Source organism: Erithacus rubecula (genome assembly GCF_903797595.1).
Source record: "Erithacus rubecula genome assembly, chromosome: 8".
Classification (NCBI taxonomy): Eukaryota; Metazoa; Chordata; class Aves; order Passeriformes; family Muscicapidae; genus Erithacus; species Erithacus rubecula.
In genome coordinates this window covers 23,908,333-23,980,421 of record NC_136659.1, presented here as the reverse complement: position 1 = coordinate 23,980,421, position 72,089 = coordinate 23,908,333, and the positions used below count along the sequence as shown (strand labels likewise).

The window sequence follows — 72,089 nt, the reverse complement described above, 5'->3', positions numbered from 1 at the left end:
GAGGAAAGGAAGGAGCCAGTGCAAGTGTTAGGGATCCCAGGACATCATCCTGACCCCTTCCTTTCCTTTCCCATGGAAATCATTCCAGCTGCTGTTTTTGTGTTTTAGCTTCAGGGTCTTTGTGTTTGGGTCTCACCATGATAAAAATTAGGTCTTCAAGTACAGAGAGAAGAGGCAGAATACTAGCAATACTTACAGCAACAACAACAACACAATAATAATGTGATGGCAATGGCATAAAGGGTGGGAAAATATTCTGGTGTGCTTTTAAATACCAAGGCCTAAGATAATCAGAGTTTTTCCCAGGGTGAAAACTTCCTACTTCAGTTGCATTGTGTTTCCTTCTCAATGCAAATAAAAAAGCCCAGAGCTCCTGCTGACATCAAGAGATTTTTCAAAACAGATGCTAATATGGTGTTCCTCACCTCCCAGAGACAGGCTGTAATTCTGAACACAGTTTGTGAGTGTTCCCAGTTTCACTCCCTCAAACTCCAGAAGAAGCTAATCCAAGCTACAGTCTGGAAAGACAAACGCCCACTTTAAATTAAGGCTTTAAAGTACTCTCTATGAGCACTCAAAAAAACCCAGAAGATTTGTGTTATTGTCATTTTATGACTTGAAACGTAGCTGGAGAATCTAATCTAATATGCCACCCTGCCTTGCAATGCCATTAAACCAAATTAATTAACCAAGGGGAATTAATTAATTCCTTTTGGTACTACCAAGCTTGAGAATAAATGTTTGGAGTTGTTTTTAAACCTTCAAATGGGCAGCTGAGAGAAATAATTTCTTTTAAAGAAACATGCAGTTGAAAAAATATGCATGCTTAAAATAATATTTTTTCTGTATTGACCCAAGACTAACTTGGTTTCCTCCTCATGTTGTAATTTTTCCTATTATTATCTTTTTCCCCTCTCTCTCATTTCAGATGTTGGTAAAATTCAAACATTATTTTATTGCCTTGGCCCAAAATAAGCCAAGGCAAAAAAAAAAATGTTTAGAACAGAACCTAGATATGGAAGCAGTGAAAGAAGGAGCACTTTTCCTTTTCCATTAACACTGACTGATATAAGACTACCTTTACAGCATTTTGCTTCTGTTGCTTCTTGTATTGGCTCTGCAAGCATGAAAAATAGCATCTTTCTATATATTTGTATATTTGTGATCATTTCTGCACTCAGGTGTCTTTTCTTTAAGCCATGGGCCTAAACCACCAAATTTTTCTACCAACATTTTATTACGGGTCATGTTTATTAGAGTAATGATCATTCTCTCATTCTCCTCTGAAGTTTTCAGTTGCTTCACATCTTTTCTATAGTGTAGTGTAGAAAGCTCTGCATTGCAGTTCATGTGAAGCTTTGTCAATGCTCAGATAACTTTCTGTGTTTTATGGGTGATACTTTTGCTTATGTGTTTGCTTTTCCCATGACGTCATGAATACTACATGATTTTTTCAATTGTTGTAGCTCTTCACCTGTCTGAAGAACTATTACTTATTCCTCACCCTATCTTTGTTCTCTTGATTTTTCCTTTCTCATTCTGGCAAATCATTCTTTCTCTTTTTATGTTATGCCATCAGAGATATGTCACCAACATACCAGAATTAGCTTGAATTCTTATCTTATTCTCTGATATCTTTTCAAGTTCCTCTACAGTTTTAATAAACACAGATTCTAATGCACTAGGAAGGTTATTCATTAAAATGTTAAAAGGTTTGGGTGATATGCCTGCAGAATTATAGGTAAAATATTCTTTTTGAAGATGGACTCACTGAATCACTACTTCTTCTCTTGGCAGATATCCACTGGATATCAGTTTCATCATATAAGCCTCCTTCTCTCCCTTCATTTTCTTTTGCTGTCTCACAAAGCCCCTGTGCATCCCCTTCTCTCTCTCATGTCTTTTTTCACCACTGAGGACAGAGGACAGGAACAGGAAGATGCCCTGTGAGGTTTGAGTGTTCAGTGTTTCTCACTGCCTGCCTGCAAGTCAGATGGACCCCATTTCTGCTTCTTTGTTTTGCAGCTAAGCTGATACAAAGTACACAAAGCTGCATCTCCTTTCTTCCTGGGGCCTGGAAAAATGAATTTTCTTATTAAAGAACATAAATAGTTTCCTAGTATTGTCCCACCAATGATGACCCCAGTAATTTCCTTCTTCCTGGATGTACAAAATAATTTGTCCAGCCATGGCAGACTCCCCTTGTCTTGTTATTCAGAAATTATGGGGACATGCTACTTGAGGGGGGGAACAAACCAAAAATCTAGTCCAGATATATCAGTAAAATTGAGCAGAATAAAGAACTGAAGTCTAGGCTATTCAATGGCACCTCGTGCAGTAAAATCCCTTTTTATTGTTGTGTGCCATTCACTGTGGTTATATTGTGACTAATATATTTATATATATATATACTTGTGAATCCTAGCTAACATTTTCAGACCACATTTAGACCACCTACTGCAGCACCTAATTCAGATTCAGTCTACACCATTGCATCTATTGCCAAAAAACAACAAGGAATATAAACACAGATGATAAGAGTCTCATCACAGATGAGATGTACATCATCTAACTTGCAAAGTCTTCAGGGTTAGCATTCATATCTGAGGTTTTCTAGACTCCCCTTAGAGATAGTAGACAGAAATAGGAATTTCTCTGTGGTGTTTTGTCCCAGCCTAAATTACATGCTTCAAAAGTACTGGATGAGTCATGGCTTGCAAACACCTCTTGCTTTCCCTTAGTCACAAAATGAATCAACATTGGTATATCTATCAATATCCAGACCTTTCCTCAGCTTCATTGTCCTTCTTTGGACTTGCTCCAACACCTGAGTGTCCTCCTTGTAGGGAAGGACACAAAAATTAACTCTGTCCGAGTCACATCTTGTCCTACTTTTCTTTGCAGTCCTGATGGGAATAAACACAGCCCCTGGAAGTGTCACCATTCCCTGGAGGCTGTGTTAAGTGCCCCAGCCCCTTCCCTTTGTGCTAAATGTTAGCTGAGGGGTAAGATCCAGCTGGATAATGCCAGGTAACTCTGACTTTCAAAACTGGGTCACAGAGGACAAAACATTAATTGCAAATTCATTTTACTAACTTTATTGTGAGAGGCAGCCTTCTGAGCTGCTCACTTAAGTTAGAGCAATGTTTTACCAGGAAGGTGAAGACATTTATCAGGCAAGTAACTTTCAGAGTAAATCACTTGAAAATAACATAAAGCATGTCTTTGAAGGAATAATACAGCATCCTTGGAAATTCAGGGGAGTGGATGTGACTTACACAGAGTTCAGAAGGATTTAATACATCACTGTGCATGGGCAGGTGGTGAACGAGATCAGTGAAGGTAGAGAAAAGAGCCAGGGATTTGGTATGAAGAAGTCCAAAAATGTAAACATTTAAGCATCACAAATACACAGAAATCATTGCTGGTAAACACAGCATAAGAATCTAAAGAAAGGAAGGGTCTGTTGGTATTTATCTATGCTTTTCTTGGGCTTGATTCTGGATTGGTATAATAAATGGTAACTCTGAGAAAAAATGAGAATTGGTCAGGACACACAGGGTCAGACCCTCAGTTTGGAGCAGTCAAACCTTAATTGTGTTAGTTGGAAAAATTTAAATATCAGAAAATTGCAAATAATATTCGCCGTCTGAGGAATAACAAACCAATGAGATGACAGATTTCCAAGATTTCAGAAAGCTGAAAAATAAACCCTCAATTAAGCAAAACCCTCAATTTCTTTTAAAGGAACTGATGGGGCTGTGAACAAGCAATACAGTAACAGCATCTATGTATATTACCAGTAATTTTGTGTTACATGCACACAGAACCATTAACAGCATCCAACACAGAGCCAAGCCTCAATAACTAACCTGGTAGATAAATGGATAGAGGGTGAACAGCCTTATGGTCTGAAATGAGGAAAGGCCACAAAAAGCTCAGGGGAATAAATATGCTGAATATAGGGAAGAAAACTGCTAGGTTATTTCACTACCATTTCCGACACCTTAAGAGAAAGTGCAGCTCTTTAGAGTGACCCCACTGGTTTGTCTCTGAGAATCCTCTTAAACATTGGTCCTGCCTTTCATGGATCAACTCCAAAAATAGAACAGGAAGGAAAGATCTGCTGTTTTTAAACAGGAAAAAACAGTGAGATCGTCTCTCATTTCCAAGGACAATCTAAAAGCAGGCAGAAAGCACTCAGCTTGCTGTCCAAGTGGACAACACATTAGAGAGTCCAGAAGAGGCATAAAAGAAACTCATTTCATTTTGGGACATTTTTGCTTAGAAACATTTCCCTTCTGACTGGACATTTAACATTGCTCTATATCAAATTGCTGCATATTCTGCAGTGTTAAGAGGACAGACTCCAACTTCTGTAAATTTCAATGGCCATTAAATCCATCACAGTGCAAATGTGTGCCTGAAGACATGACCACTTTGAAGCCAGGCACAAGAGGGCAGGTATCAATGTCCAGCACCTGGAGGGGTTGAACTGTGTGAAACATGCTGGAGAGGCTGGCTTCTCTTCTGGCCTCTAGATTATGACACCCCAAGAGAGAACAAGTGTCCCAGAACTGAGGCTAGGTCCCACTGTGATTGTGGTATGTTGGACCTACACATGCTGAAAAGTAGGAGAACTAGTCGGGTGGCTGTTGTGCAAATGCCACTATTTTTTGCATGCAGTAAGTGTGCAATTACACTCACTTTGTTTCTACGTTATATCCTAATTGACTAGTGTATCAGCAAATCTCACAGACAAAATGATGAATTTCTGCCATAATCTTTCCCTCAAAGTTTTCAATCATTTGGGATCTTGTCATTTATTTATTTTGCCTTCAGATATTTCTGAACAGACAGAAATTTCCATGTTTGGTATAGAGTTATCTAGACATGAGAGTTTTAAAATTATAAAAAAATATTTATCATAGCAAAAGGAATAATAAAAGACATCTCAAAAGGCAAATTAAGATTCAAGCTTTTTGTCAAGACAGTTTTTACTGCTACACTTAGATAAGCAATGGCATATCTATATATGAAAAACTGAAGCAAGTTCCTCTGCATAAAGGAATAATAAAATACCTGCCCAGACATCAACAAAGCAGCCTTTTTCTAGTGAAAACATCCACCAGCACTAGTCTGGAGAATGAATACTGAGATCCATCATTGATATTGCTGGTTTGGAAGCCTCCTTTCTGCCAAAAGGATTACAGTGACAGTTCATCAGCATTGGTCTCCATCTTGTTCTTCCTTGTCTCCCAAGGATTTATTCCCTTTCTGGTGAAATGCACAAAGACCTTTGAAGTCTACTGGCAAATCATCAACAGCACTATAATACAAGGAGTTTTCCAAGGAGGTACCATTTTTTTTCCAGAGTCTGCAGCCCCATCCCATGGCATATGAACCCACCATAATACATGTTCCTTCCAGAAACTTCAGTGGAATTGCACATTATATAATTCAAACTAAGGAAGTGTAGGGGCAGGTGCCCTCAGCTTTGAAAACAGATGCCTCATGAATAGCATTCAGATATTCGAAAACCCAAGGACTCCAGAGGACTTCATAAAGCATAAAAAGGAAGAAATATTAATACATTGTTTAGAGAAATCTGGTGGGTGAAAAAAAAAGAGTAGATAGTAAAAGCAAACATGGAAAAGAAATGAGTTGTTTTGAAGAGCTGCTACAGTCTTAAGCATTGGGAAGCTGTAAAACCTCAGTCATTCTTGTCACTTCATTTTCCTCCATTGTTACTAATATCCAAGCTAGTATAATAATTTAATTTTACTTTATTGTGCTGCTTTCCCAGCCCTTCTAATGAGATAAACATTTCTAACAGTTTGAAACAGTTAACAGTTGAAAATTGAGGTGACAACAATTTTTAAGACAGACCAGACACAGAACATGAACTACACAAGTTATAAACAAGAAGGAGGGGGGGAAAGAAGTATATTTCACATTCCTTGGAGTCAGAGGAAGGACTCCAGTTCTCACTGCTGAGAAGCATTTGAGGCAGTGGGGAGTTGGCTCAGTGCATGACTACCCATAAATTTGGCTCCAACACAAAACTGGCTTTCTGATTACATTAAACAAGAGGATGGATGCCTTTGTGGTTCATGTCCTTGAACTTTGCTTGGGAGGATGACCAGTCAGAACTCCACACAATACTGACACACCTACCCTGCTTCCTGAGCACTGAAGAACAGAGACAGATCATCTCCTTCAGAGGTAGCTTGGTTTACTTTATTACACTCTTATACTGAACAGAATAGTCATGATCTCTATTTGTCCTTTCCTATTTCTAAAGGGAGAATTTCTTCTTCACTCCTATTTCTTCCCCTTTGATCTTCTGAATCAGTTTGCAATAATATCAAAAGTACTTCAACTACTGCTATTTTTATCTTGTTGCCTTCTACTAAATCTCCTACTTCTCACTTTCAGACATTAAACCATCCCTGACCCCCTTGTTTGCCAAATGTTTTGTCAGCATAAACTTTTCGGGTAACACCACATCCTTCCGAGAACATTTTGGGAAAGGAGAAACAAGCAGGTTATTTTTGGTAAAGCACATTTCATCACACCAGGGAAGAAGAGCCTACACTGCAAGGACAAACATTTTACAATTTCCAGGGGACACCAATCTGTTTAGGAGCTGTAGCTGCAGGTGCAAGGAGAGATCATGGCATCATCCACAGCAGGGTGGCAGAGAAAGCCTGTGGTGAACGACTCTACAATGAGAAACTTTGATGACTTTGGCTCAAGCTGAGAAAAGCAGTTGTACTGAAATCATGGAATAAAGTAGGAAACAATATATCTTCCTACTCAATTGTTCTCTCTGGGTAGTTTCTAAGTATTCTGAATACCAGGTCACAATCTCTTTTACTTGCAAGAGAGTTCTTATTATTTTACATTAGCAGAGAATTTGGCCCTCTCTTTCACACAGAGATGGGTGATATTAAATCTAACACCCAATATCACTCTTGGTTGCACAGTGATAAATCTGAATTTACTCTACTCTTTTGAGCTTAGAGTACTGAGTGCAAATCCAACAGGGTTGTCCCACTTTTACAGGGAGATGACAGAAAATAAGCTGTGCTTTGATGCATTAAGAACAGAAGAAGAATACAGCAAAATTCTTAACTCTGGACATAAAATATTTGGATTATACAAATATAAAAAATTAAAATCTTCAGAGGCAAGGAGAGAAGAGTTAAGACACTCTGCCTGGAATTGCAATCTATCTTCTTTTCCCAGTAGAAGCTGCCCTGGACCTGATATGCCAGCTGCTGCCTGATATACGTCTCCTGCCTCTCCATATGCTTCATGTACATGCTTACATATCACTTTGCAGTCAGCCAGCAGCTTGAAAATGTCACAATGATAGCTTGCATGGTGACACCCTGCACCCTCTGTGCTCATGACTGAGTGTGTAGGTCCCAAATCTACTTACATGCACAAAAAAAGCAGAACAAAGAGGGTGGTTTACAGAGAGATTCCTGAGCAGTGTTGCAGCAGGGAGCTCTGGAGTGAGCCAGTGCAGATGGTTTCACCTGCCTGGGGCCTGGAGGGACAGCAGAGACACCACGATATTGTCATATACTCTGCCCTTTACAGCCCATAGATTTTCACTGGCTGGTTTACAGATTAATATCTTCAAGGCCACTCAGGCCACAGAATGATATTGAACTAATAACTTATGTTTGACTCATAAATCTTTCAGGAAGGTGTCTGTAAAACTTCAAGAAATAGAAAAAATTCACCCTTTTTCTCAGTGCTTTCTTCCAAGTTTTGATTGCTAAAAAATTGGCTCTTTTTATCACTTGCATTGTTACAGAGTAATTGTAAAATTGTTAACACTCATTAAAATTTACTCTACTAGATTCAAAACCTCTTTTAGTACCTGATTTTTGCTTCTCATTGAGAACCTTGTGACAATAAACATACTGCTTCTTTCTGATAAGCTAAACAGAGGCATTTCTGCAGCAAGGCCTAGGCCTTGTAGGAATCATAGCCAAAGATAGCTTAAAATATTTATCTTCCATATTTTAAAGATAGAAAAGAGAGAGGTCTTCCATGCTGTTGCTTCTGGTTCTTCAAATGTAGACAAGATCACAAAAATCAGCTCAAGACTCCAGTTTCCAGAGCAGGTGAGGTCAGCCATGGGTGTTCATCACAGACTTTTTACAAAGCACTACAGCTGATGAGACATTTTTGTAGAAGTCAAAAGACACATTCAGTTTCAAGGAGTCAAAAGGTCAATCCAGGAATTTCAGCCAGTATATGAAAGGGAGCTAAAGTCCCTGTACAATCAGCAGAGGAAAGTTAAATGGCACCACAAGGCAAGTTAGTAAGGTTAAGAGACATATTCCTGTGCTCTCCTTCAACAGTAACCTCTGCTTCTCCATGGGGTGATCAGACTTTCACACTCAGTGGGTTCCCACATGGACCTCCCAACCTGGAAACAGTGGGGCTCAGGGAAACTCCAAATATGAATCCAAGGAAATCCTCTATAGCAAATATTCTACTTTTCACAATGATTAATGCACTGTTCAAAACAGATGCCTGATAGTGGAAAAATCAACCAAGAATGAGCTCTAACCACAGCACTATGCCATGACCCCAGTGGAAAGTTAACTTCCCACTAGAGAGTTATCAATACCTATCTGTGGCAAAGACATCAGTTAAAAGTAAAGTGGACATGAACTTAATTCTCATAGTACTTGTGGATAATTATGAGGAGACAGACCTTGCTGATATAATTTTTACTCTGAAACAAAGTTTTTTACTTTATTTATGTCAAGCTAATATGACTTCTAAATGGAGAAAAGCCCTTTATAGCTCAATATTGTAGGTGTATTTCTCTTTATAAATAATATTTGCAGTGCAAGATGTTTTTAAATCTTTTTTTTTTTTCCCAGTGATCAAAAAATGCAGCATTTCCAACCTTTTCTGGCAGTACATTTTATATGATGTTCTGTTCCTCTAAGGAATCCAAATAATAGGTCTCTGCCAGAAAATGGCAATTTTGCAATATCAGCTCACTGGCAGAGTAGAGAGAATTGTTAGAAACACATAATCAGAGAATCACAGAATAGCTGGGGCTGGAAGGGACCACTGGAGACGATCCAGTCCAAGCTCCCTGCCAAGGCAGGGTGACCTACAGCAGATTGCACAGGACCTCATCCAGGTGGGTTTTGAATGTCTCCAGAGAGACAAACTGGGCAGCCTCTTCCAGTGTTTTGCACCCTCAGTGTAAGGAAGTTCTTCCTCATGTTGAGGTGGAACTTGCTTGCTTGTGTTTTAGTTCATGGTCATTGCTCCTCATCTTGTCACTGGTCACCACTGAAGAGTCTGGCACCATCCCCTTGACACCCAGTTTTGAGATGTTTACATGCTTTGATGAGATCCCCTCTCCTCTCCTCCAGACCAAACAGGCCCAGCTCTGCAGCCTCTCCCCTGACCCCACCCTGGACAGGGGAGGGCTGTGAGGAGGAGGAAGGAGCAGCAGTGGCAGCATGTGAGGGACTGACACCATTCCCTGTCCCCTGTGCCACAGGTGGGGAGTGGGAGGAAAAATCAGAAGTGAAGTTGTGCCCTGGGAAAAAGGGTGGTGTGGGTAAAAGGTAGTTTAAGATTTGGGTTTCCTTCTTATTATCCTACTCTGATTTGATTGGCAAGGATTTATTACTTTTTTCCTGAATGGGACCTGTTTTGCCCATGACAGTAACTGATGAGGGATCCCTCCCTGCCCTTTTCTCATGCACAAACATTCCATTACATTTTTTCTCCCCTGACCAGCTGAGGAAGGGAGGGCTGGATCACATTTGCTGGGTACCTGGAGTCCATCCAGGGCTAACCCACCACAGCAGGACATTTCAGAGGACTTTTGAGAATTAGTTTTGGAAGTTAAAAAAAAGCAGAAGATTGTGGCAGGTGAAAATTCAAATGGTGGAATATTGATAGAGAGTGTTAATTAACACAGAGTGTTTATTCATGCTACATAGTGCATGTAATCAGTTACACTTAGTAAATGAGGATTTGATTGCCCACTATTCCAAAGCATACCAGCACTTTCACACCATAAAGACAGGGACTCTGTCCATTTGTATTTGCTAAGTACAAGCAGAATGGCCTCTGGGAGGAGCACAAAACAACACCAGAATAGAAATGGCCAATTTAAATATTCGTAGAAATGCTACAACATCCTTTATGTCTGGATATCAGAAAATAAGGGTGTTGTTTTTTTCTTAGGGAGGAGAGAAAATTTTTGAATGTCATGTAGCTCATTGCACCTAATTTTAGCCACAGAATGAATCATGTTCTGGAAACCTCTATCTCCTCCTTTGACTCCAGAGGGTATGCAGAAGACTAGGATAGATTATGTGACTAATATTTCAAACACAAAAATTTACATGAAATGACACAAACTCCTTATCTTTAGAAATTTCCTTCAATAGACTGCCTCATTGTAGAGTCTAATTAGTACATTTAATTTGGGTGATGTTGTAGAGGAAGAGTCCATATATGAATATTTATAGGAAGCCTTTGGTAATCAGAAAAATCTTTCAGCATACTTTCAACTTGTAACAGGACCTAATAATGTGATTAAATTAAGAGGAATCTTTGTGTTTTCTTAAATCTTGGTAGCCATAAGGGCATTCTTCAGTGCTTCCCCAATAAAAGTTTGAGGTCACAGAGACAAATCAGCAGTGTAGCACTGTGCTACACAGCACTACTCCAGCTCTTATGTCAATGTTTGGAAAAAACTGACAAGATCCAGGGATCCTAAAGACTGCTGAACTAAGTTTTTTTTCAAAACTTCCTGAGATAAACCAATTCCATTCCTGAACTCTCCATGTAACATTTTTTCAGCCTGACTTCACAAGAGAGAATTCAAATTTATCTACCTCATAAAGAAAAGATATGTTTGGGTTATTCAGATATTTTCCCTGTAGTTATGTTTATTGTTCTGAATTATAACTTCCTGGGCAGCACTTTGATTTAATAAGGAAGAAAACTATTTCCAAATAAAGCATTGTGTATTTCATAGTGAAGTGTATGTATTTATCTCAGTTGAGTTTGCTTGTAGTTCACTTCAAGAAAGGAATAATCTCTATTATATACACTCTTTTTTAGCTCACCTTTCCCTTGCAGTTTAATGCCTGCCATGTCTAACAGAAACACAAGCACAATAAAACCTAGATCTGCATGAGTGTGGCTGAATTGACAGCTGAAATCTTCAGCCACACTTATACATGTCATTTAAATAAGGTTCAAGGAAGTCCATGACATTGGGCCAAGAGAGAAACATGTGGACTGTGCATTAAACAAAAACAAAACTCATTGTGCAATTTTGCCAGCAAAAGCATTCATTGTGTGTGCCAGTGCCCCAGTCACTGTGAGCATGAGCTGTTGCAGTTGGGCTTGTTGCCATCCCAGCATGTGCACTTTGAGATTTTTTAGTGTTGTTTTGTTTCTTGCAGCTGTATATTCTCCTGCTGAGCATCAAAAATCTTGAACTGGTGCCAATCAGATACAGCTGAATTGCCTCTACTGCAGTAAGAAAAATTATCAGCACGCAATTTATTATTAGAATAGACCATTCCAAGTTTTTACTTCCATCACAGCAGACAGCTATATCCATTTTTGTATAAAAAGTCACTCAGCACAAATAAAAGGAACAGCAGATTAGCTGGCTTTAAAACCATATCCTATTTTCAGTTGGAGAGTGGACCTGAAGGATTGCCATGTCCAGGGCATTTAGTTGCACTTGGGGAGCTCTTTCTCTCCCACACCCTCTATAAAACCAATAAAATAAACTTCTTATCAGTGGCTTAGGAACCTCACTTCAGTGAAATTAATATTTTATTATTTGAGAGAACTGCCACTACCCATTTAGCAGGGGTAAGCAGAAAACAAAAAATTATTTCTACTGTAGCTGTAAGTTTATCCCAGGGCTCCCTGGATCAACAAATGGTGCTTCAGGAGTTGTCTAAAATAAAATTAAAAAGAAAACAAAATAAAAAAAATTAAAAACAAAACAGCCAACACAAAAGAAAAATAAATGTTTAGAAAAAGCCAAACAGACACTACCAACATAAAAGTATTGATGTGCATGCAAGATATGGTAACCACTTGCCACTTTGGGAATTATCTCCAAGACCCTAAGGATTTGCAAGTGTTACAGTCAGGAATCAGAGGAGAACACACCCTGAGGGACCTTGGGAGGACTAAGATCTGTTCTAATCTCTTGTAAACCCTTTCTTCCTCCCCACAGTGCCAAGTTATTTGTGGGATTCTAATGAACTCCATTAGGATTACTGACTGCATCTTCTAGTTATTAAACTAATCACTTAACAAAGGAAGCAACCTAAGTCACTAAGCACAGACATCCTCACTATAGTTTAAAAAAGTTGCAGAATGAAAGAAAAATGTATTGAAGTTTAAGGGTCTTTTAAAATAAAACCGACTCAAGTCACACCAGTTATGAGAAAAATGAAGTGCAAGCCTCCCTTGGGCTAATAATTTTGAGGAGTTATTTTTAAAGCAGTGATAGGAGCAGCACTAAGCAACAAGGTCTTGGGGTCATCACACACATCCTTATGCAGCCCTAGTTTGATTCCATGTGGCTGTGACTTTATCACATGCCAGCTTTGTGCTCAGATAGTGGATTGAAACACCAAACTTTACTGAAGTATATCTGAAGAGAAGGGAAGCACAATACTTTTGCTTTTGCACTTATAGAAGAAAGTAATCTTAAACTGATGCCTTTTTCTCTCGACAGAATAGAACATGCAAGCTAAAAGAGCAAATGCCTCAGTGTTATTACATTTTAGGAAATATCATCAGCCAATCTGTCTGTCTGCTTGTCTAAGTGCTGCTGTAAGGTGGGAAGGAGACTCAGGAATGGATTTTAAGCACACACACTTACCTTACACCTTTGTTGGATGTAACCCAGTTACTGCTTTGGCCAAAGCATTCACATTATGATTAGAAAGATCTCTGCTCTGGATGTATCACTTCTGTGCCTGAGCCAGGCTAGAAAAGGGTAGAGAAGAGGCTGAAGCCCTTGCTGAGGTACAGGAGATCCAATGTCCCAGAGAGCTCAGGCTGAGACAAGCCCATCATGTTACACAAGGACAGGCCAAATGCTGTACTAGCAACTTTTGAGAGGATTTTCACCTGCACTTAAATAGCCATAAAAGCAAAATTTAACACTTGGGTAACAAAATACAGCAGGCTCCACAATCATCAGAACTCTTGATGTTCAGTTTTCTGGTCACTCCATATTTATCACAGAATCACGGAGTATGCTGAATTAGAAGGATCATCAAGACCAACTCCTGGTTCTGCACAGCACCATCCCCAATAGTCACACCATGTGTCTGAGAATTGTCCAATTGCCACACTCTGAGTGAAAAACCTTTTCCTAATATCCAACCTAAACCTCCCCTGACACAACTTTGGGCCATTCCCTCAGTCCAGTCCCTGGTCACTACAGAGTGACCAGTGCCTGCTCCTCCTCTTCCCCTCACAGGAAGCTGTGACTGCAGTGAGGTCTCCTCTCAGTCTCCTCCTCTGCAGGCTGAACAGACCAAGTGACCTCAGCCACTCCTCATACAGATTCCCCTCAAGGCCCTTCACCATCTTTGCTTTCCTCCTTTGGATGCTCTCTAATATGCAGCAACAAAAAAACTGAACATACTGAAATTATGCCACAGTAACACAGTCCCATCTATGTAAGGAAGAGTAAAGGTTTTCAGTCAAACTGAAGGTCCAGCTACACCAGATCCCTCAGGAATTATGACTCCTAGTGTTTAGTTCTGCTTTGTGTGAGCGTCTTCCCTTTTGTTTTAAATTGCAAAATGATCCCCTTTATTTATCATTCTGTTCTATTGTTATGAAAAATCCATGTGCCAAAGCCTGCTCTGATTTCTTGAACTCAGCAAGAGTTGATGGTATGATTCACTCTCTCTGCATCTACCCAGATGACATTACCACTGTTCCAAATATGCACTACCAAACTGCATGTCAACATCCTCTTGACTGGTCTAAAGTGGGAGCAGATGTGCTTTCCAGTGGTGTTGGAAATTAGGCTGGGGAGGAGGCAGTGGCTCTAAGACATTCTGTCTGATCTTTGGACATGATGACACTATAGTTACAGAGACTCTGCATTGCTGTCCACTGAACCCTTGACCTTACACATCTCTCCTCCATGGTATCATTAAATGAACAACAGATCATGGAAAGCCAAGCACCAGGCTACAGGGAAAATGTAGAGCTTCCTTATATTTCCATTTCACAGAGAGGTGGCACATTTTGAGAATTATTTGCATTGTAGTGACACTGGAGGTTCCCCTGAGTACAGACACAAATGCAAAAGAGTTTGGCACAAATAAACTAACAGATTAAGGGGGGACCTGAAACACAAATAGGCACACTACATCCTTTAACTGCAAATAATTGTGTAATGAGGCAAAGCAGGGGTTATACATGTTCCAGGGGTAAGAATATATTTCAAAAGTTCAAGCAGAAGTCAGAGGAGTGGTAAAAATAAAGACAAATGCCTGGGATGCAAAGTAGGAAGGAGAGTGGATCTCTTATCTCCAGGGTAAACTTCTCTTTTGGCTTTGTATGAGGGTCAAGAACTTGTTCAGTGTTATGAATGCAGACAGAAAATTCCTTCTCTGTGTTCCAAGGATTTCACAATCTTGTTGCATTTAAAGTCACAGGCTGCATAGGCACCACATAAAACATGAGTTATACCAGCATCACAGTCCATACTGGGTAATAAGTCTATATTGATCCCTTTTGCATCACAAAGGTTTCATTCTCTGTGACTTTACACCAGACTTGAGATGGTCCACACAATCTGTGGCAAATATTTCTTGCCCTTTCAGCACAAAAAACAAATGGGAAACAGAAAGGAAATAAGTCAGGGGAAGAATCCACCACACAAGGTAACAAATAAATAAACTATTATTCCTTTCAGAGATGGAGAGGAAGATAATTGGTAGAAAAAAGTATTTCATGGAATGTTCAGAGCCCAATGCTTTCCTATCCCTCCTTCAGGATTCAGCCTAGCAGTTAAATCTCTGTTTGCGTTTTGCCTGCACAAAATCTTCAAAATCACCCAACCTCACACAGCTCAGCAGCTTGGTATATTTCAGACAGCCTGAAGTATGCAGCCAGCAAAGAGAGGAGAAAGCCAACTCCACCTCTCCAGGTGACCATGGCACACAGCCCAGCTGGACACTGAGCTCTCTGAATGTGCCACCAGTGCTGTCACAAGGCCCATCTTGAGCTCACAGCCAGGCACAACTGCTGCTACATCCTCTCCTCAAATGTCCATGTGATGGATCCAAACACCTCCTCTGAAGCCTGCAGGCTGTGCAGGGTTGGCAAAGAAGGACATGATTGAAAGCTTTCCACTCAGTCTCTTTTAATCTTTCCATTGCCTTTGCAGATTACAGATTTTGCATTATGTTTTGCCATGAAAATCCATCAGAGAGCCTGCTAGTGTGATGTTCTGTTGTTGTAAAGCATAACTTCCTGAAGAGAGCCTCTTCCCTTTGTTTTATTTATTTATTTTCCTCTGAGTGCAGCCTAAACCCTCCCTTCCTGTTGGGAACAACAGCTGCAGCATGCAGCATCAGCTTGCCAAGCCTGAATGACTGTGAAATATCATTTATCTTGGAGCAAGATAGCATCAAAGAGAACTATGTGGGCCTGACCACGCATTCATTACATAGCTGTGCTTAGGAGGAGCAGGATAAATTGCAGTATTGGAGGTAAAAGAGGTCCCACTTCTGAGCTAACACTCTTGAAATCACTGTCACATCTGAAAGTACTACTGAGGAAAAAAAAAAAGGAGTTTTCATTTCCTTACTCAGAAAAAGACTCTTTCAAAGGCTGGAGATGCAAAAGTATTCACCAGGGCAGGAAAGTAATACTTCTTCTGTAGGTTAGTGGGAGCACCACAGCCTCAAGATCAAGTAATTGGCTGATGAAAACCACAGAGCTGACACACACATTTCCTAACATACCCCTGTTATACCTGTGTAATCCCACAGACCTGGTGAATCCTGTATGAATGCCACAATCCTGAGATAAAAAATACTTTCAGATACCTTTCTGTTATCTTGTTCCTGTTAACCCTTTTGGGGAGCTTTTGTTTTTTGCCAGAAGCAACTGCTTTTAAAGATTAGGAGAGAGTTCAGTCAAGTCAAAAATAATGATTAATCACAGATTTTGCCCAACAGTACTCCACACCACTCCACTCTGGGTTCCTTTGGTGCCTTCTGTTCCTCATGATCAGTTGGCTGAGAGCACTGAGGTGCTTTTTGTTCAGTGCCCAGTCTCAGGCTCCTCTGGAAGCATTCTGGGCTACGTGGTGCTTCCCTTGTCAACATCACATATTTCCCATTAATGATGAGTGGGAAAGGTCAGGCAGGTCTCTTTAATAGCCTGTTTGAGAGAAACAGCCTTGGGAAACAGTTCTCTGGTTTCTGGGAACCCCAGTCTATTCAATAAGCAAAGAAAAATGTCCCAAGAAAAGTGAAGATAACACATTAAAGAGAACTTCTGCCCTGTGAGTTTGGATCTCCCAGAATTCCCCTACATAAAATTGGGTATATATGATTTTGGTGGTGGGGAGAGCAGCTTTAGTAAAAATACAGACAGATGCAGGAAGTGTTGCACAGATGAAGAGGGTTTAAGCACCAGGACCTACCTGTGCATGCCATTTTGAGTAGTTTGCCACAAAATTCCTAAGATAGTCCAGACCACTGACTCTAACATAAACATAATAAAGCCATCACTACCACTATCCTTCACATCATCTGCAGCAGCTAGGGAATATTTTCTCAATAGAAGTCCTGAAATTTCTTAGGGATCACAGAATCATAGAATCATACAATGGTGTGAGTTAGATCATCTAGTTACAGCCCTCTTTACAACTTACACTACACCAGGCTGCCCAAAGGCTACCCAACATTTCCTTGATCATGACAATGAAAGATTTAAATTAAGATAAAAAACTCTGCATGACAACAATTCTCATGCCTCAGAAGAGAAAGCCCCAATTTTACCTGTGCACATTGTGTTTTTTACACAGAAGAAGCAGCAATCAAAATCATGCCCATCAGGATTTTCATAGAGAAGCTATTAGGAGTAAATGAATGTCACACTATAGAGCTGAAGCCAGTGCAGCAACATCAGGAGTTTTTCCTATTATTTCCCTGTCTTTGTTCTGTGCCTTGCTTTGCTCTATCACTAAATGTTCCAGAGCTCTCTGCCACCAGCCCAGAGTATGGAAATGCTGACTGAAGTAGTTTAGTGCATCCATGTTCACAAACAAGCTGTTAGCTGCTGTTGGCATGTAAATAAGGCACTGTTCTTTCCATCCTATAGCTGTTAAATAAATATTGTGAGCCAAGTTCACAGCACTGACTTCTTGTAGGAGGTCACTGAGATGATTTCACAGAAATATCCTGTGACAATTTTGCAAAACAGGATGGTCCCAGCCTGAATTTCATTAGTCTGTTTTTTTCCACTTCCACCCCGGTGGTTACTGTGTTTCTGCCGTCACAGGCAGGCTGTTAATTCATCCTGACTCCACAACAGACACCAGGAAAATGGAAAGTTTGTCCACTCTTCTTAGTATTTAAGGCATATGCATCTCATATTCTGGTATAACCTAGAAGTCCTGCCCCACGTCAACAGCATACAGGCTGTGTATTCACACTCACAATGACTCCATGCCACTGACTGCAGCACAGCCTGCAGACAGCCAAACAGATAGCTTTAAATGGCAGCTATATAAACAAGGCAGCTGGCACCCTAGCCCAGGCTGAAAAACTTCCAGTGGAGTATGCAAATTAACCTCTGCAGCCCAATAATTACATCTGATCTATAAATAACACCTGCCTGTACATTAGAATAAAAATGCCAAGACTAGGGAGAACCTGAGTGTCTCATCTTTATTCTACCAATGGCAAATTGGGGCAGAGATTAAATGTTTTGCCAAATGTGCTATAGAAACCCTTTTTCTATAAAAAAAGTGTCAGAGCCATAACTGGAGTTACTTGTGCCTCAGCCTGTGCTGCAGCCACAGGTTCCTCCTTGTTTTGAGGACAGTAGATTTATGGTATATGCTGATTGTAACTACTTTTGGCTCAGTAAATGCCATCCCCAATTTTCACCTGTTAAAAGGAAAGAAACAGTCAGACTGTGAGTGTTAGGGGGAATGATGAGCAACAAAAATTGAAATTCCTACTTTCAGTCTTACCCACTAATGGTAGTCTCTTTAGAAAAGGGAGTCAGCAGCAAGTTTTGCACTTAAGAGAAATAACATCAACAGCAGTGGATAGGGGTTTGGGAAATGGATTTAATAGGTGCGTCTAGATTTGGCTAAGAATGAAAAGAGCATTTTCTTTCCACTGGTTGCTGGCTAATAAAAGCAAAGGGGTGGAATACATCCAACTTGCAAAACTTGAATACAGTTACTGCTATCTGCAAATGGGTGCCCCTCCCCGCTCATGTGAGCTACACAGGCAAAAGAGAATGACACATGTGCTGTTTCCTTTTCCAGTTGTAAAGGGGTCAGGAGCCAGGCAAGGAGAGCCCGAACAAGAAGAGCATTTTCCTGGGTTCTTCCAGCTGTTCTGCTCACTCCCGCCGTCAGTTCTGAGCAGGGAAGAGAGGCTGTCAACACAAATAAGGCATTTTTCAAAGGCGTAAATTATGAGTTCCCAAAACAATGCGACATCTCAACCACGTGAGTACCTTTACCCCCTCCCCCCGTACAGTAAGAGTAGATTTATCAGTCCGTCGCTTAAGGAAAATATTCTATAATGCGTTTCGTATGGGGAAAAAAAAAAAAAAAAAAAAAAAAAAAAAAAAAAAGGAGTGCCTGAGACTAATCCTGAACGAAAAAAAGTTGTGAAGAAGCTGTTTTCTTTCTTAATTCTTTGTGTTTGTGTGTGCGCGTGTGTGAGGGAAGAACTGAAAGAGGCTCTGCAAACTCTGGCTCCTGAATTAGGACCGAGCAAAGTTAGCAACGTTTCCGCCTGAACCACGGCTTAGAAAAGTTCCATTCGAATGTTTTTCCCTCCCCCCGCCTTCAGGAATGAAGTTATAGAGCGTTTTGAAAGCGTACTGACGCTTTTCTGAGATGGTAATGGTGCTGCCCAACTTGCGTTTAGATCTCAAGCTGTCTGTGTGTAACATGAGACCCAAGGCACAAAGTGACAGTCTATATTTAAAGCCACAATGTGTTTCTGCTCCTGGAAATTTAGAAACATGGGCTTAAGGACAAGCAAATTGGTTTTTCAGCAAGAGAGGGTACAGGAGGGCAAGTCCTCTATTTGTGTAACTCTGCATATTTCAGAATATTTTAAATGTGACAGTTTGGCCCGAACAGTCAAGTGAGCACAGAGGCTCAGCTGCAGTGTGGGAGTGTTCATTTTGGGACAGTATTAAAACGAAAGGTGAAGGAAAGGGAGTGGATTATGATTTGATAAGCTGTGAAAAAAACTTGAGTTTTTGGTGCTGCAATACATCTCTTTTATTTTTTTTTATGGCTTTAGTGAAATCTTTCTTGTTTTAATTTAAGGAAGTACGTTTGTTCTATTTTTAATAAATAAACTGCCAATAGCAGAATTGTTTATCATATCATGGTATCAGTAATGAAGGCAGAAAGTACAGAGAGCTCTGCTGGGAGCAGTATGCAATTCAGGGTTTGATCCAGATACTGCTGTAAGGATATTTGCTCTGTATGGCTGTAGACACTGACAATGTTCCCCAAGCTTTGAATGAGGCAGGCTGATCCAGCAGAAAAGACACAGCAAGCAGAATCTCTGGAATCCCAACCAGCAGTATCTAGTAATCCATTAGTCCTTTTTGCATATTCTAACCAGCAAGAAAGATTAGATGTTACCTTTATATTTTATTCTACTTCGTTCTGCAGTTTAGAATATTAAAGTTTCCTTTCTATTCCAGCTTGTTTTCTGTTATAGTCAGGAAAGATACAGGCAGGCTAATTCAGAATTCTGAGAGTTTAGGATTGGCAAAGCTTGTGTAAATTACTGCTATTGGTGCTCTCCAAGCATGTCTGGGAGGGTGGTCATGACTCACTGAGGTTCTTCTCATGTATTGTGAAATATCAACAAGACCCAATCGTGTACATTTAGTGACAGGCTTGGCCAAGGGACACATCCAGGACCAGCTCTGCAGTCCTAACAGACTGCAAAGAACTTCTCTAGCAGACCCAGGTTGTGACACCCCACAGAAGGCCCTAGGGGGAAACCTGATGAGGAGTTAGTGCCCCATGGGACCTTTTGTCTGCTCACAATGAAAAAGGACAGATGAATCAGGTTCTCCTGGGTTTTTTTCCAAAATGTGGACGGGAATTCTCAACTTGAGCTATTTTAAGATCACGTGTTTCTCTCCATGAAAATAAATTGCTTGCAATCCAGTTAGAAGTACTATGGCTGAAAAATAGTCACAGTATTTTGTCTTTGGTTGGGGCACTTTTTTTTTTTGTTCTGTTTTATTTTGTTTTGTTTTAATTAGATGGTCAAATTTATTGATTAGGAACAAAAGTTAGAGGGAAGTCTAATAATACCACATTTCTGTGTAATGCAAGTTTGGTGCATTGATAATGGTTGAGGTTTTGAGGGAAGGAAATTCTTTGGGAAAAGGGTGTTATTTCCTAGTAAAATTCCTGCTATTTTTGCAAGAAACAAGACAAGAAACAATTGAAAGTTCAGTGTATTGACAGACACTGCACAGCATGGACAGCAGATGTTTGCCAGAGAGGCAGAATAATTGGGAAAACAAATTTGATTCATAGCCACAGTGAAAATCATTGAGAAGGGTGTTAAAATGCATAAAAAAATCATCAAAAGCTTTTGACTATACCGAACATATTAATTCTTTTCTGAATACCTGCAGGTGAGACCACAGAACAACTGCCAACTGATGTAAACCGAACAGTGTTAAGTTACCTAATTGCTCATGTACTTTGCTTATCTCCTTGTATTCACCCACGGCTGATAAGGGATTTTTATTCATACTATAAATGCAGTATGATCCTGTCAATCTGGGGCAGGGTGTGTGCATTGTTTCAGATTTGCAATATTCAACTCTGTGAATGCTGTAAATGTATTCTGCCTCTCCATGGGCATGCCCCATCTCACCTTGGGCACCTCCCATGGCCAGCTCAGATACCCACCAGGTATGTGAGTGGACTCTCTGTACACATAGCACAGGTGAGGGTAGCTCTGTGATGCATTTGCTGCCTGCTCAGATGTACAAGCTGCCTGACTGAACTATGAAATCTGAGGAACTCCACAGGTTTGGCAATCCCATTCAGCTGGCAGCTTTTGCCCTCTTCCTTTTAGACTGCAGAGACCCTCTGGCAGTGGGACAGCTCAAATGAGGTGAAGGATTAGGACAGTAAACATCACCAAGTCAGTGGTTCAGCCTGGGGAGGCAGTGATCCGTGCAAAGCCATCTTTATGGGTCAGAGATGTTCACCCCTTTGGAGAAGGTGGTGTGCAATTCACAGGATTTCATCTGTACCAGGCAGGCTGAGAATGTTTTTCTGGGGTCTCCTATACTCCAAATGCCAGCTGTCAAAGGATTTAATGGTTAAAGGGAGCATTTTGTGGAGGCTTCTATTCCTGATCACCCATCAACAGATAAGGTTTTCTTCCTGGGGGGGATAGGGAAGCAGTGTAGTGAGTGCAACACACAAGAATTGGCCCAAAAGGAAACCAAGAAGCAAGGCTGGTCCTCAGGCCATGGGACACACAGGGCTTGTGAAAAGCCTTGAATGAACCCTTTAGGTTTTTAATCTTGTTATTCACACCTTGGCAATGTATGTGATTTCATTTCCCTTAATCAACAGAAGTGCTTGCCTGTGACAGTAAGTGATAAACAAAAACAGGGACTATTGATTATGAAAATCCAATCTTCATGGTAAACCTGGGAGCATTTATACCCAAGGAAACCAACAGATTATAATAACCTCTCATTTTAGCACTGAAATCTCAAAACATGTCCTACAAGCATTTATGTAAATTGAATGTCTCTGCTTGTATGTTTGTTTCCCACCACTGTGCATATGAATTAGAAAATTTGGCTTTATACCCCAGGGCTCTCCTGACACCCTCATTGTCTGACATATTTATGTGAAAGTCTGGGAATTGAAAGGCTCAGAATGCACCTGAAATTTCAGTAATTAACAGCAGAAATGCTGGCAAACCGCTGAGCTGGAGAGAATAGGGAGGAAGTTGACCCAAATAGGAGTCTGCTGTTTTAAAATACATGATTTTCAGCATCGCTGGGTATCATTAAAATAAAAAAAAAAATTACACAGTAGATGTTAAAGATTCTGGTTATGGCTAGTTGTGTGCTTAAGCCTGTTAATATTACAGAATTATGCAGTGTCTGCATCTCATTGCTGATACTGCTGCACCTTTCTTTCTAGGCTCTTGTGTAATATAGCCTGTATCCATAGCTGTTCAAATAGCTGAGTCCAATCAGCAAAGTCTTTTGTAAAACAGGCTTTCAGGACTGCATTCTCTAATGAAAGTCTGTTTGTGTGTGCTCTGTGCAGTGCCTGTCTCTATTGTTGAGGAGGGATTAGTATTCCTATAGTGTAGAGAAATTCAAGCCAACAGAGGGATCTGATTGTGCTAGGTGCTGTACAGTCACCTCTTCTTCAAAAGGCTGGTAAAGAGGAGAGATTACAGGTGGGAGAGAAATGACTGCTCTCCATAGACACTGCTGGTGAGGCAGCTTTTAGCTGGGAAAAGCTGGGGAGGTAGGAGCTGGTTTGATTCCAGTAGATTCACTGGGGCAACAACTCTTTGCTTCCCACTCCTTAATTTTGTAATGCATGCTCAGGAAAAAAACATAGCTCAGAAATTATTTAGCAACTGGCCTGCTTGTTTCCCACAGAAAGATCAGAAAACTTTTGCAAACAGCATTTGGCATTAGCAAGAACTTTGTTTACAATTTTTTTTCTTCACATACAAGTTGTGATAGAAAATGCATGAAAAACCCAGATGCCAGAGTGACAAGAATACAGGAATACCTTAGGAGAGCAAGTATTCAGGCAGCAGACAATTGTGTTTTACTTACTTAATTTTCTAAGTCAGATGAATTTGACAGCATTACTCCAGTAATGAGTAAATGAAAAATTCACCAGCTGCTAAGCATTCTGAAAAACTACTTGGAGAATGGAGAAAAGTGTCACTTGGAGAAATCAGGCTTTGTTTGCCACCACTTTATAATCACGAATGGAGGAAAGGCCTCTCTTCTCTGGATCATTTATTTGTAACTGATAACTCAACTGCATCAAGTGCCAACACTGCAATGCTATAACAGGCATGCAGCTCATAATTTGAGGCTGAAACAAGACCTGGACTCCTCTGTTTCTCAAAGAGTCAGCACAATCTAATTCACACCAGATTCCTGTCTCTGCTATGTTAGCATGGAAATCAAATGCTCTGCCCGTGCTATTCTGCTCCCTTATTGCAGATGTACCTTGCACGTGCAGTTCCACCAATGAGACAGCTGGCTAAGTGATTTTCCTCTTAATTAATCATCTCATATGCAAAGAAGGCCAGTTTCTCATATCTTCTTCTCTTCTGACATATGTTTCACCACAGGGTTCTTCCTGAAGAAGCAGAAAACTTCGCTTAAAATCTCAATGGGTTAAACTTGTTCTGCTGCATTGGAGTTCTAAAGTGGTTTTTCTTTCCTTTCCTCTGCCTCTTTTTTCCATCTTAAGAGGGGAAAAAATTCAGTTACTTCATGAGGGTCTCTACCTCTTTTTTCTCCAGATAAGCCCTGAAACAGAGTTAAGCTTTTTATCAGTAAGTTGCAGGGGGGCTTTGAACACACCCTGAGACAGTTCTTTGTTATTGTGAGTGATAAATGCCTATTTTACTGGGGACTACACGTTTAAAATACCTAGTTTCATGAGGCAGTCCACACCATACAGGACATGTGTGAGAAGGTCACAGCCATGCAGAGCCAGACATCAAATCCTTACATATGTGTACGTGTTTAAGAGTTGCAAGCAGAGACTCTTTTAGTAACACTAAACCTAGAAAACATCTTTGAATTCTGCCTATACACACATTTACACACCCAGAGTGTATGTATGTGCAATGCACCCTGTATCTGTATGCATATGTATATAGAGACATGTATTTATACTCCACCCTTTCCACTTCCTATATGGCTTTATTTTTTCAGGTTTATATTCCTCTCCTAGCTCATCTGTGCTGAGAGAATTTGGTAGTTGCATCTTTAGGACAGTTTTCTAGAAACATTGATCTTATTAGTATATTCATACTTTAATTAAAGTTATTCTTTTAAAAACTACCCTCCTTTGGAAACAAAATACTTATTCAAGAATCAATTCAATCCTATTACTTAATTCTGTGTCCCCCTCAAACAGTTGAGAAGATTAATTTATACTGGAAGCAATTTTACAGCTCTGTAGCTTTTTTTTTGGGAGGCAAACTTCTCTGCTGTTCATCTCGTTTTCTTTGAAAAGTGCTCTTACTAAGACAAAAGCAAGATGCTTCTTGTCTGCTAATTGGATATTTCAAAAACTTCAGTCACTTAACAAGGGAGGAAAGAAGTCTTCATGGCTGACTTAAGATAAACCAAATGATCCTTAGGTGAGACAAATAAACCACAAATCAATTAAATACAAGTGATTAAAGAGTTATATGTATGAATGAGTAGAGGAGAAAAATATTTCTAGTGGATTGTGAAGAGTTACCGTAAAATTGTAGTCATCCAAGTGTTCAGGAAACCTGTGTACATTTTCAAAATTCTGATGTTTAAAATGATATACTGGATTTTTTATTTTATTTCTATCTCCTAGAATATATTGTTGAATTCTGATTTCAAGATTCTCTTAGCATATATTAGGGCCAGAAGTTTACCAATTTATTATGAAACAGTATTGTCTTTTATTTCCTGAAACTTTATAACCAGCACTCATGAGCTAGCTGAGGTTCTTCATGCAAGTGTAATCAGCACAGTTCCAGTCCCATCCAACAAAGAAAGCAGGAAATTAAATCCTTGATGCATCTGTGGCTTCTCTCACACCTGCTCTCTCGTGTTGTTTGGTTCAGATATCCCCTGCACCTCCTAATCCTACCTATCTGTCCCTTTCTTAGCCCACAAGTAAATGGTCATATCTGAATGTACAGGATGCACACAGGTCCCAGCTGTTAAATGCCATTTCCCCCCTTCTCTCAAGGACCTTCCACAGTGCTGCCAGTGGAAGGAAGAAAAGAACAGGACAGGAAGACATAGATCTTTCCCTGTCACCATCTGGGCTGGGGCTTTGTTTCCTTTGGGAGCTGCCCTCTCTCCCACTCTCCCTCTTCTCTATTGATTTCTCTTTGCACTCTCATCTTCACAGCTTGCTATGAAACAACTCCTCCCCTCTCCAGCTCTTTTCTGTCATCACATACCAATTTTTATTTACAACTGGGACATGCTTTTTATGTTCTGAATCGCACTATTGGGAGAGATGATTATTGTCTGTCTCTCTTGAATTTCCATAATTACGTCAATAGCCTTTGATTTTGGACTCTATTGCATAAAAATCCAGTTTTCCCCACACTGAACTCATAGGGACATTTTTCTAGTTTAAAGAAACTATGCTACCAGTTACTAATGGCAATTAAGCCCTTGGTGGGAAGAGGGGCTATACACAGAATTAGGCTGTATCACTCTCTACTAAAAAACCCTGCATAAAGTGTTGAGTACACCAGGAAACAAATCTGCAGTTGGCAACCAAGTTCCAGCTTCCCCTTTGCTTTGGGAAAAAAGGGTTTTTTTCACTCTTTTGCAAAACCACTCAGCGTGCTCTGAACACTCTATCACTTTTCCTGTTACTCAATCTATCCCTGCTCCAGTCATGAAGAAGATTAAATACCTTCTGCTAACATCACCAAAGCCAAGGAGAGCACCACCAGGTCAGAAGAAGGCCAGGTTGGCTGGGACTTAGAGCAGTGTGGTCCAGTGGAAGATGTTGCTGACCATGGGAGTGTGGTTGGAAACAGATGAACTTTAAGGACCCTTCCAACCCAACCCATTCCATGATTATATGATTCAAAGGGTGCTTGGTAGGTCTTCTCATGAAGGCTGTGTCCACCCAATGTGAAGAAATTAATTATTTTGAAACCTTGCTGATTGCCTTTGGCACTTTACCATCTCCCACTAAGAGCTCATCGTACCTACAGCTCAAGCAACAGGTAGTGACTGGACCCATGAACATCCTATAAAAAGTGAAAAATACCCTTCTCTCTTACCTTTTCTATAACTGAATGGATCTGGTTTCTCAAAGCACCTTTTCCCAAGTTTACCATCCTACACCCTGAACGAAAAACCCAGATCTGATTTGTACTTGCTGTACAGGGGACAATTTGAAATTAGTACAAATCCAAGTCATTACCACAAGGGTAGTGCCACGTGGTGACCTGACACAGTGAGAGATGGAAAAGATGGTGTTGTACAGCCCCCAAAAGAAGCTGTTTCTTTCATACCCTTGGTTATCTGAGTCTTTCCTCTGTTTCCAGCTCTCCAATTAATGTCTCCTTCCTACTTATGATTAATAGCAAGCTTTCCACTCACATCCTTCCCATTTCCTCTTGACAAAGTGAAGTCTTCTTCATTGCAAAAGTGTATCCTTTTTACTTTGCTTAGTCTGTAAATTTCTCAGGACAGAATGATCTCTATCTCCTTTCTAAACAAGAATCACCAAATAATTATTTGACACTTTGGTGCCCATGGTGCTGACCACATCTGTCTTCCCGTTTCCTCATCAAGTTGCTGATTCTGAATAGAGATTTCAGCCTCCTGAAGCATGAAGATAAAATGCAAAAAACAGCCTTAAGTATGACATCAACTGGCAATGCATATCAAGCTGGAAGGACTTTAGGGGTTTCTCCTTGAAAATATGTTTCCCCTAAACACATTTTTTTGTATTCTCTGAGATAGTCTCTAGACTGTGGAGATCAAAGAGAGCTGGAAATCCAGCAGGGTTTTTAAGTGCATTAAAGGTACTCTCTTTCAAAGCCACATGCCTGAACATTTAAGCACCATGGAAGAAATGAAGTAGCAGGTGGTAATACATGTAAACATGATTGTTCTAATCTTAATACTTTTCAATTTGTCAAAGCCTAACAGTGTAACAAAGAGCCAAAATAAAGGATGCTGTGTCACATGCAGACATACACGAGAGCATAAAACCCAAGGACACCAGCCAGCTTTAGGTTTTCCCTTTCAGCCACATTTCTGATCTAGTAAGTCATTTACAGTAACAAAAATGTGTATTTAGCAGACTTATGTGGAACCTGGCAAATCTAGGCATGGAGTGCTTCTTGGGAGATTTCGATACAGAATTGTAATTCCCTGCTGCATTTCTTTTTGGAGAGGTAAAGAATATAAAATGCCATCCCCCACAGAACAGTGGCATATTGTAAATGTCTCCATATTGTGAATATATATATATATATATAGACACAGTTTATAATGTTCCTCACTTAGCAACTGAGACATTATAGAAATATTTTCAGGTCTTTCACAGAGTCAAAGTGAGACAAAGTGAGACTATTTTTCTTTTTGTTACTTTTAAAGAAATGATAAAATATTAACAAGTGATGTCTACCAGTTCTAACCCCTTTCCTACCATAGGTTTTGGTGTATGCTTTCTGTACAGCTCTAACTGTAAGCAGAAAACTTCATCAGCTGAGATCACCTGAGGTCCTGGCCTGTTAACAGTTGACCATTTCTGTGTCCTTTCCATTTCAGCAGAGTTTCTCAGGAAATACCTTACTTATTGCAAGTTGCCATTACAGTGCTGAAATCAGTGCTGTTCAGATACTTGTACTCTGGAACTTGAGACTGTTCATATTGATTGGATTGTATTTTGTATCAGAAATTGCTGATTGCAGATCTAAGTTTTTAATACTACCCTGCTTTGAATGCTTTGATTTAGCTCACAGCAGCCTCATCTACTATCACCACAGATTTTAATGAAGTGATTTATTAGTGGCAACTAGAACTCTTGTAGGAAACACTGTTGAAGACTGGGGATAGTGGGAAGCAAATAAAGATAAACTGATCCTGTATGCTCCTAAAGAAAACTTCCTGTTGATTCAAGGTTCTTGCACATTAAGAAAAGATGTCTATGGCTCCTGAGCTCATTCTCCCTGTGGATTAATGATCCATAAGGGACTCTTTGTACCAAGGAGGAGTAAATCACCCCTCCTGCTTTTGGCAGGCAGGAATATAACTGGGGAGATAAATGCTTTTAAATTTCTCTGAACTTTGCTGTTGCTCCTGGGTAAAAAATTTCCCCTTCTGGAATCCATTAAAATCTGTGAATCTCAGGCAAAGACTCTTCCTCCTCCTCCCACATTCTGTGAGAGATGCTTAATCTTTGCATCCTGGGGACATAACCATTTGTGAGCTGGAACAGAGCATGAGCTGAGCTCTTCTGCTCTCAAGGTAACCCCTCTGGCTTCCTTTGCTTGCAATGAATGAAACCTTTCATTTCAACAGCCTCTGACTTGTGTCAGAAGGTTCATGACTGACTGGGGCAACAACGGGTTGGCAGAAACTTCCAAAAATGTGGCATTGCCAAATAAATAGACATCAGCTTTAAACACAGGGGAGAAAGGGGCTTTAAACACAGGGGATGAGGTACAGCTGCATTACACTTTTTAAGAAAAAAATTCAGCCTGGACTTTTCTACCCTATTCCTCTCCACAAATTGCATTTCCTTTAAGGAAAAGGTCACGCTTTCTTTCCCAGGCTGCTACAAGCCTTCCCCAGACAGGAAGCATATCCTGTGTCCTGTTTTCTCCAGAGTCCAGAGGCAGAGCAGGCAGGAGTGGAACTTCCATGCTGCTGCTCCCACCGTGCTGTTTTCAAGTGACCTGGGTACCAAATCTCTGGGTGCATCTTCCCCCTCTCAGTCGTGGTGCAGCCCCAGGGCCTTGCAGAGCTGGCAGCTGCTGAAGATGGCCACAGGGAGAAATACTAGCTCCTCCCTTTGGAGGTCTGGGTGGCTATTTTTGTCAGATATGAAACTGCAGCAGTCACTGGGGGGAGATGTGGGAGGGGGAAAAGCACGTGTTCTAAAACTGAAGATTGTGCCTGTGATTTATTCATTTATTCCAGAAGAGAGGAGTATTTTCCTTATTGAGCGAGAAAAAGAGACTTGGAAACTGTAACATGCCATTTCCCACCCAAGTGATTTCCCTCACAGCTCACACCTGAGAAGAAGCTGGGGATCAGCCCTCCCCAGCCATGCCCTGCTGCCTGCAGTACAGAGCAGGGTCCAGGACTTGTGGGTGCCTGAGGGAGGTTCACTAGGGAAATACAGATAAATGTGGGTATTCAGCTTTGCAACTGATTTTGTTTCCCACTACTTGGAACTTTAGGGGACCAGCTTGCTGTCTGTGGGCATGAGCATCCATATTCCTTAGAGGATAATTTCCTCCCTCTCCCCCCTCCACTGAAAATATCCTTGGTGAAAGGAGATGTAGCAAGAAATGCAAACTCCATCCCTTAACAGACACAAAGCCATTGCATGTCAGCTGTGGCTGAGGGTCATATGTCTCTTCAGACTCCCAGGGCCATGCACATCTGTCTTTTCCATTCCCCAGCCTTGCTGGGATATTTCCAATCCATCTTCTAGCTAATGGGATTTGGTACCGATTTTCCCCGTCCTTTGTTTCGCTGCCATTGCACAATGAAGTGATGTTGTAGATTTACCAGAGCTGCCTGTTTGTCTCCCTTAGCCCTCACCAGCTGTTAGGTTACACCAGCATCATAGAAAAGGGACTTCCTTTCCCAGGGACAATGCCACCTCTTTCCATCTGCTACAGAATCCATGACAAGTGATGCCAGTGTGGGTTTGATCCTGATGGTGCTGGGTTTTCTTGACTAACCAGGGCTTAAAAGCTTTTTCATCTCTGTCCATGGAAGTGCTGCACTGAGCATGGAGCTGATGGGCTGTCTTATCCACAGAGCCAGTAGCAGATGCTTAATGGAGAGTTAAAGCATAGGCCAACCACCAAGGGATCTGAGGAATGGGAAAGTTTTGAGCCAGAATTAGTAATTCAGTGTTTAAATGGTTGCCTTGGAGTATAAAAGCTTTTGCATTTACCAGAGTTTCTCATATGAAATACTTTAAGCTCCTGCTCACATCCAGATTTGGCACTTGGCAGGACAGAGCCTTGTCTGCCACTCTTCTTGAGCGGGGTCTTTTAACTTGTGGTGGAAAGAATTCAACCTTTGATGCTCAGCATTACTGAGGGCAGAGCTGGTGGCAAGAGGCAGGGAAGTCCTCTGTCCAGCTCTCCCAGGAGTGTGTGACCATGACTTTATCATTTTGTCCCCTCTATCTGTGCAGCAGCTGCCCACCCCAGCAATGATAAAGGGGTTTTTTTTTGTCTGTAGCTAAATGTGCAACCCAGCACAGGCCAAAGGTACTGGTAAGCCTGGCCCCTGTCTTGGAATGCAGCCAGGGTAGGGAACATCTCTGCATCCCCTTCTTCCCTCCTTATAAAGTGGACCTCCTACTTCTCAAGCAAAAATATCCAGTATAAGGTGTTAAAGAGTTAAAGCCAGACTGCTTTATGACTGCTTATGTGTATGACCCTTCTTTATAGAGCATGTGCATCTCCTAGGGAGCACTTCTTGCTGACTGTCTCCTAAAGGAGCTCTCAAGAGCAAAGAAGCTAGAACAGCAATCCTTAGAGCTCCTGCCTGTGTGTTTAACATTGTGCTGTAGCAGGGGAACAGGGAAAGGCTACCACATCTCCTGAAAGGAGCCTAGTGGATTTAGAGACAAACATTCAGGTCTTGTGGAAGAAGGAATTACATTTGACAGAGAGGCCTTGTAAAGCTGTGGCCTGTGGCCTGTTTTATCCACTTCTTTAAGTTTTCTATTTCATCTGTATGGATAGAACCAAAAAAATGCAAAAAGGAAGTGGGCTTTACTCCTCTCTTGTAACAGATACATACTTGTGCCCAAGCCTTGCCATGGCACGAAGCACAGCACAGCTGCCCCTGAAATAAACTGCAGCTCACACATATCTCAGGGTGGAACTTGGCTCTTAAACAAAATTTAATGGGAGTCTGCTCTGGCTGAACTCTGCTTATGACTTCATATTTTCCAGGGCTGTGCTACTGCTGTTGGCTTGTTCATTTTTCTTTCTTTCTTTCTCTTTCTTTCTTTCTTTCTTTCTTTCTTTCTTTCTTTCTTTCTTTCTTTCTTTCTTTCTTTCTTTCTTTCTTTCTTTCTTTCTTTCTTTCTTTCTTTCTTTCTTTCTTTCTTTCTTTCTTTCTTTCTTTCTTTCTTTCTTTCTTTCTTTCTTTCTTTCTTTCTTTCTTTCTTTCTTTCTTTCTTTTCTCTTTCTTTCTTTCTTTCTTTCTATTCCTTTCTTTTTTTTTTTTTTTCCTTCTCTTTATATTAATAGGTGTTTCAGTGGGATAACTTGACCTTATGAGACTTGTTCCAAAGCATACTTCTCTGGAGGCAGTGGTAAATAGTTTAGATATATTATGAAAGTGCTTTGAGAAATTTGCAGGCTGTCTCATGACTGCTTGAGAAGGCAGAGTTTTGCAGCCTGCTAGCATCAACTGGTGAATTAAACTGGGAAGTTGGAAAGCAGAGAAGGTGGACAGAGGCTGTGATTTGTTTCTGGCTTGATTCTATCATGTTTCTCATACTCATAAAATGGAGTTTTCAAAACTTTCACCATCGGCCCAGCTGAGCAGGTGGAATGTGCAAGAGAACCAATTTCAAAGGAAGCAGAAGCAGTTTAGCAGTGAGGGCTCTTGCAAATCCCACCTTGTATGAGAACCACTTGGTGTTTTGGTGTGCAGGGAAGTGCCCTGCTTTGAGCCAGCAGGGAAGGAGTGGCTGCTGCTGCTGCTTGGCCTCAGAGCCCCATCACTGCTGATGCAGCTGTGGAGGGGCAGCATCACTGAAGGAAGGATGGCACAGGGCAACAGCTCTGCCCTAGGGTCCAATGTGACAGCTGAGAGAGGGGCTCAACTTCTTAGTGCATTCCAATATGATCTTAAATAGGAAATACCAAACCCAACCTTTTCCATGGTGTTCTACTTCAAAGGACTCACTGGACTCTGAATGTCTGGAGTGCTCTGCTCTGCTCAGAGCACCAGAAAAAGAAGTCTCCTGCTTTAACCAGCTGCTTTTCTTTTAATGCTTTTCTTCTGAGGAACTTGTTTTTCCTGCATGTAGATTTATGATGTATGTCAACCATTCAAAAGAGCATTCCTGCTTTTTGCCCTCTCTGTCTGCATTGAGCAAACTTCTCCCTCTTGATGGATTTGCCCTCTAAGTAATAAAACAGCAATTATGAGTAAACAAATAAATATTAAATGGGGAAGGGGCTTTCCTTGTGGTGAGCTGGTTTTCTGCTTGGCAGGAAAATGTTTAGGAGCAAGAATGACCTTTGCTGCAGGAATGTAGCAGCCAGCTCAAACCACAACAATTCACTGCCAGCTTTCCTGCATGGATATTTCATACACTTAGGAGCAGCCCAAAGGCTTTACAGTAAGTGAAAAATATGTTGATCAGAGAAGTACCATAGCAAGCATTTGTTGCTATTGAAAACTACTAGACCATATTTCTTTGCTTAATGACACACATTAATCCTCCATTGAAAGTTCCAGGGCTGTCCAAGCTGAATCTGGCTTTAAAAGTTTAAAATACAATCCAAACTATAAAAATGTAGCATTCTGACCATAAAGGGGATCTGGAAAAAAAAATCTCAGCAATGTTCCTTTGCTCTTTTCTTTGCTGTTTAAACCATTATGGATGTCATCTTCAAGCTTTGAAATGGTTTCAAAAACATGGCATTTTTTTAATTGGTGACCAGAATATGAATATTATCCAAGTCCCCACTGCTACTCTCTTTTCAGTCCAGTTTCCTAATGAAATGAGTCTTATGTGTTCCTGCTGTCTATCTTTCTGCCTAATCATCTGTTCATCCATCTGCCAGTTCTCATCAAGAACTTTTGGGTCCACTGACCAGTCTCAACCAGCTTTGAAAGAGAAAAAAGAGCCTTGGAAATTATTATAATTTTCCAGGTTGCTTGAAAGTCAACACTGTCTACAGAGAGCCATTCAAGTGAACAGTAACACAAAAAGACTCCTTATTAGGAGATTAAACCAAATGAAGTTGTTTTCTACTTAAGAATGCAACAGCATCAAGTTTTGGCTTGATTAGTTTCCTACCATAAACATGACTCTAACTTAACAGGCAAAGTACAGAGGGTAAGACCCCATTTAACACCTACAGGAGATATCAAGCCCTTCTGATCAGAGCACGTTGAAACCTCTGCAAAAAATCTGGGTCTCACTACCTCATAGTGAGCTTAAGCCCTCAGCACAAGCTTTGAAAAGGGATGGTTAAGCAAAGCTAACAATAATGTTTGGGATTTATTTTCCCTAATTATAGACTCGGGAAACCTTTAAGCTATTCTGTTTGCTTATTGGTTGGTGGGAAGGAAATTCCCACAGCATACTCCAGGATTCACCACAGTGTGGAGGCTGAATAGATCTTCAAGAAGGCATGTCAGAACAGAACAGAACAGGATGGGGCTAGTTGGAAGAGACACACAGCTATCATCTCAGCCAAGTGCCTATTAGTACCCTCCTGCAGCACCTGTGGAGACAGCTGAGCTCACACAGACTCCTTTCCAGCAGTAAAACATCTCAGGCTGGTTATTAGCCTCCCACCTACATGGTCCTTGACATTCGTGTTGCATTAGGAGAGGGGAACATTAGCAATAAACTGATAATGAATTCACAACAATATAATCCTGTGCTGAAAAATATTCAGTATATGTCTTCAGTGCAGGTTTTTTCATGCTTAGTTTGTTAATGTGTTCAATATGCTATTTTTCAAATAATGCCAGACAGTTGTCCAAAAATAGTACACAAGCAATTTCCTTTTTTTCTAACAATTATTGCACAATCTGTCCAGAATTGCTGAGATGAATGATAGATGGTAAAGAACTTTTTCTAAAATTTCCTCAACTCTGTTCAGACAGATTGAACTGAAATGCTTTTCAGATAATAATGTGGCCTTTGTCTTTAGAGCAAACACACAAAAGAAATCTGCATATTCATTGAAGAAACCTGGGGAAATAAGAAATATTGTTGCCCTGAGCTACTATTTGCCTTGCAAGTTTCTAAGGTGTTTCAATATGTTTTATTTTCTTTGTTTAATATGCTCAATATTCAAAGCATTTGGAAGATTGCTTCCACTACAGATATCTCCATTAATAATATTAATCTCATATATGCTCCAGGAAAGATCTCTGTGTCCCTGAAGAGCATATGCTAAACATCCTGACATTTCCACTTGCAATGCACTGTAGACAGTGCCTTAGGCAAGCACTGGTGTCTGAGCTGGATGGAGCTGAATACAATTCATACCAAATAAGCCAGGGGACAGAGCACAGGGAACTCCCATTTCCAAGAATTATCACCTGTTGGAATAGCTTTGCTACAAAATATTGACGGTGGGAATGAGCATGAATGAAGAAACCTGCCCATGTTGGGAAAATTAGTATACTTTCCTAAGGATGGGAGCCTGGTGCTGCATTCTTGGAGCTTTTACCAGGCTTCACCAGTTTCCAGGTGGTTTCTAGGTGACATTATGTGTATAATCTTATCATCTCTAGTTTAAGCACAAGGTCAAGCTTTCTCATCTTAATGAGAAATAGACAGTAATCAGCCTCAATAGAATAATGGCTGTTTTTCTATCTCAGCATGTCTGTGTTCATTAAAATGAGCTTTCTGCCAGCAACATTCTTGCTCTTGGATCTATGTCTTTGCCACCTAAATCCCATCCTCAGCATCTCCCCATGAGGAGGGAGCTGCAGGGTCTCTGGATCTGTGTGCCTGATGCTTGGAAAGCTCCTGGTTACTGGGCAGCTGACTGCTAACAAACAGAGCTTAAAAATGCTGAGTCCTTTCCCTTAGTGCTGGGCTACTCTGATCTCCCTTTTCTCTCCAGTCTGCAGTTTTCATGAAAATTGAAGCAGTCCTTATCTTTGCCTGCTTTTTCTTTAAAAACAGCTGGAGTTGAATAATGGAGTCAAAATTTGCAAAGGATAATAGGACAGTCAGGCAGATAGCAGGAACAGAAAAAATCAGTGCAAAAATGTTGTTGAATGTATTTGATGAAAATGTTTCAAATTCTTAGTTCTCACTGTCATAGTTAAGGGGACTCATTTTAACCAATGTTTGTCTTAGTGCCAAATCCATAAATGCTATTTGCCATATCCCTAAAAGGGGGTGTGTTTCAAATGTAAACCAGAACCTAATCTTTAGAACTTATTTCAGTCATAAAATCAAGCACAACAACATTAAGAAACAGAGATCACCTTATCCTCTTATGACTCTTGAGAGTCAGGTCTGAAGCTGGTAGAACTGTTAGGTACAAATTAAAAACTTGTCTTGGTAAATAATTACAAGCAGTTTAGCAGTTAAGTTGTTTTATTCCTTCATGTAACCACTTACACAAGTGATTGGGAAGGAATAATCATCTACTCCAAGATCTCTTGGCCTCTGACTTTTCAGTAAAAGATTCTGACTCAAATTTTTCTCTTGTGTTTTTAACACAAAAAGTTCAAGATCAGTTCGATATGTTGTTTTCATGAACTATTTCTTAAGAATTATAAAAGAAATACCAGTTAGAGGTTGTGAGATGGGTTTTCACTATATCCATGGTCAGGTGCTTTGATTCCCTGTGGTCATCTGCAACATTTACAATGATTAATCAGTTAAGCCAGCAGCTCCTTCTATTCAGCTTTGACCTCAGTGAAGGAGCAAATGGCTGGTTTGTCTCCATTTTGATTTAACAAAAAATGAATAGAACTTAAAATTGTTGGCTTTGGAGGAAAGTCAGGCAGAAATTAGCAAGAATCATTGGATTCACTGGATATTTAGTGTTTCTTTCAAAACCTCCTCAATTACAAAGCCTTCAAAAAAAGTGTTCTGCTCTGATGAAGAGGGAGGAGGTGGGAGGAAGAGAGACAGAGGCAGCAAAATATCCTGATGGTTGACTGTACATGCTAGATTGATTCATAGTCCATTTGTCACTCCTTCCTCAATTAATCAATTCCAGGTCAATTTATCTTCCCCAGGAAGATGTTGCATACAAGCTGGCTTGGACAGCTATAGAGGAAAAATGTAAATGATGGCCTGGTTATGTTACCCATTTCCATGGAAAAGTAAGGAAATTTTGCCGTGTTATAACTATACATATGAAACAGACAAAACAAATCACAACTTCCAAATTGCCACATGCAGCATTTTTAACAGATTCAGCAAATTTTTAATGGGTAATAGATTAATCTTCTTCCAGGTTCTCACACTTCACAAACCTTTGTATGATGAGAAGGCAACATTTGGTCTTCAGACATTGAGGAGCTTTCCAATGCAGGCACAGAAAAACTGGTCACTGCAACATTTATAGTACTTCTAAGGGAGAATTGGCATTTTAAGGCTCTAACCAGAAGGATCAATTTGCCATCAGAATTGGTGGGTTTTCAGTAGCCCTGAACAATGAAGTAAGAGTCTCCAGTAACTTCAAACTAAAAATAAAAAAAAAAATAAAAAATAAAAAAAAAATTTTAAAAGCCTTTAAAACAATTTTTTTTCTTTTTAAATTTGATATGTGTTTTTTAATATCAAAATATAGAATATATGTTCCCTTTCAAAAGATCCTTATTATTTTTAGCCTAAAATAATTTTTCTAAATTTATTAATATTTTCTCCTTTTCCCTCTTATCATTAAGGGATATCATATGATTTTGGCAAGATGATTTTTAGTGTATCTGTCCATCTCTGATTTTCCCCAAGACTCAATGACAATTCAGCTTCACAAAAGAAGGAGAAACTGTGTGAGTGAAGCCATTACTTCAACAAACCTTGTAAAACATATTTTCTTTTATTTGCTTCGTAGCAGTCTAGAATGGTGGAAAAACTATTTTCCTAACACTGTATGATAGAAGCAAATGAGATTAAAATTATGTGACAATCATAATTAAACTAAATTGATAATTTATTTTTATCCTTTCTATATTACAAAGTGTCAAAAATCTCTAACAGACCTTTATTTGAATGAAACTGTACTTTGTTTAGAATTAATGACAAAGTACTTGTTAGCTGGGATAACAAGAGAATTTGCCCAGAACATTTTAATTTTGTAGGTATTTTTAATCTACATGATGTAACTTACATTTTCAACACAGTCTATTTACTTGCCCAAAAGATCATGTCATTGTTGTTGTTGTTGTGTGACACCATTATTTTCCTTATAATAATTTAGCGTACAAGTGGCAGCCAAATTATTCTGTCTCTTTTCCAGATTGACAGATGAGAAACTGTTCCTTAATTTTGAAAGAACAGCCTTAATGTGTTTCATAGCCTGCTGGGAGATGGTGATGTCTTTTTCAGCCCAATGTGTCAAATTGATGGGTTCAGGCTGATGACCCCTCGGCACAAGAGATGCCAGCTCTGGCAGGGCACTGCACACTTACTGGCAAATATTAAAATAGGTAATGACTTTTTTTTTCGTTCAGAATGGCCTCAGTGTGGTGGATCTGATATTGTAATGGGCCAGAGAGCAGCTTGAGCAATTAACATATTTCTAACATGAAGTTTTCAGAAGTTGGTTCGACTCCTTTTTACAGATACAGCTGCAGTGAACCAGTTCTAACTATAGCTTGTAAATTAAATCAGTGTGCTAAGGTTAATAGATTAATGATTTTCTCGTGAATGCAGTGAGTTGGCAAGGCACAAATATAAACCAAAGGGCAAGGAGGACATACTACAGTTGCATAAACAATGGAGGTGTTAAGATTTCATTAGTTTTTCTATGCTAAATGCATGATAAGAAGTCTTGCATCAATGGAGAAAACAGGGGCACATTAGAACCTGCTTTTCCAGTCAAGAGGAACAATGACTGCAGAAATGCATAAAAAGAAGAAAAGGGATCTGGGAAAGGAACGGTTATGATAAATACATTTTTATATAAAGAATATTTTTAAAAACTTGAAATTTCAGTATTTGTAGAAAAGGTTTTTAACAACTGCAAAAGCTGCCTGGTAGACTCCATATACAGTGCTTTCAGAAATTTATAGTGTTTTACTGAACCCAGTCAAATACCTTAGTATCATCTTGAGTGCAGGTGAGAACCTCACCTTTACATAAAAAGGCAGTCTTCTTTTTAAATTGCAACTTTTTTAAGATAAGGCAAGATTAGTATGGTATTTTGTGCTAGGTCAATTGGTACAAGCCAAAAAAATAGACAAAAATTTACTAGAATCCGTCCTACTGATTAAACTGCATTTCATTTGTTTTGTTATAAACCAAGTTTTCTTTCAAATATATGGAAGAAGGAAAGAACAATCAATACTGAGGTAGAACCCTCCTCTGAATTCCATCTCTATCTGGCCTGAATCCTGAACTGGATTCATGAACTATCCTTCAGTTTGAGCATCTGGACATGCATGCATAGATAGTATGGATGTTTAATACAAAACCATTAAACATTTAGTAGCCAAATTCTAGATACACATTTCAGCCTACAGACAGAGACTGCTTACACACCACTGCCTGCAACAACTAGGTCAGTATTTGGAGTGGTTCTGCAAAGCAGATCCCTGGATATGCTGAGATAAGGTTGGGTTGTTCTTCACCTGGAAAGTCCCATTAGCAGCAGTTTTTCATAAAGTGGTTAGGTGAGCTGATTTGAGATGAAATCTTCCTGTGTGTTTCCTAGTCAGCATGCCTAGGAAAGCCCTGAGAGGGAAATGACTGCCTTAAGGAGTTCAACCCATCGTTCACATGGATTGAATGAATTTCAAGCACTCCTTATACAACAAACAGGCACATCAGGAGAGAGAATGCATTGCCCAAGAAAGCACTCAAAGACCTACTTGAGTATAATTTAGCAGCCAAAGCTTTGTCTGAGACTGTAACCTAGCAGTCAGCAATGGAGCATCATGATAAGAGATGCTGGGGTTATTAAGAATTGAAAGCACAAGCCTGTGGGTAGGAAAATCCTGAAAGACAAGAGCAGGAGCAGTGCTGCCTGTCTGCTGTCGAGTGGCTCTGAAACCTGTGTTGTCAGAGCTGCTTATCACACATAGATATCTGTATATTCACTCAGCCTGACAAACTCCAAAATGCAGGATCAGGATCACCCACAGCTGCATGGGAACCACAACAATGTGAATTGTAATCTTGGGCTGTTCTTTCTCTACTCAACACTACCAGATTTAGTCTGGAACTAAAGCAGCCACAGAATCACTTAAAAGTGTTGTTTCCTGCAAGGAACAACTTCTAAACTCTGAGATTTCTATGCTGAATGGGAGAAAGTGTTTGGGGGATGAATATGCCCTTTCCCACCACCATAGAAGTTGAACAGCTTGTCATTTGAAACGTCTTAACAATGGTTAGGCTTCTCAAGTAGCTCACTGATAAGTCTTGCATCTTTATCAGGACTGTCCTACTATTATATGCTTTCCTTAAAAACCTGTTTTCTGGTGTCACAAAATCATGCCAAAACATCACTTTATAAAGCACATTTAGTCCTTGGCATTGTAAAGAACTAGAAAGATCTACTTGAATGAAACTCGTATATAAAATAAAAAGTAAATTTAAAAAAAATTATTTTAAAGCCAGTGTCAGAATGTTGGGGCAGGAAGTGATTTATGGCTTTTAGTGGTTCAGATTTTCAATTTATAGAACAAAAGAAATCATTAAGACTGTCAGAAAGTGCATAGTGAGAATAGGAGAGTGCTGAACCTCAAGCAAAGATTTTCAACTGCTGGATGTGCCCGCTTCAAATAAGTGTTCCTCAGCCAATATAGAAGAGGATAGGTTAAAACTAGGGGGGGAAATCAAGTTTTATTAGAAAATTGTACCTGGAGGAGGTAGTTTAACAAATTTACTGACAAATTTAGCAGAAATAAATGACCACTGGCCATGTTAACATACAAGCCAGTTGTACTGGTGTGCCACCTGTGAAGCACAAGGCCAGAGATCTGCTTGCAGTATTTAAATCAGGAATATTTCTTGGACTTCCACAGGCTGCTGCCTTCACAGCAAGATGTGATTGATAAGAATGAGACAGGTAGTAATTGTCATTCTATTGCAAAAATTCCTTATCTGTAAGTTTATGAGCAAAACTGGAATTTGATGAATTTCAGGTCGTGACACAAAAGCATTTCTTTCCCATCATTCTGGCTTGTAGAAACATACTTTCCAACAACAGACATTTTGATTTGTGTGTTCTATTCTTGATTTATTCAACTCATTCTGATGGCTAGAAATTTTATGAAAAACATGTTTCCCCACAATCTTTTGATTTCTGTGTGTCATGGCAACCAGTGGCAGTAAATAACAACATTTAAACACTTTCAGAGCCAGATTGTAGCTGGACAAGGGCCAGTACAACAGGGAGAGGAAGTTTTTCAAGGACAATTTAGCAGCAGATAGCACAAAAGATGTCGTTGAAAGAAAGGGAAACAATCCAAGCAGGCGCAACAGCAGCTATTGAAACACAGACCTCTGAGCACTCTGCTTGTGAAGAGGAGCTGAATAAAGAAGGTGCCAGAAGGCCAAAGCCATTGCTAAGCTAAAAATTCCTTCAGTAACCTGGATGGTTTTTTGCCTCAGAAAGTGAAGATTCAGTCCCACAGTAATGCACTGTATTTCTCACACAGACTTGAGTTTAGAGAGGCCATGCTGAGGTTCCTGGCCAAGCACGGATTTCCTTCTGGACAGCAGCTGCTGTTTCACTCCTGCTCAGGGAATGGTCTCATTCCATCACACAATCCTTGCCTGTTCCTCAGTCATGTTTCAGGAAGGACGACCCTGCTTGAACCTCAAACAATGCCAATACTTTCACACCTGCCCAGCAATACTGAAACATTGCCATGAATCACATCACTATTTTTGGACAAAGTGGAATTTCAGAGACAGTGAGACAGGGGTTAAGGGTGTTTCTGTGCTCTCCATCAACATTGCCACAAAACTGATCTGGGGAGCAGGTCTCGACCCTCTGGTCATTGGTGGTAGCTGCAATGTTCTGGCACTCCATCTGATGCAGCCAAAGGCTGTCTGGGGGATCAGAAAACGGTTCTGTGGGCAAAAGGGGACACAAAAAGGAGTAGTCAGACCCTGGTTCTTGCAGTAAAATGGGAACTGTGATGAGAGAAACCGCATCAGGGTGTCAGCTGGCTGGTGAAGGGCACAGCACTGCCAGCTTAGCAGATCAGTGCCAGCCATACCACAGCTCAAGATGATCCTGCATTCTGTTGTGAACTTAGAATGAGGAAAATGAAAACTCTTCTGCAAAGTGATGATACTGTAATCCATTATCAGAAAGCACTGTGGTGGCAAGTAGCAGAGATAAGGCACCTGCTTGTTATCTGAATCTGAGAGGCACCTGAGAATGCCAGGTACGAGCAGAGAGTTACTCATAAACCTTTTTCTAATTAAGGGGATAATAATTTGATCTGGAATTAATGTTTGGCAGCAAGCTGTGTGGCTTGGGAAGTACTTTGGAATTCACACCTTTGAGTATTTGATTGCTGTAGAGGAGTCTGCATTTTTGGCATGCAGCATGTATTCGGTGTGTAAAGAAACACAGAGCATTTTGACCTTGAGGCAATTATCTCTTCTGAGGACATGGGTTTTGAATAGATATAGTCATAAAAAGAATTTTTAAATTACAGGAGATGTGCTCAATCTTCTCATCAGTATATAGATGGAAGAAAATTTGGGAAGAATCTCTGGGGGACAGAAAAACACTCCTACTTCCTAGAAAAAGCACCTCCCATGTTTGAGAAGAGGTGGATCCTTTGAATCTCAGCTCTCCTCAGTTTGTTGCAAACTGATGTTAGACTGGACATGAGCAAGGAGAAAACTGTTGATAGTGTTTTGTCCTTGAATCATATATACAGATACAGCAAAAGGCATCCCAGGTATCAGCCATAGTGCCACTCTTGAGTTTATAGAAGGATTTGGAGTTACATTTTCACCTTTTCCAGAGACCTTTTCTATGTACTGCATTTAGTAAAGGGAAATTAAAAAAAAAAATACATAAATCCTTTCTTCTTGTTCTAAGGCCAGTATAATTAAGAATTATATAAATTATAAAAAACTAAACAAAGAAATGAGTGTCCTGTCATTAACCTAGCATAGAACTCGAGGAGTTTATCACCCTCTCAGATGTCCACATAACTAGGTGGGCTGATATTAGTGGCATGAAACAAGGAGCAGAAAACAATTCAGAGTTCTGTCCTAATGAACTGCATGGAAGTTGGTGAAGGAATTCTTGTCTGTATGTTTTTACTTCTACTTAAAGTCTATATCAAACAATTAAGAGAGAACTAGCCTCACTGGTTTTGGGGATATTTTCTCATCTCCCCTTTAAAAAGCTTTGGCTATTCATTACTTGTTTTGAGTATTCTTATTAAGTGCAATAAGGAAGATAAAAGTGTAATTCAAATTTTAGCTGCTCTTACAGCAGCTTACATTTCAGACAAGTTTCTTACTTCTTGAAAAATGTGGTCAGGTATTTTGCATTTATATTGTGAAGGTTTTTTGGTTGGTTTTGTTTTGGTTATTGATTTTTTTTTATAAATCATAATGCAAATCTTGTTTTTTGATTTATCAGCACTGAATTCAGACTTATTCTAAGTGGGGACAGTCTTTTATACCACACACACAAGAGGCTTGCTGTGATTTCAAATGTAAGCTGAAAAGAAAACAAATGCAAAGATTAAAAACAGGACATTGCAGATAAATAAATATTAATTGAAATCAATACACACAGATTAATTTACACCAAATCAACATCCAAACCACACTCGGAAGAGCCATAAATGGGAAAATAAATAGACATCAACCTTTTTTTTTTACAAAACTACCTTTCTGAGAGTAATCACAGTACCTAAATGCTCTTAATTTAAGCATTCACTGGAGGATGTTACAGGTAAGTGCTCATAATAAACAGTAGGTGTTTCCCTGAGGGCCATGATAGTTTGCATAATGTGCTAGCTATTTCTTTTCCAGTGTTATGATGGCAGAAAACTGTTACAGTAAGGCTAACTCTAATGTGGAGTTTCATAAATGTCTTTTGCTAACCAGAGATATTGATTAAATTCTGAGTTTCACAGGTTAAAATAATACAACATCTCCAGAACCATCACTTCTCCTCCCTATGATCCAATTTTTTTTTATAATTAACTTTTTTATATTCTATTCTATTTATAGATGGAGAAGTGGAGAGCCCCACAGCTGGAGCAGATGTGGCTGTTATTGGAGGTGAGTAGCAGACTGTACTAAGCAGCACCATAAGAAACAAAACAGCAGGTTTGTTGATTTCTTGCATTTTGCAAAACCCTCACTTTGCTGACAAGACAACAGGAGTGGCACAATTAGAGTTAATTAGGGCAGTGGGAAATCTGCTCCCAGAGGGGCTATTGGCAAGATAACAAGGTGAGATAATGAGCATAAACCATTTACTGAGCAGTACCACCCCCATCCATTCCCCATTTTAGGACAAAATACAAAACAGTCCAACAGAAAAGTCAGTTTCTGATTTCCTTCAGTATTCAAAGGGTCAGGCTTGTCCTTTTGTACAGAACTGGTGCAGCACCTTTGATTTGAGAGATGCTACCTTATACCAGCTGACCCTTTATTGTTACAGCATTCACCACACTATATTTCCTGGTGTTCCATTAAAGCTCTCTCATGCATTTCAACTAAATACAGTTGTCAGAATAAATGAGCAAAGCTATGTTCACAGAGTGAACCTGTCTTTTTATTTTTATTGTGTTTGTTCATTTCCATGCTAACACACTAATTTCAGACATTCACAAGGGGCTATACCAATCATTAGTGCAAATTGGTGAGGTTCTGCTATATTTCCCTCAGGTCCCATCTCCTGTAACTTTAATTTCAGCTTTCTATGAATAAGTAGCAGGTAAATTGATTTGTACTTAGTCCCTTAGGCTTATTAATATTGTGCTACCTCTAAAGCCTATTAGAGCCTCTTGTGTCAAGGGATACCAGTGAAGCCCTAAAAATTGATGAAGCCCACACTGCAACCATGATATTATTTTAAACTTGAAGTTCTTTGTATAAGCAGTTTCATTTCTGCTAGCAATAACTTCACATTCCAGAACTGAGCACCATGAAATCTGGGGGATAATGTTAAGGCATATCTTTAAAGATAGCTATAATCTTTATTTACCCTGCTAATATTCTGTCTATTCCTATGTTTTTATGCCAGTAGGGTATCCCCAATCAGTATACTGATGCTGATAAACCTAAAGCTTTGGAGATACCCACTTTTCCCACTTATCTTGAATATAAAATGCAGAAAATAGGTACTCCCCACCTTCCCCTCATTGTCTCTGCAGAGTTGTAGGCATTTCCAGGGAGCAATTATTTTGGCAAAACATAAAATTCACTTCTAGAAGAAATTACTATACACATCCTCTTCACTGACAGCAGAGGAAGCCCTAGAAATGTTCTATTCTAGTTCTTTTTATTGTGTATTTCTTTAATGATTGGCTTATTCCTGGATTCATATTAATATAGAATCAGCTCAGTATCATCATACAGAATCACAGCAAAAACATTTATAAGTACATCCTGTATTCATGCAAAAAATCATGTTTAAAAAATTATAAAAGCTAAAGAAGTTGAATAAACGTCAAAACACTTAAATTTTTTTTCAGGATTTTTAAGTCAATAATTTGATCTGGGAGGAAAGAGATAGAGTGTGTAGAGTTTTTAAGAATGGGCTTGGCATTCTTTGGACTTGTCAGGACTTGTCTCTTTTATGGACTTCTACATTTTCACATTTTCACAAAAAGATATTGAATTTATTTTCTTTCACTAGGAGTGTTTCCATTTACTGTTTGGGGTCATCCATAGAGATTTTTGTCCAGTCAACACATAGCTGAAAATTAGCCTTAGTCCAAGAGACAAGAAAGATCTAGCCAGAACCCCTTCCTTCTGCCAGGTGTCACTTCCACATTCATTGCAATTAAACTTTCTTAATTAGAGCACGGAATGAAATGGCAGCTTGCAAATACAAAGCAGTTTCAGAGTCCTGCAGCTCCTGCTATTTGTTGAATATCTCCTATGAAATACTACCCTGAACATTTCCTGAAATTGTGAACACTTGAGAAGGCAGGGTTGGGCTGTCTGCAACACCCCCTACCCCAGGTGTATGTTAGCAGAAGGATGAAAGAAACCTATTGGTTTTCCTTTATGTTCCTTTATTTCTCCTCATTTTGTAAAGAACTTTTAGCTCCAATATGTTCAAGCAAATCAAGCCATTGATTTGAAAGAAAGCTAGTGAGAATTTTTCCTGTATTTCTGCAGTATCTATATCCCATCTTTTATTTTGCAGTGTGTTCTGACTCTGGCCACTGCAACATTCAAACCCCTTATGACACATGGGCTTTTCTCGACCAAGCAACTCATGATGTCTGGCTGTGAGACACTTCTCGTATTTTATCACTGGTGATGCATTTGAGTGGTCTCTTTCCCCTAGGAGTGATTGCTGCCGTGGTGTTCGTGCTCATTTGCCTGCTGGTGGTGATGGTCAGGTACATGTACAGGCACAAGGGCACCTACCACACCAACGAGGCCAAAGGGACGGAGTTTGCCGAAAGCGCGGATGCGGCTTTGAAAAATGACCCCGCTCTCCAGGAGGCTGTGGATGAGAGCAAAAAGGAGTATTTCATCTGAGAGGCAAGGATTTCCATGGAGACTTCCCCAAGGGAATCAACCAGAAATATAACATCAACAGAAGTACTAAGAGATGGATAATAGGAGGATACGGGCGAGCATCCTAATTGAAAAGTATCTCTTTACTTTTTTTGTCACTGGGTTGTTTCTTTTCCTCTAGCAGTGAAGAACTAAATGCCAGACACTTGCCTGTTGATTTTATTAGCAACACAGCTGGTCACAGTTGAAATCAATATCATATAAGAAGGAACAAAATCTCAGTGAGTGATACACCAAAACCAGATAAAGATAGCAAATGTCAAGCCTTGACATTTGGTGAAAATAGCAGATGCCAAATGAAAACATCCTCTTAGAGTTAATGATGCATCCTATTCTGAAATGATGAAGAACTACCTGAAATTGAATTTCAAATGGTAACAGAACAAACATTAAACTAGATAAAGGTGATCTAGCTCAAAAAAAATGAATCTATAGCCCATATATCCCCCCCATCCCCTTAAATGTGCATTTTTATTGGCACAGGGGAGTTTATTTTGCTTGTTTGGGGATTTACACTGGGATTTTTGTTTTAATTTTTGAATTTTATAAATATATATATACAAAAATCGAAGGGACTTCAGAGAAATAAAACTCTTGGAAAACATGGCAAAGGTAAGAGTGGAGAATTTATTACTGACTTTCTCTGCATGGCAGCTTGAGAACTGCAGAATGTTGGAATTTACTATATAGTATACAATAGTCAGTAGATGTAAAAATATGATTCCAATTAGTCTGTAGGTTTTCAGCACACATGCATAAATAAATAGATATTAAAAGGTAAAACATCCTGGTTTGAGCTGGCCCTTTGAAACAATGGAGCTCAGATACAGTTTTTTCATGTAAGATATTTTTGCCTGAATATTTATTTATTTATTTTGCATAAGAAAATTCTCTGAGTGCCTGCCAGCGAGACTGTGGATTTTTGCAGGGAGAGGAATTGAGTTCTGGTGCAGATATTAGTACATCTTTCACAGATGCAACCCCATGACTGTTACTATAAAGAAGCTTGTTCATCTGCATCCCCCTGGCTTTATTTCTCACTCTGTATGACTTCTGAATATCCTTTGCAGTGTGCTAGACCAGAGAATTACACTGATGCTTTATTATAAATAAGTAAATAAATAAATAAATAGATTATTCGTGGTGGGTCACATGCAAAGATCTTATTCCTCACCTAGGAATCAACAGGGATGAGTTTCTTTACCCCAGTAAGTTGGCTTCCTAATTGAAGCCCACAGTTACCTCCAGAAACAGGATAATTGTTCTCTGCACCTGCTCATCCACAGCTGTCATGGTGCCCTGGACTACTGAAAATAGAGGTGGAGAAATACAAGATAACAAATCAGACACTGATGAGCTCTGCTCAAGCTGATCTATCTTTTCCTGTGCTTTGATCTTTATATGTGTGTACACATATATATATAAAGTCATCTACAGCTGTGCTTTCAAGACTCTGTTGCTGATCACTTGTGCTCATTTCTTGGCACCAAAGCTTGGAAAGCTCCTGGACTCTGGTGCTCATTAATGACATTGGTCTCAATGATGCTGTAAGAGACTTCAGCAAGGCAAGACTCTGAGGACCCAACTGAAGAAACAAGATATTTCTGTATTTCAATCAAAATCTCAGTCTTTTGTCAGTACTTGAAGAAGATGAACTCTGAATTATTTTTAGAATCCAGATACCTTTAATTTTGAATCTTAAGTCTGCATGTGTTAGCATTTTAACCAAAGAATGTGAAACTCGTGCCAAATTTATTAAATGCTTGAGATATGTTCCATTGCAGAGCCACATTGTATTCTGTGGCTAGTGTAGTATAAAATGCACAAAACACAGTACTGACAGAGCTCAAATATTTTGATATTATGCACTTGACTGTCTCCTTCTTAGACCCATTAATATTTTAATCATTTTACTACTTTTGAAATAGGAACTATTTCATTTCTCTAGGACAAGTGTTAGGGAAAAAATCCCTGATCTTAACTGTTAAGACTGAGTTTATAAAACTGAAGACTTCTGACCCTCCAGTTCAATAAATATGTAAATATTTTCTCTGAGAAAAGGATAACTGGGGTGACTTGAGCTCTGCTGCATCTCCCACACAAAGGGTGGGAACACCAAAAGACTTTCCTCCAGCCTTAGCAGGATCTACAGAGGACTACCAGCCTTTGTCCTCTTTATACATTGAGAACATGTAACATTATTATAACTCTTAAAGAAAGTTGACTTTAGAGAAAATTGTGATGCACATAGGGAACAAATTCCCGCCTCTGTCCCCAGCCATGAAATTCTGGCTTTTGCAAGTTGAGCCTGCAGATTTTAATTAGACACCTGTGTCGTACCTGTTACACACAGGAACCAGACTTAGTGTTTCTTTTGGTGTGGGTGTGAGTTTTTAAATTATGAGGTAGACTTAGAAAAAGTGCCACACTGGAATTGTAGAGGCCAGGTTTTCTGGTGGTACAGCATGAGTTCAGAGGAGCTCAGCCAATTCTTACCAATTCAGTCAACTTCAGACTTGGTGTCATTGCTTCCCTTAAATCTCAACTGAATGCAGCTTGTGGTCTCTGACTATATTTCTTCTTAATAGCTTAATTAACAATCTTTATCCCACTTCCCTTATTCATATAGGCTGACAAACAGTCCAAGCATTCAGGAATAGCTTCCTTATTGGTAATGAGCCACTTTGAACAGTTGAGCAGCAGCATTTCTGTCATGAGCTGCAGCTTCAGTGAATTTATTTCTTTACTGTGCCCTCTGGGTTGTCTATTTAGAAATTACTCAAGCATGCTCAACAGAGAGAAGAAATGGTTTGTGGATATTTTCTGTTTCTTTGTGTTCAGGAAAAACTTTGCTTTGTCATGAAGAAAGCTCATGATATCTGGTGACTGGCAGATTCTAATGGCCTCATCCTGTTTTTTTTACTCATACAATAACTCTACTGTCTTGAGTCATTCAATTTAGTCATAAAAAGAGTGCATTACAAACTTCCTATAACTTTCACAACTAATTAGCAAAACATCCTTCTGCAAGCAGCATGCTGTGCTAAAGCAAACATTGTGCACGACGCTGACACATCTCAGTTGGCAGCTGTAGCTTTTCATCACTGATGGTTAAATGATTTTTGCAATTTGCTTCCTTAATAGAACAATTAATAAAGCAGATTCTTCTTCCCAAACATACTTTTATGTGGGGTCTCTCTGTTGTCCTGCAGCTCTTTGGTGCCCCATCTTCTCACCTGTGGCTGCTGTTCTTGCTTGCAGTCCCCCAGCTCCCATCTGGATCTCTAATGCCTTCTCTGTGGCAGAGGATTAGACATTTGCTTCTCTATTTATTTATCTGTTCTTATCAATAAAGGTGCTCTGCCTCTCTCTGCTAGCCAATAAAATTTTTCAAAAAGGTTTTAGGTTTGAATTGCCAATCCTGTGTCAAATTTGGGCAAATCTGACCAATCTGACCTGGGATGGATTTATGGAGTGATGACATATGCCACATTTTTACAGACAACAGGTCTAAAAATAGCACTGCAAGATCTGTAGTTGTTAAATTTAAATTTAGTGCTATAAATCTCCAGTGATCATCTGCAGTGGTTCTCCCTAAACAAGGGAACATAATGATGATCCCTTGAACCACTTGATTTTGTCCTCATGCCTTAATGCCCTATGAAAACTTCTTGAATCCCTCTTTGCATAGGAAGTCATAGGTCCATATTTACAAGAATGTCATTTTTCAATGATGTATGGGAAAGCAGTGCACCAAAATGACCAATATTTGCTGAAGCAGAAAATAAATATGATTCTGTAGGAACACAGGATATTTTTTCAAGATATATGGAAATGACAAGAATTAAACACAGTATTTCTGATGACATTAGTAAGCTTTATGAGTGGGTTCATGAAGCTTTCAAATTCTTTCACTGATAAAAATGATCCCTTGCAATGGGAAATTAATCTCCTTTTAAGCCATTTCTTTTTGTCAGTCTTTGAAAAAAGTTTTCACAGATTCAATATTCTGACATTCTGCTTTAACATCTGGAACTCAATTTCTTCTAATTTTATGAGCATAACTGACAGTCCTCCCATGCACAAAAATGACTGCTTGCCCATCTCAGCTTCTGAAGCATTATTACAGCTCAGGAGAGTAATTCTGTCCAAAAAAGTCACCCCAATTGTGTATCTGGCCAACCAGACCATGGACCTGGTATGGATTTGTTCTGGGGCTTGGCCTCTATTGTTTCAGGCTTTCCCCAGGTCCAATTTGCCATTGTACATTAGTACATATCTGAGGAGAATTTAGTCAGCCAGTTGTTAAGGAAACGAGACATATATAAGATATACATATGTGGAATTTCTTTTGCTTTTAGAATACCAAGACCAAATCAATTTGTGATACAATTAAAAATAGGACTGTGGGGTTTCTGAGAACATCAAGTTTGCTCTTAAATACAGTCTAGGGATCACAGGGGTACATAAATACATGGAAATTAAAAGGACTATTTTATTCAACAAAGAATGCAGACAAAGTGCTGAAACATTTATAGTTCCAGGATGAGCAGGAAAGGACTGCACGAGTTAAAGCCTTCAAGAATCCCTCACAGAAGAGAGGAAACACTGAGACAAGATGCTGAGAAAATCAGTAAAAAGGTACAGAGCAAGAGAAGGTAATCTGATGCCAATAGGAGAGAAGTTTTTCTTCAAACAAAATAGGTATTCCTGTTTGGAGAAATCAGTGTATTTGCTCACTGTAATTGCTGGCAATAAATTTCTTTAAATTATATGAAATGTTTCCTTTGAATTAAATTAGGTGTTTGGATCCCTTGTGTGTGCAAGTTCAATCAAAACATGATGGTGCATACACACCAACAGAACACTCACATTAAATGTATTGAAAGCTGTTTACTGCATTTTCTAAAACCTCTCATTCTTCACAGAAGAAAGCTTTGTATGTTTAGAATGTGCAGAAGGCTCAGAGCAGCAGTTCCTTCAGGAAAGAATACTAAATACCTGAACAAGCAATGGACCCACATCTGATTTGGGTAAATAAAGGAAGCTCACAATATCAAAATAAAACATAGATGGTGAGGAAAAACTCCAACCATATTACAAAGAAGTTAAATATTTGTTGTAGTAGAGATCCTTGTCTAATTCAAGACAATAGTATTGCAAGTGACTGAAAATAAGGAATCCTTATTCTATGTGCCCATTCCCTGTGTGGTTGGGACAAAATCCCACTGGATTCAGCAGGGCAAGCATTTTACTGATCATATTTATCTTTCCTGCATAAAAATTGTATTTCCACACATGCCAGAAAGAAACACATTAGATTAAAATACAGTCTTTATAAATGCTGATTTTTCAGCATGACTTCTTGACTCCACACCTTTTCTGTTGTTTTGTACTGTATGTATGATGGAAAGTATCTGACAAATCTATTTGGATTGCAGCATTGCTATGAAAAGAATAGAGAAAAAAGCATCCAAAGCTTACTGCTGATTTTATGTTAAAGCTGACTGCAATGTTTGTATTTACCAAAGCTATTAATACAAGGATGTTACAAATCTACTATATTTTGAATGGAAAAAATATGAAGAAATTAATAACTTTATAATTAAAGTTGTAATTTTCAGCATTTAAAAGGCTCTTCTCATATTTTTCTTCTTTTGCAAAACGTCATGAACTTTTAGAATTGCCAATTATGTTGCTTTCATGAGAATGTAGATCAAAAAGGAACAGTCAGCTAGAATTTTTCTTAATAGAGCATACAAACCCTAAAAGATATACTGCTGGTGTTTGCATTAAAAAGTAGAAGCTTTTGATAGATCTAAGAAGGAGTGAATCTTCAAATGAGAAATCAAACAATTATTCTCTCTGAAGAAACATTACCCTGTGGATGTTGGTATGGACCTGTGCACTGCTCTATGATCTAAGCCATGGTATTCTTAAACATTCTGGGCAGATTTTAAATATCTAATGGCTATTTGCTGTTGGCTGACCTGCCTTCCACCCAGCTGGTACCAAGTGTGAATACTTCTGCTTTGTTCTTCATGCTTTCCATACAAATGATCTTCTAGTTTAAAATATCCCCAGCTAAAGAGTGCTGAGAGGATATGCCTGGTATAACAAGTATTGCAATAGAATCATGGACTCATTAAGGTTGTAGGATCACCAAGTCCAGCCATCAATAATGTTGTCACTGCCTTTTCCAAAGATTACTCCTGACAGTGAGGAAAGGTCTTCAGGTAATATGTTATTGGGTCAATATGCTACCTCCAAGTGGTGAAACCTGGAGGCCCAGAAGGACAGTGGATCACCTAAGTTCTGATATCTGTAGAGAAGCTGTTCCAATGTGCCATAGGGCTTTGATGTGTGGATTGTTCATGAGGAAGCAAAGATGAGAAAAGACAGGCTGCTGAAGACTATAAACCAGATTCTTCATTAATAGCAAGCACATTTTGAAAATTGGACCTTGACTTCAGAAAACAGGAATCAGTGTTATTAGAGGTGCTTTCAATTTAGCAGCCCAAATCTGTGATGGCTTTTAGAGGTACCAGTGGCACTGCATGTGGAGACTGGCCACAGACTAATTGGCAAGGAATAATCAGAGTGTGTCCACACCAAATGAATCCTTTAAGGATGGCCAGTAGTTGGCATGCTTACAGCAGAAACAAAGAGGTTAATAAAGAAAAGATTAGCTAATAAAGGGCAGTACATGAAAATAAGGGATTTCAGAATGAAGTGTCATCACACAACACAACCCTACACATACATACGATTCACTTCATATCTATTCTATCAACCTAATGCTTCAGCACAAGATATTTTGACAACAGTGAGAAAGAAAAGGTCCAGACCTTGAAGTAAGAAATCTGTTTCCCAGCAAATATTTTGATTAACATTTCTATTTCAGCTTCAAAAGAAAGGTTTCACACCTTAGCAACTAATCTTGCTAGAACTATACATAGAGATGTTTCTTAATTTCTGTTGTTGGTTAATGATTGGGTCACTCAGTTTCCAGTACCTTGAAAAAAAAAGCATTTAATCTTGCTGAGAGATTGCTACCAAATTCACTTGGAAGGACTTCTCAGTGTGACATATGGGTATGTTGATAAAATGCAACTCAGTGTCACATTGTTAGTTCCTGGGAAGAATCATCTTTATTCATTCTAACACCTAATGGAGTGATCAATAGCATTTTAATAAAGCCCCCTGTTATTCATACTTAACATAAATAAGATTTTTATATTGTATTTCAATTAAATTACACTTCCTGCCATTTTTTACTGTCAATTTATGTTTTCTTCTCCATTCATAAGTTTTTGTTTCACAAATGCACGTGAGGCCCTCAGGGCTCTCCATACTTTCTCTCATATTCCTGTAATGTTCTGCATAAACAGAGCCTTGTGCTCAGAATTTCTTCCATAGAGCAGAAATATCTTGATTCCCTTCTGTCCAACAGCAGCACAACTTACCTAGCAGAACAAAAGTTGAAGAATCAGAGATTATTACATCTCTTAGTTTCCTGGTTGAGGGACAAAGTCCATTGTTCCATGAAGGGAGATCAGGACTCACTCAGTCTTGACATGAGTGATGCTTCTGACACCAGGATGCAAGAAAGTAAAATGAAAAATGGAAGGCACAGCACAGAATCAGGAACAAATGGATTCCCCTGAATAGCAAGATGCTGAACACTTGCCAAAAGAGCCCACAGAATTATTTTTCTTTGTCTTCTTATTCAATATCTCTCTCACCTTTTTCCCTGCAAAGAAAAATCTGGCAGCTGTGTTTAACTTTAACCAGATCTCTCATCTCTGCAACTTCACTGACTGCAATGAAAAATGGATTACAGACACAAGGATAAGAGCAAATAGTTCAGGATAAGATTACTTCAAACCTTATCAGACCCACCAAGTCAGCTTACTCCTAGCTCCACTCACAGGTATAAGTCATATGGATTTTGAAATCCTGTCCTCATTTTTTCATTTTGTTCCAGCCCTCAAGTCCTGTTTTCATCCTCTCCTGTTGTAGGATTGGGAATTTTCTTATTAGACTCTGGCTGAGCTTTTCATGGATACAATCTTCAGGGGAGAGAAGAGACTGTTGTATTGGTTGTGGTAGGGTTTTTTTTTCCATACAAAAAAAAACCCTTAAAACTTGACAAAACTGTTTTGTTAAACTCCAGTTGGTCAGGCTTCTTGGTAAAGAAGATAATGGAATAGTTGTGAGTGAAAGTCATTCCCAAAGAAGATCAGCCTCCCTCCCCAAAGCATAGGGGCATTGAAGATCTGAAAAAGAGCAGTACCAGAATATTTTTCTGACACGGATCAAACAATATCTTTCTATAAACCAAATTCTTGGCCAAAGTTTAATTGTTGTTGGAGAAAAAAACAAAAAACAAACAAATTTAAAAAAAAAAAAACACCTCTGAGCTCCTCATAATTTTCTCCTCTCTGAAATAAAGAGTAAATAAATAATCAGTCTGAAGAAAAAGCATTTTTAATCAGTCAGATGAATAAGAGGTTATTATTCATTAAAACAATTTCTTTTCTAGCAGTTCTGTGTTGTACAGTAAGATTTGTTAAGACTGTACAAAAAAAGTAATATTTTGTTTCATCTTCCCTCTGCAGGAACATTCATGAAATGTGTTTGTATCATTTTAGCTAATAAACATTTTTTTTGCAGTGTCTTCTAGGGTCATGCCCTGTCTCTCCATGTGAATTGTATTCAAGGCAGAGATGGGAAAATATATATAATCATTCCCTGTCTAGCTCCAAGTACAGGCAAAAGTTCCCATCTTCCAAGTGCTCTTTTTCATTTTATTGATATTATTATGGCAAATTAGACTGCTGAGAAAATGTTATACAGTTTCCTAAAATTGTATATTTAGCATGTATCTCTCTCAAGTTGGAATTCCCAGCCAAAAAGACAAGAGATGAATTGGAGCAATGAATTGGAAAAGCAGGAATGTGAGACTCCATTAGTTTCATGAGGAATGCCTCTGCATGTGCCTTGATTTACCCTGGGATTTCAACACAGAGGGGGAGGTTATGGGGTTTTTTTGCTTTTTTTTTTTTTTGTTGGTTTTTTGAGGTTTTTCCTAACAGAGGTATAGCCCAGCTGGCAAAATTACTGATAGGAGTAAAATTCAAGAATCCCTCCAAAGATACTGAGCCTTCTCCTCCAGCTGCTGGGATGTTCATGCAAAGCCAATATAGAGAAAATGAAGCTTTGCTTCACTCTACCCATTCTGAAGAAGATCAGGAAATTATTCTTATCCCCAGGTGTGTATGCCCTAATTTTGGATGATTTGAGAGACAGAAGCTCTGTAACAGAGCAGCTGCTTCATCCCATCTTTATCACAAGGTGCTCTAATGTTTCATGTCTCAGATACCAAAAGCCTCCACACCAACATTGCTGCCAACTTGTGAGAGCCATCAGCTACTGAGAAAATGCTTTCCAGAGGGTCTTATTGCCTGCAACTCAAACAGCAAAAAATGGACTCTGCATTGAGTGTGACAACAGCTGAAGGAGGCCACATCTGCCCAGATGCTGGGCAGAGTCCATAGCTTGTAGGAGCAATAGGATCAGATGTGATTAAACCAGAACAACCTGTGATCCTGAAATGCTGTGTTGGTGAGTGAACACAAAAACAAATGGACCTGGGAAAGCAAGGAATTCTCCCCTGGTGGCTTGGGAATGGTGAACAGTGAATTCATACTGCCTAGCACCTCCCTGTGTAAACACAGCTATGTACTCGTGTTTGAGAGCAGCATGGCCACAAAGACAGGCTGAATTAACCCAGCCTCACCTGTCTGTGGCTGTTCAAAGTTCAACTGCAACGAAATCTAAGAGAAATCTCTTCTGACAGCTGAGGCAGAAAGCAGCAGGAAATGATGGTAGTCACTCGCTGTGAAGATCAAGCTGTGGTTCTCACAAATATTTTATCACCATATAGCACAGAAAACATCTCCATGAAATTCTCTGCACACTGACAAGAAAAGTCCAAGCAAGATCTCCCTGTAAAAGCTGTTTCCTTGTTTGTATCCAGAGGGTTGACTCAGCCCACAAACATATTGTATAAATTAACAGAGATCCCTTCACTTCAATGTCACTTCAGCTACTTTGGCTCTAAAAAACCCCACAAACACAACCAAAACCAAAACACCAAAAATCCTCAGCAGTGTAAATTTGTCAAGGGCCAATGAACACATTGAAAAATGAGATCTGCGGGAAGAGAAGTTATGAAAAGGCTTGAATCCAACACTTGGAACTAAAGTGTACTTTTTGTTAGGCTTCCAGGAAAAATTAATGTTGCAATAGGTAAACTGGAGAATGAAAATGACCTTAAACACAGCTAAAAACAATATTTTTGAAAGCAGAGGGTTCTGATCCTTTCTAAATTATGTTGACAGAGTCTTAATTTTGCAGAACTGATGGCTTTTGTTTTATCTCCTCAGCACAGTTAATCTGACAATGTGCTACTGTAATTATAAGCCAAGGCAAACTTGAATGCATTCTAGGGAGAGCATCAGAAAAAAAAAAAAAAAAAAAAAAAAAGGAAGAAATATGCTATTGTGCATTAATGACTTCATTAAACAAAATTTTCATGATTTTGTGATGGAGGACTGAAATGATGGGCAGGAATTATCTTCTTCAAACATCTGGGAGCAGAGCACAGCTGGCTCTCTATTGGAGCTTGGCACTCAGCGTGCCATGAGACATACTTCAGTACATAAGAGAGGCTCTTATAAAGCTGAATCATTTGGGCAATTAACACTCAAAGCAATTTTCACACAGGCTCTTGATACATGAAATTTGAGTTTTCCATAATTGACAGGCAGGCTGCTGTATGCAGACAGTGCCAGCTTTGCTGTAACACTTCAAGGTTTATGAGGGGGAAAATGCTTTCAAAGATGGAAGGTGCTTTAAACAAGTTTTTCTGCTCATTTCAGAAGGAAGACTTACTGAAAATGTTTTATTATTATGGGTCTGTATAAAGTTAGTTACCTCACAGGAATATTCAGATCAAGGGGAAATTTTTGAAAGCTTTACGTCACAACAGTATAATGTCTTAGAGGACCAAAAAAAACATTCAATCGATTTTTTACCTCTTGCACAAAATCTTGTATTGGGTGTAAGCTGGAGAGTCTCTCTTAAGAAGGTTATTGTTTTCTGTGAAGAGCAGCAACATAAATTAGTGGCAAGAAATTGAAACAGATGAGGAAAAAGAATGGACTTTATAAGTGCAATTACTTTTGATCAAAATTACTGGAAAGTCATCAATTTAGAAAAAATACATTTTAAAAAGCCAACTATATTTAAGGTTCCTATTACTATTAAAAGGCCACATACAATATAGTTTTGACTCAGAATTCCCAGCAATCTGGGAGTTGACTGATGGATTTATCATGGTTAATCCTGTTCATATGGCAGCCCAGAATTAATACAGAAAAGGACGGTAAAACTTGGAGTTAGTCACAGATAAAATTAGAAATCGAAAATAGAATTTGTTCTACCATCATAAATAACCCAAGCACTTTGCAAAGTAAAGATATCACCTTTAAATTTAAAGCATAAAATGATAGGAAAATTAACATTCTTCTCCCTACACCAATCTGTGAACTGCAAGTAAAGGTCCAATGTTCACAGAATTAATTTTGTTTATTTTTGAATGATCAAGTTATTTTTTTCCTTTTTTTCTTCCTCTTTTTCATTAAGTGCAGGACTGAGTAAAACACAATCCTGAAGAATACTCTGAATTTTGTTCCTCCTTTGGTTCTACAGAGTAGTGATTTCAGGCACTCTTTTTAACTGGAATATAGTGATTTAGTAGCAGTGCAAGGAAGGTTATTTAGAAGACAAAGTTACATAGAGCAGTTGCTGCCCACCATTCTGCTCTTAAACTATCAGCTGGTTTTGATAAAGCTTCTCAATTTCCACAGAGATAACTGAGAACAGAAGCTGCCTGAAGACCCCTGACTTGATTAGAGTTTTTAAGTCAGAGTTGAACCCTATCTTCAGAGGCAGCCTTCCTATCAGTAGTAAGCAATAGAGATACACAGCTGGATCCTTTAGACCTAAGAGAAAATTGAACAGAGGTGCATTGGAGAGGTAAACCTCTGCACCTGAGGTAGCTCAGAAATCTTGGATTTACTGACAGGTAGGGTCAATATCCAAGACTTTATTTATGCATTGCTGCTAAGACTGACAATAGCACTTTGCCATTAAGTGCCTCAAACTCATTTCACCTACACTCATATTCCACCAAAGCTATTTTAGGCTTCAATGATCAGAAGAATTTTATCAATGACTCAGAACTCCCAGCACACCTTGCTTCTTAACACTGACTCAATTGCTGCTCACCTGGACTTCATTCCCCAAAATGCTGCTATTATCCAAGAGGCACGAATCCTACCAATCACCTAGGGTTTGCAATCTAGCACAGCAACCAGGTGTACTTAACTTTCTGTGCTTACTTCCACTAGGGAGCAAATCCTCACTTATTTAGCAAATAGTCACAGCCGGGGAAAAGATTTTATAAGGAAGTTTTTCAGTCATCCTTTGGTTTGACTAGAGGGGTGCAAAACAGCATGGTTCTCATTTGAGTTTCAGAATGTATTTGTAGCCAAAGATGAAGTGTGGAGAAAAGTTTGAAGGAATAAAAACTGCAGTGTGAAAATGCAGTGATGTTTAGTGAACAGCACCTAAAAATAGCTCTTGAAGAACAGGATGCTCTGAATTAAATGAGCAGGTCCATATTTCTGTATAACTCTCAATGGCTTTTCTATGTAAGGCTGATCTTCTGGCAGACTTCAGAGGATACTTAGAGGGGAAGCAATTTCTTCTGCCCTCCTTTTCTCTCCCTGCTCACCTCATCCAGTGTGGAGTGGACTTTCCAGTCAGACCTCAGCACTGCACCATTCTCCTTGAGGAATGAGCTCCACCAAGCACACACTCTGGTCTGCTGAGCACTGCCTCCTCTACCCTGCTCTCCTGTTGTTACCCTACTATCAATATCTTGATTTTGTCCAGCCCTTGTTTCTTTGCTACTAGAGTGGTTGCTTCCCACCAGTGAATACTCAGTCTGCTTCCCTGTGTCTTGAACTTTTTATCCAGTTTATTTTGTCTCTGGTGACTCAGGTCAACAAATCTCTCTCACCTTCCTCATAGTGGCATCAGAGTAAATTTCAGAAGCAGTTAGAGGCTGACTCTGCTAATGTAGGGAATGTGTGTAGATTTGTAGGAGAGATGTGGGGGGACAGAAAAAGGGTCCATGTAACCTGGTACCTCATCTTCAAATCTTTACTGATAGCAGGTCTGTTACAACAGAGGAGCCTTACAGTGCAATTTCTCTAAAATATATTCTGAATATTTATGATTTAGAGATTTTTCATATAAGAGGAATGTTGTATTTTCTTTTCCTCCATTAATTTTTTAATTCATTAATAATAGGTTATAATTTGAGTTAATGTAATTCTTTGTCTCAGATATGCTGAAGCAATAAGCTACACAATTTATTCCATAAACCCGTACTTTATTTGCTTTGTTCTGAACCTGTCCCTGAGTTTCTTGGCAGACTCTTAATAGTCTTTGCATCAGAAGAGATGATGGAGATTTATTTCCATTAACTTCCTTGGTGGTCCTTACATCACTTGGAAGCCCTGTCCACCCTCTGCAAAGCTGTGTGAAACAGCAGCAGTGACATTAACATGACCTGTCTTGTATGAGAAAAACTACAGCAGCAGTTTCAAAAAATGTTAAATTAGCTGGAAAGTTACAATCTTTAGATTTTTTTGTACTGCTCTCAACTTCTGTTCAATGACTCTTTTTAAGCTTGACATTCATTCTCTGCATAATATAGTCAGCAAGACACAACCTTTGTGGCAGCAGCTTCATTCAAGAAGATAACACACTGCAATCCATGGCTTCTATGCAACAGACAGCATTTTAATCTTCATGTTATTATAGACCACCAGAGGGTTTTCAGGACTGCCTTCATGTGCAGTTTTAATAATAAAAGAAAAAAAAAAAATTGGCTTCCACACTTTGTAGTAAAGCTGTTCTCTTCCCCAGACAACGAACAGAACTCACTGGACTGAACTAAGTTAATTTGCAAGGCAAAGCACTGATGGGTACATAAGAGACATGTGCCCTAAGTTTGTCTTATTTTGGATGGACCTGCTTATGGTATCCAGGAATCTCTGCTGACACGAAATAGCTGCAGGCTGCAGGTGGGGTAAATTCCAGTTATGGCAGTAGCAAATTTCTCATAGCTGACAGCATGGGAACATTATCAGAATGTTTCACCCATCAGAGTTTCACACATGACCCTCCAGTTTCTTTTCACAATCATTAAGCTATTCTTGACCAATTTTAAATAGGACTTCTTTTGTCTTTTCATGAAACATGAGTCCACCTTCCCATGGGGTATCCAGTCAGCTGGATATAGAATTATAGAAATATAGAATTGCTCCTCATCAGTGCTTTAATGAATGAAGATCAGTATTGCATTGAAAGTTTGGTCCATCTCGCAAAGTCTGTTTTCATTAAGAGAAATTTATTTTCTTTTATTACTGATCTAAAGAAGTGAGGAACGGAACGCTAATTACCAGTGTGACATATCTATAGTTCTTAACAATGAAACAAAATACTTTGCAAGGGTGATGTAATGGGTGAATACCTTCCTTGGATGCACCAGCAGACAAGAACTGCAATGATTTTTTTTCCCTATTTGGCCCTGCTCACCTGATGCTGACACATTTCCTGCATAGTGGAATGACATATCCAGTTCTGGTGTTGACATTTTAAAGAGGATGTTGAAAAACTACAGGGTGTGTAGGGAGGAGTCACAAACATATCTCAAGGGATGGAGAAAAATATTTATGGGAAGCGAATTCAATCTTATCTCAAAGAGGACCTGAGACAATCATGAGTGCTGCACAAGTAACCTTACTCAAGTGAAAATAGAATATACAAAATCATCTTTTAATGTTGCAGAGAAAGGCATAACAGAAAATTTATGGAAATTGAAATTGAGCAAATTCATATGAAACATTTTTAATGAGCATAATTAACCACGGAAATACACAGAATCAGAGCATAGCAAGTTATTGATCTCTACGTCTGTGTTAATATTAAAAAAAAAAAAACAGGTTCTCATCAGCAAAGTTATAGTCTTTCAGCCTAGATATGGGCTTAAATGGATCACAGTCACACTTTTATGGATTCAGGTCAAGACTGGCTGTCTCACACATTTCTGAAGCAATATGTAAGCCAAACACAGTACAGGCTGTTGGACTCCAGCCAGGAATAAAAGTGTGTGATCAACTGGCCAAGCACTTGGTCTTTTCCATCCAAAGGTGATGTTTTGTTGGCAGATCTACAAATCTTGACAGTCTTCCTGTTCAGAAAGTGTGTTGAATACCCACACTTGCCCAAAGCAAGCCTGATTGCAAAACTCACTTATCTTCACAGAGAACAAGTACCTCAAGAAGTAATACAACCAGCATCACAGCTGTGCCTCATGAATGAGAGCAGCCAGCAGCTATTGCCTCCTGGAAATAAAAGTGCAGAAGGCCTATCAGCTTCTCAGGTGCTGTTTAACCTGCAGGTATTGTTGTTTGTGTTGCTTAACACAAAAACGTGTTACAGTGTTATCGCTCACTCCAGCAGATACAGCATTGCTAATTATCCCATCATGTACTACTTTGCAGTGATATAAATAGTCCAGTTAGTGTCATTTTACATTATCTAGCAAAGAGCCTCCGTAGCCTGTGTAGGGAATAGAATTGCTTGAAAGGAAAAGCAGGTCACTTTAAAGATGGATGCTGCAATTTCTCTGCACATGCTTCAGATGCTGTGGTTTGCTTGAATATATTCAGTAGAAAAACAAAATGGGAGTGACAAACAGGGTGATGAAAGAGATGAATTAATGAATAGTCTGATTGTTGAGAATTCACCTAAAGCAAAGATATAGATGCTGATACAAATACTATTTGCCTCAGACTCTCCTAGATAGAATTCTTCACAGATTCCCCCTTCAAATCCATAATTTGAGTCCCTTTCCCCTGCCTGCAAAAGGTCATGTTTCAATGCTGGCTACAGAATGGCTACTTCTGGAGTCCTGCCTTAGGCATCTCTTGTGTGTACACCTGAGCTCTACCCTACAGCTGAGAAATTCTGCTCTACCTGATCTGAGCTGCTTACTCAGCTTTGGTACAATGGCAGACTCTATGGGGGAGATTATGCCTGAGGAATGGGACTCCCAAATTTCAATCTGAGATTTCCAGGCTATAAATAGATAAAATCAGGAAGAAACTATGAAACATGGGATGGTTTGGGTCATTTGTGCTCATGAATATGTATGGAACAGCTAGAAATTCTGGACAAATGTCTCACATCCTCAAATTCTGCCTAGGTAAGATTTCCAGACAGCAAACATATCTAAATGGGAAAATATGTTTAAAAGAGTATCATTAATAATCTAAACAACTGTAAGAAAATATTTAAAAAACTGGGAAGTGTAGATCTATCTCTTGGAGAGAATCGACAGAGAAAGTTATTAAAACCAAGCTGAGGAAAGGAAAATTTATTCTTAATGAAAATTTGCTGATAGAGAGATTTGGTGCTACATAGTTGAAAGGAGGCAGTGTAGGCCTCATTTCACAGCTGAAGAACAAAGAGCATAATCCCAGTTAGACATTGGGAAAAGGAGGTGACATAGGGCTCTGAAATTTGTTTCATCTTTTTCCAAGTTCCATAACCATTGGTGTCATCACAGTCATTTATCTGCAGTACATCTTGCTTGTGCTCTGTGCCTGGTATGCAAGGAGGAATTATTTACTGGCAGCCACATGGATTATTACCACAGCCATTTTGGTTCTAAGAACACCATTTGGCTAATTTATGGGAAAAGGCTGGAAGTTCTTCCAGACAGGTTGTCATATATGAACATAGGAAATTACTGAAATTACATCTGTGGTCTTCCAAGGATTCTTCATTCTGAGATTGGCTTCTGCTTGTTCTCAGGTAGCTAATTTTGCTTTAAGAAATCGAAAGAATAAATATTTTCCTGGGGTTTCTTTTCCAATTGAGCAGCCATATGGATTGCCACAGGGACAGTTGTCTGACAGCAGGAGAGAGGACAGTCCAGCTCAGAGTGCACCAAAGGGTGGTTCCTCTCCTGCAGGGTGTCATCCACACTCTGAAAACCTGAGACCTTCTGTCCAATGGCAACCACAGGAATTAGGAACTAATAAAGGGGTCTTGAGAAGCAGATGTGGAGTCACTAATTAAGTGGATTAAGGGGAATCTGGATAAACACCTCTTCAAAGGTACACACGGAAAGAAAAACACTTCCATAGAAGGAAGCAATTCTATACAGGAATAGAATTTCTATAGTCTTGGATGTGAAGATTTTCCCCAAATTTGCACTGAAGGTACATACACTTTGTGTCATAAATTCTTTAAGCTGAGGAAGCTCCAAAACAACCTTAGCATATTCTTTTCTGAGCAAACACCTGTAAATAGAATGTTGTAAATCTCATCCACTCCTTGAGATGACACTCAGGCATCTGCATGTCTCGAGGCAGAACCAAACTTTCAAAAAGCTTGTGTGAAGTTGTCCAGGGAATTTTTCATTAATGTCTCAGGCTCTGTTTGCTATGCAAATTGAATAGCAACACACCCAAAATAACTTACATGTGTCTGCTTATTTGCAAATTGAACTGAGTTAATAGGCAGCAGAAAACTGGGTCCCCACAGCAACGTACAGAGATCTGCAGCTTATAAATCAGCAGGACCTCTCTGTTGCTGTCTCATAACTCAGTTGCCCAGTGAAATTACCTCCCATCCTAGATACCTCTAGCAAATTTGGTTTTCATCTGCCAGTCTCTCTGACACCACCATTTACAAGTCTGCCACCCTTGTACAGACTGACTCCAGAGCCCAAGGATGTCAATAGAAAACCTCTCATTTATTCCAGCAGCCTTTAGAGGGGGCAGGAAATAAATAGACATTGCACATATTGTCCTAAAGAGGCTTTTCTTCCTACCAAATTACTCCAGGTACATTTGTGAGGAGTTCAAAAGTGTTTTGATGGAAATGAATACGTGTCTTGAAAAATCAAGAGAGCTGGCAATGAAGCCCAGGAACTCAGAATGTAGCATGTACTGTGTGGGGTTTTTTCTAAAGATTAATTTACAGCACTTCTCAGGGGACTCAGCCTAAGTAGTTGTGACACATCAGACAGAATAACCCTTTTATGCACATTACCTTGACTTCTAGCAACACTGCTGTGATGTTCTTCTTAAGCTTTTTGGTGTTTTTGAGATGGAAATGCTATTACCCAGCATTTTTAACTTTCAAAAAAATTGCTGCTGTCTTTGGAAACAAAACTTTCAGCAAAAATTAGACTATCTAGACAAAACTCCTACATGAAAGGCATTTTCCATTGAAAAAATAAAAGTTTAAATTACCTATTTTGATGTGGCTGACGTAAAGTTTTATTGTCCATTCCATCAAAATTCCATCTGCAGATCAGTTTTTAGCAAAATAAATAAAACTGAACTAACTGATATTATTTTGAAATTACTGTGGTGAATTTTTTTCTTAAGCCAATTCACAATCATAATTGTTTCTATTTAAACAGGGTTTGCACCTCTCAGTGCTGATTTGTGCACTGTAAACATGACAAGATTATTTTTCATTCCCACGTCCTGCTGAGCTTGTGGAGTTAGGAGACCAGGGTTTTGACCACTTGTGATATCATCACTGATACTTCTTTTGTTCTGTTTGTGTCTGTGCTGGCTGCTGCATTTTTACATTCTTTAGCCAAGAATCTCTCCTATACCCTAGATCAGTGTTGCCTGGAGCAATATTACAATGGATCCCTACCCTTTTCTTGGATGAAGTGCTCACTGCAGCACCAGAAGCTTTCATCTAAACATGCAGCATGCCTTGGACACAAAGCATTCTAAGCATTTTTCAACCCTAAATTTAGCATTTGCCTGGCTATGAACTCAGCCACTCGGGCAATACCTGCCAAAAGTCCTGGCACATTTCCTGCAAGGTAACACTACAGTGGAAATAAGTGAAGAAGAATGTATTTCTATACCTCCTCTGTGTAATTTCTCCGAAGTTTTTGTTCAGCATGAGTGCAAGCAGGAGAACACAGACTCTAGAGTGACTTTTGCAGCCATCCCTCCCTACCCAGCATAAATAAGTTCCTATTTATCTCAGTATGGCTTTATGAAAACTGAGCCATTAAGATTCAAATGACTGAAAGGTGATAGAAATAGCATAGGCCATTTATATCAACATAATCAGATTTTAGACCTGCAGACCTCCCTCCTGCAAGGGAATTAAACACAATTGTCTGATACCTGATCATTAAGTTTTATTCCAGGATAGCAGGATTGCTTTTATTTATTGCAAAAAGCATTTATAACCATAGGATGCTTGGTAAAATACAGTTGAACTGCTCTGAAGTAGACACCCACAGACAGCTGGATTTTGGGAAGCCCAGGAGGTCTTACCTCTCTCTCTGAAAACTCTTACTTCTTCTTTTCAGTGGGATTTTGAAAGAAGAATAAAAGGAATGAGCTTTCAGCCACCCCCAGTCTAAATCAGCAACTTTCCTTTTGCTGCTGGGAGCTCATGTTGTGACAGGTCATTTTAACATCTGTAAACGCAAAGATAAAAGTAATTGAACCTCTTGAGGGAAAGGCAGAGAGGGTAAAGCTGGAGGTAGCAGCAGGATGCCACAGGGTGGGAGGGGAAGTCTAGAGAGAAACCTTGAGATTTGCTTTTCCCTGCTTGGCAGGGTTTGAGCTGCTCTTGTCTCCTCTAAGAGGCTTGCTGTTTCTGTAATGGGGTTGTTATAATTTGAAGACTAATTGTCCTTTGCTGAAAAAACAGACAAAACTGGAGGTGCTGAGAGAGGAGGAAGCTCTAACAAAGTGAAACCTGGCAGAGACATATGGCAGAGCCCCTCCCCATCCCATTCAAAACCACAGATCTGAAGAGACTGTCCAGGCCTGTTAGAGAAGAGAGATGGCACTATCCTGTATTACCCTACCCTACCCTGTGAATTGCTATTTTCCAGCTCCTGGTGTTCTCTAAGCATGTAGCTCTCTAAGGTGTTTATAGGTGAGCGTGCACTGAGCTGATCATCACACTCTGACTTTCAGAATTTGAGTTTTACTAAAATTCAAAGTAGTGTGGGCTTAGGAAAGGGGACATTAATTTTAGTTCTTTCATCTGGGATAATTAATAACCAATACAGGAAAAATACTCAATTAAAAACACTTTCAGAAGAAACAGCATGACAGTAGCACCCCATGTCACACTTTGTGCTGGCACAGGAGTCACTGCCATTGAATTTTACAATCTATTTTTAACTGTCACCATTTGCTATGCATTAGAATTTGATTGATCTCTTTGAAAATTAAAACTTCAGCAATTTGGCACTGTTTAAGTTGAAATAACTCAAACATTTGGGTACAAGTCAGTATTGAAACTCTGAAAATGGTGCTGCCATCAACAGGGCCTGTAGGTCTGGCAGTCACACCCTGTCAAACACAGGGAGACTCCACCCTTAGCTCTTTGATATATAATGTTTATTAGTATCCTGCACATTCCCAAGAACTTGTTGCTTTGATTTTCATCTGGTTTTGTTTATGCTTGTCTGAGTTCATGGGATGTTTTGATTGTCTCTTCAATACTTCTATGCATAAAATCTCTGCTATAAAGCTGCCATCTGCCTCTGACATATACACTAAACATGCTGGGGTTCTCCTCCCTAGAGACCTCCTGTTCTCTATGAAAAAATGAATAAAATTCATATGGGTGTTTCAAAGACAATAATTTAAAAAGAAAAAGAAAAAAAAAAGCTTTTGAGAGACAGAAGGAGTCAGATTTAACTATCTTTACCTGCATTATGTCATCCAAATGTCCTCACTGCAGCTCCAAAAATGTGGTTGAAGTTAGTCTACCCTATACAATTCATCCTCAGATTACACCTCAAGTTTGTGCCATGTGTGAGTTTTATACCCTCTTGACTGAAAAGGTGCCGAGGAAGATTTCATAAAACAAAAGGGTAGCCAACACTGCATAAAGCTCATGGGCACCAGTCACTGAGTAATGAGGGACAGTTTGGTGCCATAATTGCTGTCCCTTTATTGTCACTGGACCAACCCATCTCTGATGCAGCACTGGAGACCAGTGCCAGTGTTTTACTGTCACTTACCCAGTCTGTCCACTGAGGCCATCATGATGATGAGGCTCACCATCACTTCCGGTAACAAAACTTTTGATTGTGGGGTCTGATTGGGCCAGCAGCTGCCCAATTGGCATATGTGACATCCTGAGCTTTGAAGTAGAACCTGACCTGGCAGGTGTGTCATGCTACAGGCAGATTTGTCATCACTTGGGTAGGCAGTGCCACATGAGCAAAGTGGGCAAAGGCTGTTCATGATCCCCAGCCCAGGACAGTCCCATGTAAGATCCTTCTCTTTCCATGAGTGATCTATATTATAATAATGCTCAGAAGCCATCCAGGAGCATGCTGCCCCTCTAATGGGTATCACAATAATCCCTCATTTGGGGCTGAGCAGGCTGCCATCTTCTGTCAACTCCATTGTAAAAATTGGCTCCACTGTGGATTTCTTTACTTCTCACAGCTGAAAAGTCTTAACAGTTAATGCTAACTCTGGTCACAGGCAGTAAAGGCAATCCCTGTTCCCTGAACTTCCAAAGGTTTAGATTAGAGGGCATTAAGTTGCAGTGATGTGAACCAACTCATTTCCCACTTCTGCTGATGGATGAAATAAAAGGTCCAGCTCTTGCTGAAGAGAGACATTGCAGGTGCACAATGCTGCCTTCAACACACTAGAGGGATTTTCTGAAGCATTGCTAAGAGCTGCTAGAAGCAGCTTGTTCACCACTGAAAGCAGCAATGTGCTGTATCAGACCTGCAGATCTCGGGCATGGTGCTCTGTGTGTGCTTGGTCAAAGCCTCTGACACTCGTGTGCTGGTTGAGAACACAGCAGCTCCTCTGAGTTGTCTGAGCTCCCTGCAACATCAGAACAAATGCTCCAGCTGTGGAAGACATATCACAATTATTTAGTTTGAAAGAAAAAGCAAGTAGATAGAGCAGGAAACTCTGAAGAAAAGTTTTTTATTCGTCATTGGGTTTGGCAGAATAAAGTCTAGGTATGGAATTTGCCATAAGGAGCAGATGGAGGATTTCTTAGAAGAAATCCATGAAAGGCACCATTAAAACTGTGTATTTGTTGACTTCATCTGTCCCAGGCCTGACTCATAACATTATGTGTGGCTCAGAGCAAAGATAAAAACTGGTGCCCTCTGAGCTGAGGAAAGACTCTGAGGCACAGTTAGACAAGGAGGCTGGGAGTCCTCACACTCTCCTGTTCCAGCAACAGGTAAAACTCCCATGTACACTAAAGAAAACAGAAAAGTCCTTTCACAAGCTGTTGATTTTTATGGCCTGTCACCATTGAGGCAATAGAAAAATTATTATTACCCTTACAGAAAACTGCATCTGTCTCCAGGATCAAGCACTGTGTGCTGTCCTGGTGATAATGTGGGACAGCTGAAGCTTCAGAGTTTGATGATATCGAAGGGACTTTTGCCATTGACTTCCATGGGTACCATATAAGTCCTTTATTCAGCTACTTCATTAAATGTTTCTTTTTTACAGGGCTATTACTGTATAGGTCTGATGTACACAGGACACTGGGAAGCATTTTTACTGCCAACCCTCTGTTTGAACCAATGGGCAGTTTGCAATATTATGGTCCATTATTTTTGACTGAGGCTCTAAACTTCACTGTAAAAATACTGTCCTTGTAAGTTTGCTATCCTGAGTGTTGTCATAAACACAGGCTCTTGCCAGCTGGGAGACATGTAAGGTAATTTCTGATGATCTGATGAATGCCTGGGTACTCCCAGACAGCAGCAGGATGCCTGAGCTGGGATCACTGCAATTTAAGCAATGGACTGAACCAGGAATGGGACTGTATAGTCCTTTCAGAGATATATCTCCTCCTTGGCCATTTATGCTCTGCATGCCAGCAACTCACACGTGAAAGGATAAGCCAGAGCCCAACTCACACATTTTACCTCAGGACTGAGCTTTGCATAAATCCTGTTAAAGCTTTTAACGTGCATTATAGGAGAGTGAACATGAGATCCCCTCCAGGCTGGTGAACATGCAATTTATTGACCCTGTTTTACCAAAGTCATTTTGGGGAAAGCTGTGAGTTTGTGCCAGAAGCAGCACTGGAGAGAGAGATAACAACCTGCACCTCCTGGCAGACTCCCACCAGCTTTTGAAGAGCTCAGCTGCATTTCCTCTTACAACTTTATTGATCTCAAGCAAAGAAACAAGAAAAACTTAAGGAGATTATGCTAGGCAGTCCTGTTATAAAGTTATGGCCCAGATTTTGCCCTAGCCAGTGATTTTAGAAACTGACATAGGTTTGAAATGGAATTGTAATAAATAATGGAAAAATAATAGGAATGTAAAATAGTGATGCTAAATATGAAGATAGCAGCCCTGGAGGTTGGGATTTCTATTTGTGGTAGCACCCTATAATGGAATTTCCTGCTGGCACCATTGTTGACAGGATCCCACCCCTGTATCCTCTCTTCCAGTCATTTATGACATCCAGGTGCAGGTTTTTTTGTGACAAACTAGAAAAAAACATGAAAGTTTTTAGAGACTGAAGCATATCAACATCATAGCTAAGCAGTGAAGCTCTATATCTCTGTATTGCTTCTTCTGCTTTTTAAATCAAAGAACATTTCACAACTGCCCAGTCTACATGCTTTTGCAGAACTAACTTCTCCAGTGGTACAGTTAATAAACAACTGAGCTCTTTTATCTATCAGTTTGAGAATGACAGGTGTTTAAATGATGTCAAAGTTTTCAATAAGCCTTTTAAACTTTAAAAAAAAAAAAAAAAAAAAAAAAAAAAAAAAAGCCAAGAGCTATAGGAGAAGCCCCTGCTTTGGCTGTGCTGTGGTGAGCTGGGTCAGGCCACTCCTGCTGCAGAAAGGGAAAAGTGATGAGGGGATGAATAGTGGGAGTGCAAGGTGTGGTATTGGGGTGGTGAATTGATCATCCAGGCATTCCTTCTTCTTCTTCATACATGACAGCAGCAGCCTGGCTCTCCAAAGCTTTGACACAGGGTTTGTCTAAGGGCTGGTGCTACAGCCCCTGCAGGAACAGCAGCCTGCAGCCAGCAGCCTTAACCCAAAAGGAACCCTGCAAAAACAAATTGAAGTTTCAGGAATTGTGAGTCCTGAGGTGGTGTAAGGGAACAGACACGATGATTGTAAATACATGGTTCACCATGAGATTCTAGGAGCAAGGCAGAGTTTTGTTGTGGCTTACATTCAGTAAGTGTTCCTGGATTTTCCCTGTGCTTTTAAAGGGGGGATAATCTGAACCTGTTATGTACCTTTTGTTCTCTCCTGTTTCTCCAGGCAGATTTCTCCTGCAGTTACCTGTGTCTGTCACTGTGATCAAGTGAAAGGAGCAGATATATTTAGCAAAATGATTTAAAGCACAGCAGGGAGTAAAAATAAATCAATTAAGGTTTAAGTATCTGAAAATCAAAAATCAAACTCATATTTGTTGTTAATGATCCCTTCCTTTATCTGTTTTAATTCAAAAAGAGCCTCTTGGGTTGAGAAGGCTATTATCATCAAATACCATTCTTTAAAAACAAACAAAAAAAGAAGAAAATGCATGTTTAGTGCTGAATGCTAGCAAGTTAAATTGGCCAAGATTAAACATGCTTTTAGAGACATAGAACTACCCAGAAGGGAGAGGGGGGGAAATTATAAAAAAAGAAGTTTCTGCCTGTGTTTGATGTATTCAAATGTATCATTCAGCTCCTGTGTCTCGATAGTTTAATTCAGACCTGCTTGGGCCCCTTTCCTGGGTCTCTTCCTCTTTGTCCCCAGTCACAGATGGGATACTGCTTTGGGGTTGTTTTTCACTCAAACAAAGGGCCTAAATGAAAAGCCACAAAATATCAGAATGCATTGGTATGTGGCCCAAAGTTCCCCAATAAAGACATCTGGATGAAAATACAGAGTGTTTTCTTCATCTTAATGTTTACTCAGGCCAGTTGCCTTCTTCCTGTACACAGCAAATGTGATGTACAGCCCTCCTGTGATGGCTCAAGCCAAGGAACTTGTGCCATATTTAAAATGAACTTGAAGGATGTATGTGGCTGGTTACTGCTCTTCAGTTGATGGAGTAACATTAATGTTAATTCCTCATTGCTCAGACTCATCTCATTGTTCTTAAACAGGAGCTTAAATTTTCACCATAGCTCATGATTTGGATGGCTGAGGTAAAACCTTGGACAAGTGTCAGCTTCTCCCCAGCTGGCTTCTCTGGGACAGATGTATCTGGAATATGTGTATCCAAGAAATCCAAAATATTCCTCATTATTCTGATATAATAAATAAATAAATAAATAAATAGATACATGAAAGAAAATCTCTGAGAAAAATTCCTTGACAAATAAGATTTCCTGGTCCCCTCTTGAAGGTTCTTTCCCATAGAGTTCTCATAAACATAATTTGCAATGCATCTGGCAGACCTGGGACAAGTCTCAATGTCTCATATTATTCATCTGAAAATTGTGTGAGACTGTGAGCCTTGGTCCAAGTGAAGCCAAATGAGGATAATTCAATGACTTCTTTTAAACCTTCTTTTGAAAGTTTGAAACCATACCTTCATGTTCCTTTTCAAATCTTGCCATGAATTATTTGTTCAAGGGAGTTTAGGGAGGAGAAGTAAATTAATTCAAATCTCCATGGCTCCTGCACAGTGCCCTCATTTTTCACCATCCTTCTTGGCAGGGGATGAAGCACACAGCAGAATTAATAGAGACTGGCAGGAGGGCAGTGCAATGTGTCACTCATCAGTATACACTCCTTTGACTTCAGACCTTTTCCAGCTGGATCTACTCATAAAAACCCTCAGTGCTCCAGCTGGAAATGGCTGGTAACTCCAACTGTGCCACTGTGACTCTGGAAAACTCCTGTAGACAAATTAGCACAGGAGGAGACTGATGGTCCCCTGATTCTGCACACACTGACCCCAGCACCTGCCTGTAGCCTCCCCCCTTGCTG

General features: G+C 39.6%; 1 protein-coding gene across 1 annotated transcript; it reads left to right on the top strand.

Moving 5' to 3' along the window:
• The first annotated feature begins 18,547 nt into the window (after positions 1 to 18,547).
• On the top strand, positions 18,548 to 47,878 carry GYPC (glycophorin C (Gerbich blood group)). The gene is made up of 3 exons (XM_079310956.1): positions 18,548 to 18,775; positions 43,388 to 43,438; positions 45,684 to 47,878. Exons 1-3 carry the CDS (start codon positions 18,742 to 18,744, stop codon positions 45,878 to 45,880), a joined length of 282 nt encoding a protein of 93 aa, XP_079167082.1. The 5' UTR covers positions 18,548 to 18,741; the 3' UTR covers positions 45,881 to 47,878.
• The last annotated feature ends 24,211 nt before the right edge of the window (positions 47,879 to 72,089 follow it).

Bases quoted from the DNA above. Each gene is read 5' to 3' on its own strand.
- GYPC (XM_079310956.1), top strand. From the start codon at position 18,742: ATGAGTTCCCAAAACAATGCGACATCTCAACCAC. The intron at 18,776-43,387 runs GTGAGTACCTTT...TTCTATTTATAG, and splicing joins CAATGCGACATCTCAACCAC to ATGGAGAAGTGGAGAGCCCC. The intron at 43,439-45,683 runs GTGAGTAGCAGA...TCTTTCCCCTAG, and splicing joins AGATGTGGCTGTTATTGGAG to GAGTGATTGCTGCCGTGGTG.